Below are 72,089 nucleotides of genomic sequence, written 5' to 3' on the forward strand. Positions count from 1 at the left end.
GCAGGAAGTATTTTTGAGCCAAGCAGACATATGTTACAGAAGAATAAGATACAACCTTCTAAAGGTCAAAAAAAGGTGAGGAAAATAAGAACTGAGTCAACCACTTTGCCCATCAAGGTTTCAGACTAACAACACAATCAAAATGTTCTGGGAAAGGAAAGCCCAAGGGCATGAAATGACCGGCTGATCATTATTTTGTGTTTATATACTTTATGAAACTCTATTTTTTACTATTAGTTTTTCCTGGAAGAAATCTGGAGGTCACTACATCTTCAAACCTCACTGCTGCATTGTGCCGAGGCTCAGGGCTCACCTTGGCAGTGAGCACAGCCCAGGCAGGGAGCAGCCCGGGCTGAGAAACTGCAGAGCTGCTCTTGGTGCAGCACAGCTCCCACCAGGGCTGGGCTCTGCCTCAGCACTGACAGCAGACATGTAGAACATTTTCGTTGATGCTGTTTGGTTTGTAGCATTACTGCTAGCTTTGTCTTTCAATTTCTTATGTTAAAGCACAGATTTGGGTAGTAACTAGGAAACTTCTTAATTATACTTTCTATTTCTTCTGCTTTAATTCCACAATCACCCCTCTCACTTAAGTCAATGACAGCTTGACTTTGCAACAATGATTTTCTTCCAAAAGTTTTCAAACTTCCACAACCTTGTCAAACATACAGATTAAGTCTGCCTTTCTTGTCCCAAAATAAATAGTTCAAAAGTGGCTTAATCAGAAAGAAGCAGATATTTACTACCATTTTGCTCTTTGTCACATAGATCTCCCAACAGCACCTCTCCGTGCTCTTAGTAAGATGACCTATGTCTCCTAAAGGCTAATGGAGCAACAAAATGACTGAGAAGTTTGCACAGCAAACAACAAACTGATTTGATATCTCACTATCTAGTTCCTGTCCTGGTTTCTTCTCCCACTGCCCATTGGTGAAATTCCACTTCACAAAGTCCCCTAGGACGAAATTTTAAAAAAACTACCCACAACAGAAAACATTTGTTTGCATTTTGTGTGTGCTGCACAGGGAAAAGGAATGTTCCATTACTTTGGATATTAAGCAGCTGGATTCATCCTATTTACTAATGACAGGATGATGTATCATAAGCCTATAAGATGAGCAAGATGGAAAAGAAAAGATACTGTTAAAAAGGTTTTTATTTATGTTTAATTCTAAAAGCTTACTAATGCGTATGAAGAAAACAACTACTTAATTGTTTACTTCAAAGTAAATTATGGAAAAATGTGATGAAACAGAAACAAAGACACACTCAAATTCAAACCTAATCAATATAAAATTTGGTTTGTGCTGTGGGGGAAAAAAGCCTATAGAAGTGACACAAGTGCATAGAAGGACCACAGATGAGATAGCATTAAGCTCTATTCATTGGAATAAACTGAGAGAAACACAAACAGTGCTCTTACAGTCACAGACAAAAAACATTTCCCAGAAATCCCTATTAGATCTTGACCTTCCACTAGAAGTGACCAGCACATGCTGCTCTGCTGAAGGGACCATATCATGATCATATGAAGCAAAGCATAGTGTTCAAGCTTTAAAAAAGAAAAAAAAGTTAGTACCAGGTAATCATGGAATGGCTGGGTTGGAAGGGACCTTAAAGATCATCTTGTTCCAACCCTCCTGCCACGGGCAGGGACATCCTCCATTAGACCAGCTTGCACAAGGCCTTGTCCAATCTGGTCTTGGACATTTCCAGGGAAGGGGCATCCACATCTTCTCTGGGCAACCTGTTCCTGTACTTCACCACCCTCAAAGTAAAGGATTTCTTCCTAATATCTAATCTAAACCTGCTCTGTCCCCTTGTCCTGTCACTACCTGCTTTTGTAAAAAGACCCTCTCCATCTTTCTTGAATTCTCCCTTCAGGTAGTGGAAGGCTGCAATTAGGTCACTATGAAGCCTTTTCTCCTCCAGGCTGACCAAACTCAGTTCCCTCAGCCTTTCCTCATATTCCACCCACATTCAGTAGCCTGTCTAGGCTGCATGCAGAAAACACACGGTGGTGCTCACTGGCCAGCTCTTGCAGGGCTTCAAGCAGAGCACTACGTGGAAGGAACCCCAAAATCTTAGTTACATACCCGCACTAGTCTGCAAGAAGGGGGTGATTTTGTGGACTATCTTGATTTCTAATCTGTTGCAAAATTTACCTTGATTTCTCTTTCAATTAAAAAGAAAACCTCTAAAAGGAAATGCTTTGTAAATATCCTTTGAGTTCTCATTGCAATGAAAAAGACAAGTCCTTTTTTGTGTAAAACCAAAAGAAAAAGATTTCTGTACTGATTTTTTAATTTGGCAGGCCAAGCTGGGTCTTTGCATATAGAGCTTACTCTGAGAGAATGCAGCAGTAGAATGAACCAAACACGGTAAAGAGCCATAAATTCAAACCACTGAAGCCCATGATAAACTGACAGGCTGCTCTATGAATTTACAAATAATGCATATTTAGTTAAAGCATGCAATTAACTGGTTAGGGTTCAATCTCCTCATGAAATATATACATCTCATCTTTACATGTTAAGAACTTGGATTTTTTAATAACCTATCAAAATTATTGGTAGTTTGAATAATTTATCTGTCAAATTCTATTATTCTTTTACACAAGAGTAATTGCAGAATATATAGTAGGCCAGGCTGTTTTGTTATCTCTGGCTACAGTCCATACATTCTGATCAAGTTTAATGATCCTGCCTCCATAATTCCCAACAGCAGACTTCATGAATCTAAATATGTATTTTTATGGAAAAACAAGTGTTTTAATGTGTAAATGACAAATTGATATGATTTTAACTGACAGGCAGAAAAAATAATTCCAGGAATTTTTTTTGTTTTAATTCACCTATCTTTTTCTGCACACAGTCTTGTGAAACCTAATGATATGATAAAATTAGGCCATATTGTTTGAAATGGTGTTACAGCAAGGTATTAGCATGAAATTATGCTTTTCATTAGACAGATAGGTTGATTAATATCTCAAATGTACTCTCATGGAGACACCAGTTTCTTGTTTATATTTAAGAAGCTATGTAATGTCTCTGTAGCCATCATTTTTATTCTTTCAGTAATCCATCATGTTCCTGGCAGGGAGTCTTTCCATCCTATTTAAGAGAATAAATACAATAGATGTCTGAAAAGACATTAATAATAGGGCAAGAGCAACCTTAATGTATCTGCAAAAGCTTGACTGTGGTTTTAGCTACTGTGCAAAGATGAAGACAAAAGAAAAGTTGGAGTTTACCTGCTCGCTGAGGATAAGCCATGCACATCAACAAATGTGCCACTTCCAGACCCTTACCAAGATGATTAGCTGCTGGAAAGGCAGACAGGCAATCTGTGCTTCCTTTTAACCAATTGTTTGTGGTTAAAAAGCTTGGATATACACACAGATGGATGCTATGAGGGAAGACTCACAACTCTTGAGAATCAATTTAGCACATTCAAGGACAGCCAGAGGTCACAGTCACTGGAATGTGCTGCTGCATTGTTGGTTCCCACTTTGCATTTTATGAACATCTGTGGCTGAAATCACACTTCACACTTCTTAAGATCTGAAAAAAGAAAACTAAATGGTACATCTCTGCAGTCAGACAGGGCTGAGACAAGCAGGGCCCTGGGCTTGCAGAGTCCAGAGAAGTGATTTGCAGTCAGCAGGCACACAGCTGCCCTTGGAGTCAGGATCAGAGCAGCAGTGCACTGGGACAGGACATTGTGACAAGTAAGGGAGAGATTGGCTGGAAAGGGAGATTTTAAAGCAGCAGCTCTGCAGTTTCATCTACAAGAAAAAATTACTCAAAAGGACATGATGTACTCAGAGTTATAATGCAGGAGAAGTGGAAACTCTAGAGGGAGGAAGGATTTTTGTCTTCCTTTTTATTGCATCCAGGACCAGCCAAACAAAAGGCCTCATTCAGAGAAAGGCAACAGAAAAAAATTTAATAATAATCTCTGTTTTTCCATTACAAACTAAGTCAGGGTACCATTCACTTTGAAATACATCAGCTTTCGTTTACACCAAGCAATCCAGGCCAGCTGCCATTCTGTGCCACATCTACTTTTGCTTGTGGTTCTTCCACAGTGGATCATAGCAGATTATTTCTTCAACATCTTGTACTTTAATAATTTCTGCTCTCAACTCAGAAGCATTAGCAGGTTAGGGAGAGGCAGTGGCTGGATGGATTAATGTTATAGTAAATATTTATTCCAGGTTTAATCCATTGTGTGGGATTTTCAGTTTTGTGTTGGATGTGATGTGTCATCTCCTCACCTTGATTATTTCTGGGTTTAGTTTTCATAGTTTCCGTCTTAGACATGTTTCTGATGCTAGACTGGGCTGAAAAAGGGAGGGACAAAATTGACCATTTTGGCCAAGAATGTCTGCATAGAAAAAATACATTAGATATCCATTAGTGAAATGCTGCAAGAAAAATCTTTGGTTCCTAATATTCTTGCTTAGTTGGCTCTAATATGCAGAAATTCTACCTAGCAGTAGATCTCAATGGACCAAACAAACCATGATCATCCTGACCACATCTCCTCACTGATCCTGTGCAGTGCTAGTAGGAATGTTGGAAATCTGGCTATAAAGCCATTTTATCAGGCCCCCAAGGACACTATTGCCTTTTGGAAATGCTCAAGAAAGCAGTCTGAGTTGATTATTATCTACCCTTTTACCAGCAGGAATAAAAAAGAGCACAAGACAGAATAACAGCCTTGATAAATACCTATTGATAAATTAGAGACAAAAATTATTCCCAAACAGATTCTTAATCTACAGCCAAAAAACTGTTTACTGTAAGACAAGGGTTATTAACCATTAATCATAAAGGTTGGACTCAATGATCTTGAAGGTCTTTTCCAATCTTAATGATTCTATGATAAAGACTTAACATTTCAGACTCAATCTCATGCTTGCTTCTCGTCTGGATGAGAGAGGCTCTCTGGACCTTTGCCAAGGTGTTTCATTTTCCCATGCCAATTTTGCATCTCAAGTCACGGGTGAGAGATGGCACATTCAGTTACAGAATATACAAAATACTACTGGGAGCCACCATGCCATACCACTTTTTGGCTTTTTTAAATTTTATTTTTTTATTCTTGAACTCTTACATATTCTTACCCACAATCATGCAACTGGACAGGTGTTATAGAAAAAAATTCTCAAAGAAACAGTAAATGCTATATTAGAATAAAGGCCATGTACACAGCAGTAGCTGCTCCAGTAAGGAAGACCATCTACTCACAGATAGAGAAGAGCACCAAACTTGTTGCTCTGATACAAGGAAGGAGCATGCCAGTAGACAAACAAAAGCCAAGAGAACTACTCACAGAAAAAGAACCTAGCAAGTGGGACAGGAATGGCTCTAGAAGTCCTGTGACAAGAAAAACTGTCTCACCCCACCTATCCCACTTCCCAGAAAGTATCTGTCTGAGAGAGATGATACAGAAGAGGCAGTGATTGTTTTAGCAGATGCATGAGTAGAGCTGTCAAAGGTTTTAACATAATAGTCACTTGTCCCACAAATTGGAGAGAGACATGCACAGTGGTGTCAGAAGTACCATCAATGAGCCTAAAATGAGAAATTGTGGCACTACAGAAAAGCAGGAAGTGCAAGTATACACAAAGCAGCAATATGGAAACTGAAGTCAAAGCTCCAATTAACCCCTCTTCTGTCCCCAGTCTCAAAGAAATATGCTATTTTGGAAGTCCAGAGGCTATATGAATAGTTCAATGCAATGATTTCAAGTAAAAGAGAGCTAAAAAACCACCAGAAATCCAGACAGAAAGAGGTATTTGTAAAGGGTACTCATGATTCCCATCTGTCTCCACAAAGTACGCTCAACCTTTGTCCTCAGAGCCTCTCCATAGTCATTTGCCAGTCCTCTTGCTACTCTCTTATGGTCTATATTATTAGCATTTCAGACATACTAATGTTAATAAAAACCCCTGCCTTTACATAGTTTCTGTGTGTTTTTCTTGCCATCAAATCAGTGGGAAATGAAGCTTGAAGCTTTTTGTGAGTGTAGAGGCAAACAGGAAAATTAAATTATCTTCACTTTTCCATATAAGTGTGTAAATTCTTTGTTTAAATATTAGGCTTAATCTTTCACTGAAAGATATTCTGGTGTCCAGATAAAACTGAAAATGGTGTATCCTATAGTGAATATATCCTTACTTAAGGCTGTTGCAACCAAGACTTGCTGCCTCCAAAGTCCTGGTAACTCACAGCTGGAACACAGAGTTCTGAGGAAGTTCATACGTGTCACAGGGGGTCTCAGAGCAAATATATCTGTGTCCAGAGAGGTACCAGTGCAAAACTTTCCCATGGGACCAACCAGCTACTGTATTGTTTTCCAAACGGAGCTTTGCCAAGGTATGCTGTTTCAACCCCATATAAAATAGCCTTAACCCCACCTCTGTACTCGTGTGTTGTGGCTGGCATTTTCAAACAACACTGTTTCATTCACGGAATGCAGAGGTGGTCTACTATTTGACTGTTATGCTTTGCTGCTCCTCTTCTAATGTTTTTTCCCTCTGGTCTAAAGCATTAGTGTGAACTATAGAATATCTGTCTAGAAAATGGTGCTATTACTTTTATAACAGTAAATAACTAATCCCACCTCCCTTTTTAGTGCCCAGACAAATTCTGTATGAAGCCAGGTCAATGGTGAGAAACAGTACAAATACTCTGGTTTGCTATTTAGCACACATTTTTGGGGTGGACATTAGCACATTCTGCAGAACAGTTTTTGGTGACACAGGCACATGCTTGCCAAGTGGCAGTGATGTTCAGAAGGACAACATAGAATTACAGATTCATTTGGGTTGGAAAAGACCTCTATGATCATCAGAGCCATCTGTTAGCCTAACACTGCCAAATCTACCACTAAACCATGTCCCTAAGGGCCACATCTGCCCATCTTTGAAATATCTCCACCAGAGCTGGTGACTCCACCATTTCCCTGGGCAGCCTGTTTCAGTAATTGACAACCCTTTCCATAAAGGGATTATTCTTAATATTCAATCTGAACCTCTCCTGGCACAACAAGGGGACATTTCCTCTCCTGCTATATCTTGCTACTTGGGAGAAAAGGCTGATCTCCACCTTGCTGTCCCCTCCTTTTAAGTAGTAGGTCTTCCCTCAGTCTCCTTTTCTCCAGACTGGTCAACCCCAGCTCCCTCAGCTGCTCCTCATCAGACTTGTTCTCCAGACCCTTCACCAGCTCTGTTGCCCTTCTCTGGACTCACTCCAGCACCTCCTTCTTGCTGTGAGCAGCCCAAAATTGAACAAAGGAATTAAGGTGCAGCCTCATCAGTGCCAAGTACAGGACGATGGTCACTGCCCTGGTGGCCACACAATCAGAAAATACTTACTTTCTTGTTCAGATGAAAAGACAACCAAAAACCCAGAGTCATTTCACTCCCATTTGTCACTTGTGGGAAGATTTACTGTGTACAGAGTTCGTATCCTGAATTTTCCTCTCTTTCACTCAATATGGAATAGTCTCAATTAAATTTTGCTCATTTGAAAGCTGAGGAAGCTCAGGCTGTGCTCAGCAGATACTTACATTTCTTGGCTTTCAGACTTCAGCAGACTTAGGGTATGAACACAGTAGAGGACTACATCCTGCTTTCTTTAAGGTATCTAGCCTCTAATGCAAAATACCAATTGCAAGGGTCAGATTCTTTGACTCCATCCACAGCTCCCTGGGAAACACAGGACATGTAAAAAAGCATCCCAAATCTCTTTCAAGTTTAGCAGAGAAGAATGTAGACTTCCATACAGACAAACTATTAAGTTACCTGAATTCTTACTCCTTCACCAAACCCTCTGACAGAACCTATAATTTCTGTTTTGTCATACAGCCAGAGGCCGGGGTTCTGGCTGAATGTATTTTTAGAATACGGCTGCATTTCAGAAGATCAATTTTGAATTCAGACCAACAGTGGGCATTGCAGAACATGTCAGTGACACCTGTCAGGAACTTCAGGGGAATTTACTATAGAGGGAGCCTGAGACAAGGTAATGAAGTCACTGGCATTTCTAGATAGCATCTGCAATGATTTGTCTGAAAATAAGACAAATTACCATCTAGAAGCCTTTTTTCCTATCCATTCAAAGAGGGAATAGCAGATGAGTAATACAATCTACAGACTTAACTTTTAAAAAGGTTGGGTTAAGACAATTGAATCTCCATAGATAGTCTTCAACTTTGCACACTGTGCAGCTGCCCTGTGGTTTATTTTTTCATGTTAAAAGATTGTGAGAAATAGAGCAGACACCCGAAAAATCAGTAGACCAATCTTCTTCTTTCAATGCAAAATATTGTTAAAAACTTTTAAGAGAGATAATTATTAAAATAACAAAAGTTTATTAAAAGATTTGTCTTGATCTCAGTTTTTTTACCTAGAAATTTGAGGCAGCTGTACCCCTGCAGCCTGTGGAGGTCCATGGTGGATCAGATACCCACTGCATCCACTGGACAATCCCACCTTGGAGCAGGGGGATGGTGTGAGGAGTCCTCCCCCTAAGGAGGAAGGAGCAGTGGAGACAATGTGTTAGGAAATGACCACAAACCTCATTCCCTCATCCCGTGCACCACTGTGGGGGAGAATGTAGAGAAATTGTGAGTAAAGTTAAGCCTGAGAAGGAAGCAGAGGTGTGGAAAAGATGTTTTTAAGATTTGATATTTGATTGGCAACAAATTAAACTCATTTCCCTGAGTGGAGTCTGTTTAGCACATGATGGTAACTGGTGGGTGATCTCTCCCTGTACTTGGATTGGGAGACTTCCTTTATGTTTTCTCTCCCCTGTCCAGCTGAGGAGGGGAGTAATAACGTGGCTCTGGTGGGCACCTGGTGTCCATTCAGGGTCAAACCACCACAATATTAATGAATTTCCCATTGTTTGCTGATCTTTAAATTGCTTCTCCAATATATTCAGGAGATGATCCAGAGTTTTCTCTTCAAATATCTCTTCTTCTCCTAGCCCCTCCAACCAGACCTCTGCTTAATACCCCAGGCTTCAATTGGCAGTCACTTTGCTACATGCTGTTCTTTTTTCAAAAAACAAATGAAATAATAAGTCTCCTTAGACTGGAAAGAACTTTTTCATATGCAGGGAAGCTTCAGAAAGCATGCATGAAACTTAGAGCAGCTGTCCAGACAGTCTGCAGATTTGAGAACTAGCAGTGAGACTCACTCAAAAGATAACTTACAAAGGCTTTTGGATGTCACAGACAGGGAGACTTTGATCAGAGAGGAGGATCAAGATAATAAGTGAGATGAACTCTGATGAGATTGCCAGGCAAAACGCAAAAAGAGAGGAAAAAACTGCTAAAAGGGTTTCAATGAAATTCTGAATTTGGATTAGGAAGACTAAATCTTCTTCAACTTAAAAAGCCTCCAAAAGCATTTCAAATGTCATTACTCCACCTTGATTTTTCCCTTGTGCGAGTAATATGAACAGCCTCCAGTTCTTCTATTTGTAAATTTTGTTTCAAATATAAAGCAAATACCAAATATCTGAAGTATGTTAGTGTACCTGTAGCGAGATTAAAAAAAATTAATTAGCACCCAAACACACAGGTCTCAAAAATCACAATTGCATATAGACAGACTCTAGTCCTGAGCTCTACTAACACACTTGAGCTTTCCTGCCTGAGTGACACAAAAAACTTATTGTTGTCATTAGAATGAAATAACATTTGGGACTGTATTTCACTTACCTAGAGCTATATCTACTTTTAGGGTACAATTTAAAGATTTTGAATCCTCATTATCACTTTGGTTTAAAAATCTCAAATTATTCATTTTGCAGTAAGCAAAAATTTACTTCTAAGAGACAATTTCCTAGGATATAAGTTACTTATTAAGTTCCCTAGTATTGCTGCCAAAGAGTCATTCTGGTTCACACTTACCTGCAGTTTAGTGGTGCTGCAGACCTTTCTTTTGAAAACTGGAGATCTGGGAGTCCATTTTGCTACACTCAAGGCAGGCTATGTCCTCTCTGCACAGGCAGATGTTTCCACCTCTGCCATGGCCGAGCCTAAGAAGCTACACTCAGAATCATCATTCATTAGGCAGCAAAGCCAGGAGAGTTCATTCAATGGCAGCATAAGAAAAAGCACAGAAGGCTTTCTCTTGAAGTACAGTTTACTGATCCCTTACATGTTATTAATTCTTGTATATACTCCAAAATTACCTATTTCTAATTACTTCATTATGCATTAAAAGCACAATGAAAAGTGCCTTAAACGACTGCTACATTTTAACTGTGAGACTTTTGCCCAGTCTAAAAAACTACTAATATTTCCTGTATTTATATGATATCATAGTAATAAATAAAGCTATTATAGGATATGTGAGGAATTGCATTTATTTTTCTTAAGTATTGATTTTCTGTTATCTAACATATATTACAAGTGAAAAAAAAACCCACCTTTTTTTTTCAGTACAGAGATACTGATATAAATTAAACCTAGTAAAGTCAGCATATTCAAATAGAGAAGGAATTTAACCCATTCATAAGAAATCTAGGCTTTTTTAGAAGCAGTTCTAAATTATATAGCAAACTTCATGCAATACAGGATTCCCTTAATAGAAAATGCATTCAAAATGTGGCAATTCACGTGTTTGAAATAGGAATATTATTGAAATTATGTGAAAAGACATTCCAGCTGACCAAAGAAAAGCTATATTTGTGATAAATCTTATTTGTTGGTACTGCCAAAAGATTCAACTTTGAATTTTGAATCAATGTTTAATATTTTGTTTTCTAATCTCACAAGAAGCTGCATTGAAAAATATGTGTATGAAAAATATTTTTTCGTTTTTTCTGCAAACACTGAAAATCCTTTCATTAGAAACTTCAGATAAACCTCAGATGAGGCAGCGAAAGCAGAACAACATTAATGTGCTTACAGACTTTGATAGAAAAAAAAAAACATTTCTTTTTCAACTAAAACCCAAGAATCCATTTAAAAAGTTAGTCATAAGAGTGAAAATTTTTCCCCACACTCGGCTTTATGTAGCTGAAACCAGACTGTGGTGGGCAGCATTGTGTGAAGAGCTAGCCAGAGCTTTGAAGTGATGCTATCTGCCCCTTTCTTTATGTGAAACTCCTGGAAAAAGCTTTCAGTCTCTAAAGATCGTGTTCTTCGTCACACTTCCAAAGTGTGCTTTGTCACAACAACGACCTTTCGGCACAGCTCTGCTGCACAAGATGCATTAAAGAAAGTGAAAAATTGGCAGCAAAGTACCTCCTACTTTTTCCCATCCCCGCTCTCACCGCCACTTTTCCGTACCTTCCTGAGCTGTGACACGGTGTGCACTATTCCCTCTGCACCTCTAAGAAAGGTGTGAGACCCCTGTCCCCATCCCTCCGGGGCTGTGGGTCCTGGTCCCTAGCTGCACTGGTGCTCTTTGCCGTCCAGCCTCGCCTCCCAGCCAAGCGCCTTCAGCTCCTCCCAGGGAAGGAGATCTCTGGTGGGATGAACAGAAACATGGGGAAAATCTAGAGGAGGAATTGCTGAGGAGAGAATAGTACACAGTCAACATGCAGTCCAACTTATTGGGGAAGAATCAATCGTGAAGAAAAAGAGATAAAGGAAGGTTAAGGCAGAGGTTTCTGAGGAGTGTTTAGAACCTGATTTTTGTGATCATGTAGAAAATTGTGCAAATAGCACCTGGACCTTTGGGGTCTTTCAAGTGGTCACTCTGACATTAACAGGGATATAAAAAAATTATGAGATGTCATCAGAGAATATTGCAACTGGGATGAAAGCCTTGATGCAAAGGTTATTTTCATTTTATAATGCACTTTCTGTATTCCCACTAACTATGAACAACAGTGACATTTAAATGTCAGAGGTGAAATCCTTACTTCACCAAAGTCAACTCAGGTTTCCTAACCACAACAAAGAGACCAGAACTGGACCAAAGACTTTCACAAGGAGGTTTATAATCTCTAAATACATATTGTTATTCCTCCTTCCACTGCTCCTCCACTGGTTTTGCATTCTCATCAGTTTTCATTATGCATTGGGATGAAAAAATGAAGGATTCTCATTTTTATCATTGAAAAAAATAAACCTTCTGGGGGTTTCCCTGCCAATGCTTTAATCACTCCCACCCCAAAAGCTGCAGAGCTTTCTGAAAGACAGAGGGAGTGGTGAGAGGGAGATATCTTTTAGAGAAATGTTTTCCTGGGAAATTATTGCAGTAGCACATGACATATCAAAGAAATCCAGCTTCCACTGTTTGAGTACTAATAACAACTATTATATATATATATATATGTACACCCTTTCACCAAATTATCTAGATATTACTTACTCTATAAATAGTCTTTGAGACAGCATTTGTCAATCATACTTTTGTAAAGCACTGTAAAGTACAGAGGGATCCAATATGGTTGCAGGATTTAGGAGCTCATGTAAAAAATATTTCCTTTAAAAAGGAAATTAAATAAAACTCTCAATAGACATGTAGAGCATGTTTTTATATTTTGTTTTACAAACAAGAAAATAGCACACAAGGAGTGCTAAATCACTTGAAAGAGATCATCATAATTTTGTGGGAGCATTTAACCAATCTGATGCAGCACTAGGAAAGTTTTGCAGAACACTCACTCCCTTAGGGTTGAGCAGGGATGGAAAGTTTGTATTAAACAAAAAAAAAAAAAACCCAAAACTTCAATATGCTTGAAAATTATTGAAGACTTCAATATCCCAAATCAGATGAGTACAGATTTAAATTGATAGTGCTTTTGGGACAATCTGAGATTCATGCAATATACTTACAATAATCTACTGCAGACCTGTTCTAGTCAACAACACAATCCTATCGGCTCTTGCAGCAAGAGTTCTAAATTGCACTGATCTTATGGCCAAAAATCTAAGAAATAAAGGAACTGCTTGAGAGTTGAAATGTATTTCTTACTTTTGCCCTTCTGGGTCTTCTATGATTCTTATAGTTGGCACCTCTGTGTTGGGAGTGTAACTAAAATCTAAATGTAAGGTCTCTACCCTGAAATGCTGTAGATATGGTAGCACAGAAAACATGGATGCTAATGACAGCCAAGCGAATTAACTATTAAAAGCAGTGCAAAGGAAACCCTAAAAAAACCAGGTAATATTTCCTGAATCAAGTTGCACTGTAATCTTTCTTTTAAAATTAATTTTGAGAGTAGATTTTAGAAAAGTACATTTGTTAGTGTAATTAGAAGCCAGGCTTTCATTAAACTGTCAATCATTAAACTGTCTGTATATAGAAAAGTCGATGTTTTTCTGCTTATTTCTAATGTTCTATGGTCTGTGCCTAAAGTTAGCACCTCTTAAATATCAGTACTTTTGTAGCAGTAAATTTCTCTAAATTGAATCTCTGTTTCTAGCACAAGAGATTACAGTCATGTTCCTCATACTGTCTTAATTGTTCAACTTATTTAATTATCAGTCCTTTCTAAAGTTGAAATCCTTATTAATTTCAGGCCATTTAATCTTAAAATTCACCTTGGAACTAAATTTTCTCTATGTTTCCTTTATAGAGGAACAATAAATGGAAGCTCAGAAGCTCATCTTATGCTCTTTGGAATGGTAATTTTGAAGCATTATGTGACCTCTGGAGCACAGTAATAGCCTGGAAGCATGACTGAAAAGTCCTTCAGGAGCTGATAAACCTCCCCAGTTTCACAGACAAATGCTCTGTATATTATACTTCATAGGACACGAAGCTGTGAAAATCATTCATCAGCTGGATCCTGAAACTGCAATTCTTTTCAGTCATTTACAGATCCCAGCTAAGACTGCCAAAAGGAGCACATTTTTGAGAGGGGCTGCATGGTGTCTTGCAGGTTTGCTATAAAGCCAGACTATTCCTCAAGCTATGCAAAGGCTGTGAAAAAAGGAAACAACTTCACACATTTTCTTTCTCAAACTGATTTAAAAAATCAGTTTCTTTGTTAAAGAATGTTGCTGGTTCTCATTATTTCTTCTGAATTGCAGAAATGTAATTGAAAAAGGAATTTACTGTTGCCCTGAACTGTAAAATCATTATTAAACTAATACTGAGTCTGTGACATACAAAACAGTCTCCAGCTATCTCAATCACCAAGAGTTATGCTTTAGAAATTTTCCCTTTTCAGTCAGGATATGCAGCAAGAGAACACAGTATTTACAGTGTTACCTACTGAAGACGTGGCCGCCTTTCCATTTCTGGCAGGTGTAGAACTTGGAGAGGGCAACACAAGTGGAAGGATGAAGGAATCTGGAGGTGTCACACAAGAAACTAAGTATGTCAGCCAAAAGATAATCCTGCTTTTTAAATGAATTTGTTTAGAAATGCAGCTGTTTAATACAACTTGAGTGAAATTCTTCACCTAGCACAGACTATAAGAATGCTTTCTTTCCTCTGGCATGCTGCCTCTTGGGAATTAAAACATTTAAACTGCACGTCAAAAATTTATCATCTCAATGCACACGTGACAGATAAGATTGATTTTGTTTGGTTTTTTGTTTAGTTCTGGTTTGGTTTTTCTCTTAGTAGGTGTTATGGTTGCAGAGTTAAATTGAGAGGTTTGTTAGTTAAGAAGTTTTATAGGTCTGAGGCCAAAGAGCAGCTTCTGCTCCTGTTTGTCAGGCACAGAACTTTCTTCCCTGGATATTCTACAGTAACCAGAGCTTTTTACATTCAGCTGTCCTGAGGGCGCATCTTATGCTGCAGTTAACATCTAGCATTAAAACATTTGGCATTTCTAAACCCCTGAACTGATGTTACTCACAGTGCTGTTACTCACTCATTAGTGCTCCAGAACATCCATTTTGAAAAAATGAGAGTGAAACGTAGACAAATTAATTAAATTAATTATAGGGTAAGATTAATCAGGTACAAAGGGTTTCTACTCAATATTTCAAGAATCTCAAGGTAGACTTACCTGGTCTTCAAAATTGTTTCCCTCTCAGATCTATTTTTGCCCTTCTAATTAGAAATCTTCAGGATATTTTAAGCCTTTTAAGAATCTGAGCTAATAAAAGGGAAAAGATTATTAAAAAAAAAAACAAAACAACAAACAAAAAGCAAAACTACAGAATCTTCATTCTGCAGTCCCAGCATCTAATAAGATAAAAAGAGTGCCTGTATTTTGAAAGGTATGCCAGGTTTTACCTCCTTGTTTATCACCTTCATATGTTCCTTAATGAAATTAAATCAAAAAATGTCCTCTACAGCAAATAGTAATGTATGCTGAAGTGGGAGACACCAGGTCACAGCTTATTGTACAACTAACAGTTCACTGTGAGCCTAAGTAGCTGTCAGGTTAATAGAAGCAATATTATTCTGATGAGTTTGATTTGGTTCATTTTTTCCTAAATCACATCCAATCTTTTTGAGGCTGGTCCTTTGTTAAAACAGAAGCTATATCAACTGTATCACAAGAAGATGTTTGATGCCTTTAAACCAGAAAATGAATGAAAGAACATATAAAAATGTCTCGTCTTGTCATCATTAGGAAGTTAATGTTTACAGCTGAGATTTCCTGGTCGTCAGTGAAGGCACTGCAATAGAAAAGAGGGATGCCAAACTGTCATAGTAACTTCCTTCATTAGGCAGCAGATACAGTGAATGAGGAAGTTTCACTGATATTATTTAGGGGAATGAAGATAAGAAAATATAATGACTACAATATTCAGTTTAACAAACTAAATCTCAGAAGGCAAGAAATATAGTGCAAGAAGAACTCAGAGCTCCTCTGACTTAAATAAGGACTTAATGATTTTGCAGTAAATTACATTTTTCCACAAGAAAAATTTTTTGTTATTTCTTAAAGCAACACAGGAAGGTAAGAAAGGTTGTGAACATATTTTACCTCTTCTTGCCATTTCCTGCAGGAAAACTAAGGCCTTATGAAGACACATTTTCACAGTGTGTCATAAGGCACTGGCTGGCTAACCTGCTGTATCCACAATATAATGGGCGGGGGGAGCAGGGGGGAAGGTTGTACCTCAGGGCACAAATTCAAAATTCTGCTTTTCTTTGTTTACCTAAATACACAAGGAATTGCTCATCTCCCTGAGCATCTCTCTTTGGAATTTCCTGAGCTTGGAACATCATTCTAAATGACAGTTAAAAACTATATTTTTCAGAATAAATTAAAGTTTTCCATTAAGCACCTACGCCTTTATCTCTTGAGTGTCTCAATATTTGAATAGCAATCACAAGATTGAAGCAAAAGATGGATGAGGATGACAGGTGAACCTTCTATGTTTGAGATCAAGCTCCATGATTGATGAAACATCAAAAACAATTGTAATTATTTCTGTGACAGGTGTATATGCTGGCAGTGTTAAAATATAGAAATTTGAAGTGATAGCTCTTCCCAAAGTATCTCTGTGGTTGCAAACTAAAATACCCAGTGATAATGCAGATAAAATAAGCAATCATTTACTGCTTTAATATTTCTACCATGTAAAAACTACTACTACTAATGCCTTGAGAGGCTACCTAGAACAGAGGCTAGACAGTGTTGAAGGAATAAAGTAGGTATTTATTAAAAGGCCTTCAAAGGATACAGCTTGGGCAGTACGAGAGCCTGGCTGAGGCTACACCCAAGATGGATGATGGTTGGTCTTGAGTTTTCATACTTTTATAAGTTTTGGTCTATTTAGATGTTAGGGTTAATTTTCCAATTACAGATTCAGTTTGTGGAGTCCCATCCTCCAAAATTGCTCTCCTCAATCCACTGTTGTTTACACTTTTTGGACTGAAGCTGCAATGGTGTCCTTGATTCTCAGGCTGGAAAAGGATTGTTTTGTCTCACTAAACTGTGAAGAGAACTTTCTAACACTTTATATGAAGTTCAGAGTTATATACTAATGTGGTACAGAATCTGGAAAATATGAAAGCTAAAACTTAAGGCATCACTTCCACAGTTTTTAAGTATTTATTTGAAGTGAAAGCTCAATTGGAGTAGAAGTCAGCTTGAGAGAGGACATGTAAGTTAGAAAGGAGATAAATCAGAGAGTCATAAAATTGTGGTTTGGGTTAGAAGGGACTTTTAAAAATATCTATCCAATCCCTTTGCCATGGAGTGATAGGTTTCCACTAGATAAGGTTGCTCAGAGCTCCATCCAGTTTGTCCTTGAACACTTCCAGGAATGGGGCATCCACAACTTTTTGGAGCAACCTCTTCTGGTGTCTCACAACTCTCTTAATAAAGCATTTCCTTATAATATCTAGCCTATACCCACTCTCTTTCAGTTTAAAGCTGTCACCCCAGTCCTGTCACTACATGCCCTTGTAAAAAGTCCCTCTCCACCTTTTTTGTAGGCTCCCTTCAGACACCAGAAGGCCAGAATTAGGTAACCCCAACACCTTCTCTTTCCAGAAGGAACAAACCCAACTCTCCGTCCTTTCCTCACAAGAGAGGAACCCCATCCTTCTAATTATCTTGGTGGCCTCCTCTGGACTTGCTCCAACAGGTCAGTGTCCTTCCTGTGCTGGGGATCTCAGAGGAGGATGCAGCACTGCAGATGGGGTCTCACCAGAGCAGAATAAAGGGGTAGAATCACCTGCTGGCCATGCTGCTTTTCATGCAGATCAGGATTTTTGTCAGAAAACCTCATTTGGCTCATTAAAACAGCATCCTACACTCTGCCTCAAAAAACTTCTTCCTATCTAAATTTCACTTAACAAGACAGCACCTTACTCACATCATTGATTTTACTACCACAGACAAATAAAAAAATTACAATTATTTGAAGGGAGAAATGAACTTTTCACCCTAGTAGTGTCCACACTAATATTTTTCAATATCTACACACAACCAAATTAAGTGGTGTAAAGCACCATGAACATTTCGGTTCTATGCAGACCATCATAACATTTCTTTCAGAGCTAAAACAGTTGAGATCAAAAGAATCTTCAAAGCTGGGAATGGGTAAGATAGTTTAAAATTCTGTGTTTGATAACCAAGGCACTGTATGTGGCAGAAGTGACCGAGGTTTCATAAAGTGACTACAGTATTTGAATACTCAAAGGATATTTGAGCATTCAGGATATTTGGATGCACAAAGGATCTGAATTTTGTGGCATCCAAAATCAGAGATATTTAGTTCTCTATGGCTGCTATTCAAAAGTAGGTAAAGCCTTCTTAAAACTTAGGTAATATCTGGCTAAAATATATGTATTTTATGACATGTGCAGGGTGTATAAAGTTCCATATTCCTTTCATTTTAGTGTGGCTCTTATTACTGACAATGCTCCTACTGGGACAGTAGTTCTGAAGCTGGTACGAAGACATATGTGAAACATGGCCCCTTCAAAGGCCTGTAAGAGCATGAAGCCATCTTTAGGGGATAATCTGAACTTAAATCCAGCTAGTTTGCTCAGATTTTACCTCTTACCTCTGAGTTTTTACTAATTCCCCATTCTCCTTAGCCAGCCAAGTGCTATCCATTGCTGTCAAGGAAGAGAACAGCTGGGGTCACCTGGTTCCTCTAAGGGAACATGGGATTTCCTGAAGGAATACTTCACAGATAGAGAATCTTCATGCTGGGGCCAGAACAGAGTTTACAGTCCAAATTCATAGTTTAATCTCCCTTGAAATGCCCAAATGTTGGGTATTGCATTCCTGATATGGCAGCAGCTTTTCAAGTTTGAATGAAGTTTGGAAAGAAATGAAAATGGGTCATCTCTTGCTTCAGCTGACCCTCAGAAGATTCACTACTTCAGTCCTTTGCCTTGGGCAGCTATTTGGTGATGAATAATTCCGAACTGAGTGGTACACTGTACACAAATAAGGGGAATTTCTACCCTTAAGCAGTAAGCAATACCTTTAATATTGCAGAAAATAACATCCTATTCGACCTGGAGACAATTCTTACGGAGAACCATGGTCCTTGTCTTAGAGGGGTAATTAGGTTTGTCTGTATTATTTTGAGCACTGTATTTCCTTGGGTGAAGCTGAAGATTATAATAATAATAATAATAATAATAGGAAAGCAATTACATTCACCTCATGTCCCCAGCAAAAACTTTAGCATAATATGTAAAGATTTGGGTTTTTTCCAACCTGCATTTATTTGTATTTGTTTTCAAGCAAGGCCAAGATTTTTTTCCAGTCTTACTGTGATTGCTTGTGTATTCAGATAATTTGAAGCATCAGTGACAATGTATGGTGTACAATGTAGGATGACTTTCAATGCCTTAATGTAAAAACCCTCGAGTCAGTCAGGACTTGGCAAGTTAGTGCACAGGCAGTTAAATCTCTGGAGAGATATCTGCATAGTTCCTGTTTTCCAGAAAGCTTTCAGACTCACTTGGAAAAGTCTAAATTGGGAGAGTGGTAAAAGTGATTGCCTCAATGGTAGTAATTTAATGTTTTAAATTTCTTTTTTTTTAATTTTTTTATTCAGACATCTTTTTATTACCCCCTTCCAGCAGAAAACAAAATTTGACTTATTTTTTTTCGTAGATCAACTTTCAGGCTGTACCAAATACAGCTTTAGAAACCTTGCTGAGTGTTTTTTATGCTGTACTTGAGGGGTGTATGTTGAACTCTGCATGACCTGAGCTTGCGTAAGAAGAACTTCATAGAGATGTTATGGCAAGAGAAGATATTTTTATAGCAAATACTATGTTCATAATATGTCTTAATTCCTCTGCAATTAAAAATGGTTGCTGCTGATTATTGCAGGAATGGAGTGTTTTATTTATGCTCTGCTGGTAATGGCTCCAAATGTATTTGGACTTCTGTTTCTTTACTCCCCCACTGCCTTTTACAAAGAATAAAGCTCTAATAAGCTGTTGCATGTTTGTTTCGAAAATATTGAAGTACAGCAAATTGCACACCTACATGATTTTGGTTTTCTTTTGGCCACCTGGAAGACTATATGAATGACTTTCATCAATGTGGGGCACATCATAAGCAAGATTTACAATGGAGCCTCTGCTTACAGTGGGTCTGCAGCCTCATCTGCCAGTCCTGCAGGGCTGTGTCCAGAGGGCTGTGCCAGGGACACAACTCGCTGGTACAAGTCTGGTTGCCATTTCCACATAAAGGGCTATCCGAGCATCAGTTAGGAAAAGTGCATAGAAATTAGATATTATATTAGATATTATAGAAATAAGATAGGGTTCAACAGTACAATGTTCAAGGACATTAATTGAGAAGCTAATTAGAGATTTTGAAACTCTACAGTGAGAGCTCTTCAAGAGGCAAGACCCCAAGAAGGGAGCATTTGGTGCTGATTAATTCATCTCAGGGGAAAAAAATATCAAAGCACAAAAGACACACTATGGACATGAAAGAGGCATATGATTTAAGTGAGCAGCTTTCTCTGAAACTTAAGTAAGATGTACAGAGCCATGGGACTCCCCCTGACATGCTGCTGATGGTGCTGTCCCCTGCCGTGTTGTGCCCTGCACAGGTGCCCCAGTGGTGGTGGCAGCACTGGGGGCTGCCCTGAGCCTGGCACAGCCAATGCCAGCAGCTCCAGCTGCCCCAGAACAGGGCATGGATAAGCCCCTCAGCCACACTGGGACAGGTGGCCCATGGGAAGGCCCCAGGATGGAGCAATCAAGTGTGAAGAGGAAGAAGTGGCAGAGAGGAGCTGGTGTGGGCTGGCCACAGTCCCCCATTCTCCATCTCCCTGCACTGCTTAGAGGCAGGAGGTGGAGGAGTTGGGAGGGAAGGAGTGAGGTTGCAGCTGAAAAAAAGCACTGAGGAAGAATAATGTTATTTTAGTGTTTGTATTTTTTCCCCACTAGCTGAATCACTAAGCAAATATTTTAATTTTTCACAAATTAAATTCATTATTCCTAAATCAAGTCTGTTTCGTCTGTGATAGTGATAGATAAGTGATAAACCTATTTTCATCCAGACCCATGAGATTTGTCGTTCCTGTTCTTCCTGTTTTCTCCCCTCATCCCACTCATGGGGCATGAGCAAGCAACTGGGTGAGGTTTTGCTCTTGAGCAAAGTCAGCCCCATCACACAGGCAGGGCATGACTTGGAGAGCTCAGATTGATGTCAGTGTAGAAATACACAAATCCAGAAACAGACCAAGCATGAAGGCTAATCACTGAAACAAATTAACAATATTTGCAAGGGAGCAAAACCAGTAAAAGCATAATGGGCAAATACTTTTACATTAAAAACTTGAAGGGGGTGATCTGAAAATGTCTTTTTAAATGCACAAGGTGTGCAAAAATATGGAAAACATCTAGGAAAACAGAACCATTGGGAAAAAAAGGAAAAAAGGCCAAGAAAGTTCAATTCAATTGGCTTATATGACAATGAGCATCTGTAGTAGTAGTCAAGGGTTTCTATGATATATGAAGTCCTTTTTCAGTAAATTAGTTGTATTTTATCCAAAGGGAAAACTTCACGATACTTGAGATATGATGAAAGGGATCAGAATATTAATTTAAAATCTAAGGTAATTTTTGGATGAACAAGGAAGATTTCATTCCCAAGGATGCATTTTCTGAGAGCTCCTTCCAGTGGGATTGAGACTGCAATTCTTATGTAAGCCTGTAAGCAATGCAGTGTATTATAAATAACATCAAAGTTCTTCATCAGAATTCGGTTTGAGGATGGAGGAGGCCCCAAAAAACACACAGTATAACAGGATCAATTTAACAGCAACTGAGTAATTTTAGGATTACATTAATAACATGTGCAGCACAAATCTCTTAAAGGCATAACAGAAAGCATTGCTGCACATTCAGTGATGTGAATATATCAGAGCATTTATCCTTGCTTCCACATATCAGCATGTTTCAGGTGTAAAAGTGACTTTGGGTCATCATCCAAAATCTGCTGTACTGAGACCAACTACAGCCTCTAAATGCTTTTCAGAGTCTTTTGCATTGTTCTAAAACTACTTCAAAGTTAAATAAATGTCTGTGTTGAAGAAGACGGACACTTCCTTCAAACGTTTTGTGTTTAACATTGAAGTCATTTATTGGGAACATGTGGAGAACACTACCATCAATTTCTAGCTCCAGAAAAGACTTCATTCTTGGAGGACGAATAAATCCATTAGACTCTTTTTCAGCAGAACTGAAAACATAAATCCTTACACCTGTAAAGTGGAAACAAAACCATTTCCTTGCTGCAGAGGAACATGCCATTGCTACTGTATTGGGTTTGCATCAACTGCTGATGTAGAAGCTGCCAGAAGCTTCCTGCAGGTCTGGTGGAGCCAATGCCAGCTGGCTCCAGGACAGACCTGCTGCTGGCCAAGGCTGAGCTAGTTAGAAACAATGGCAACGCCGCTGTGATAACATAGTTAAGAGGAAGAAAAGGAGTTACTGGGCAGATATAACTGTGACCAGAGAAGACAGGAGTAAGAACATGTGAGAAGAACAACTCTGCAGACACCAAGGTCAGAGCAGAATGAGGGGCGGGAGGTGTTCCAGGCACTGGATCTGAGATTCCCCTGCAGCCTGGGGAGGTCCATGGGACTGCAGAGATCCACCTGCAGCCATGGAGGAGACCCACACCAGAGCAGGTGGATGCCCAAGAGAGGGCTCTGAACCTGTGGGAAACACAGGCTGGAGCAGGCTCCTGCTGGGAACTGTGGACATATGGAGAGAGGAGCCCACACTGGAGCAGGATTGATGGTAGGACTTGTGATCCCATGGGGTCAGGCTGTGCCTGAAGGACTGCTCCCTGTGGAACAGTGACCCATGCTGGAGCAGTTTGTGAAGAACTGTTGCCCGTGGGATGGACTCACATTGGAGAAGTTCATGGAGAACTGTCTCCCCTGAGAGGGATCCCACGGTGCAGCCGGGGAAGGACTCTTCTCCTTGAGCCGTGGAAGGAAGAAGTGTGATGAACTGACCATAAGCCTCATTCCTTGTCTCCCTGTGCCACAGGGGAGAGGAGGTAGAGCTGAGGGAGTGAGGGTGGGGGGTGTAGGGAAGGGGCTTTAAATCTCTTATTTTACTTCTCATTATCCTTGTCTGATTTTGTTAGTAATAAATTCAATTAATGTCTCCAATTTGAGTCTGTTTTGCTCATGAACAAATCACTCAAGAGAATCTCTCGTGGTCTTTATCTCAACTCCTGAACTATTCATTATATTTTCTCTCCCCTGTCCAGCTGCAGAGGAGAATGAGAGAGCAGTTTAGATGGGTGCCTTGCATCCAACCAGGGTCAGCCCACTACAGTTACCTAACATGACCAAAATGCTAAGTGCTAAAGCAATTACAGTCCCAGTCATTTAATGAAAGAAATTACATTTTCTTGGAATATTTTTAAATAGAAGAATAAAGCTCCAGAAAATTGACTGTGGAAAATAATCCTCCACTCCTCCCACTCCCCAACAAGCTAGATAAATTTATTTTTCTTTCACAACAATAATTTCTATGGTTCTGGCAAACTGATTCAGCTACTCAGAAGAAACAGACAATTTTGGAATAGGAAAATTATCTATGTAGCAGTTGTTCCAGCAATTTCAATGAATTGCTCTCTCCATAGTGATACTATGAAATGAAAAAGTCCTTTTTAATTAGAAATTCCATTAAAAAAATATGTATATACATTTATCATTATGAAATAAAGACAAGTGCTGCTAAGCAACTCAGAGCTGCTAAAGATCTAGAATAAGCTAGTTTTAAAAATTATATTTATAAATGAAATCTAAAGCCTAAGGGGGTCACAACTGTCTTGACCAGTATTAGTCCAAATAAGCATTAAAGAGATACACACTGGGTTTTTTTGAAACACAGCCTCTTCAGAATTCAGACGTATCTACTCCTTGTACATCTGAAGGGGAGAAATAGAAGCTTTAAGGTAATGTTCAGAGCACCTAAAGTAGTAGTTCACTCTGTGGTCACTTTTATCGGGGCCCTCTCTGCACCCATGAAATGTAAAAGAAAAAGCTGGAGCCCCCAAGTGTCATAATTTACAGTCCTAAAACTGCTATAGAAAGTGAGGCAATGCAGAAATAAGTAGGATTTATGCCTTGTTTAAACTGGCATCAGTATTTTCTTTCATTACTACCTGAGCATTTTTGTATTATGTCTTGTGGAAGAAAGAAAGGGCTTTAGTAAAGCCCACTGGATTTTTTGATAGAATATTAATATAAATATGTTAATTTCTTTCTCTGTTTGGGTTTTAATTCTCCTCCTTTGACATTTTTTGTTCTCTACCCAGTGGAATCAGGAATTACTGAAACCTTTATTGTTTCTTCCAGAAAAAATAGTAGATTTAATATAGTAAACATATTTCAATATCCTTCACACTACGACTGTTATGATGTGGAAATATAATTTTTTAAAGCTGAGAAAAGGCAATAGTGATGTGTTGCAAGCAGCATGGTCCATGGATTGGCCCAAGCACCAGAGTAGGTTGTAGGAAACCTGATTTTGGTGCTGTTATTCTACCAAGGGACTACAATGCCCGAAGTCAAATAATTTTCTTGCTCTTCCTATAAATAGCTGAAGTTAAAAACACTAAGACTCAGCCTAAGTCCTTCACGCTCTTTAACAGAGGACCAAATGTCATAGTTTTATGATATCCTGAAAAGTCACCCACAACTGAAATATCAGCTTTTGTCTGGAGAATCTGAGAGAGCAAACATTGGTCTCTTTGAATAGCTTTTCATTTTATGTTTTTCTCTGATGAAGAAACAAGCAACTGGAGAGAACGATCTGTTTCCAAGAAAATAAATAGGATTGATCATCCTGTTTTTCAGTAATTCACTGCTCATCATGGTAAAAGCAAGCATACAGGATTAAAACCTGAGTTGTGTTTTAACTTTTAGTTTTTAAATCAGAACTTTACAGACCTTCTACAAATTTCACTATGCTTTATACTTTCTAGGAATAAATAAATGACATTTTTTTCTCCTTACAGAAGCTTCAAGATACTAAGGGACATCTTCATGGAATCTTGTGTAGTAAAATTTGTACTCTAAATGCCTCCAAAAGTACTAATACCAGGAACCTGAGGCCTTTAAAACAACCTGTGGAGAGAGTGGAATTTTAGGGTGAAACAGAGATCACATCAATTAGATGCCTGTAAAGGTGAATTGAATTCAGGCAGGTGCAGGATGCTGAGCATGGGTACCCAGCCTCACCAGCAGGCACTCATTCCCTGTGCCAGCACTGCCCCTCCAAAGCCCATTGCTCCACACTATGGGCTGAGGTGCTCCCACCAAATTAACACCTGCCTTCACTCCTGTGCAAAGATCCTGGCAGTGGATCCCTTCTGCCAACACCACACTTCAGAATAGAAGGCAGCTTGTTTTCAACAAGGATGTATTTTCATCTGGAGCACAGAGTCCTTATTCCCCACAGCACCTCAGAACAAGGACTGAATGTTCCAATTGAACTTCCCTCTTTATTTTCCCCAGGTAAATCTCTCAGTGAATTTTTAAACTGCTGCTGGAACTGTCAAAGTTAATATTGTACCTGTTTCATGGCTGAATGGAGGGAGCTAGTCTACCTGGATGCCAGTCTAGCAGATATATCCAGGACTACCTGATGCTCCAGGGAGCAATTGAAATTTTGCAAAAAGGTACTCTCAGACATACAGCAATCTTCATCTTGAAAACAAACCCAGCCCAAAGCCCAAGCATTCAACTGGCTGTGGAGCAAGTGTTTGAAAAATCTTCTTGTGGGCAATAACTGTAACAAAAACCAGAATTCCTGCTGTGAAGCAAAACAAAAATAGTTCAAAATGAATAAATACAATTTGTTAGTTTCACTAGCCTTCCTGAAAAATCTGCTTTCTAATTCCAGAGAACCTTTAATCCACTAATGTAGAGGCATATGCTCTATTCTTAGCTGAATATAATGTAGTGGATAGCTGTAATTACTTCAACAAAATAAAGAACAATATCAGCCAATATGTACTGTAAGTCAGGCAAGATATTTATTTTGTCAGCAGTTGGAATATATAGCTGCTCATGTTTGTTACTGTTTCACATTCATCATTACATTTATGTGCTTGCTTACAAACTATTATGAAGTGCTACTGCCCTTTCCAGCCAAATAAATTACAAACTATAGACATCATAAACATTATACAGAAATATGAATTCCATGTGAATGGGACACAAGAACGGAGGGGGGGGTGGAGACAGAAAGACGTGCTCTCTCTTAAAGATTAAACGAAACTCTGCTGAGAAAGAGGATCGAAGGCTTGAAAATCTGTGCTACCTGTTGTGTACACAGTAACATATCCATCCATTCGGTTTAATATTTGCCAGGGAAATCACAAAGCCCTCTCAGGCTACAGCAGCATATAATCTCCTTGAATGTTTTCCTGAGCTCCTGACTCCGGAATGCATAGATAAGTGGATCAATGATGGAATTGCACATGATAAGGATGAGATAGAAGTTAAAGTGTGACATGAAGCACACACAGTAAGGGTTGTAGGGGCAGGAGATGTAGAAAATCAGGTGTAGGAAAAATGGAGCCCAGCACACAACAAAAACTCCAATCAGGATGGTGAGAGTGATGGCCCCTTTCATGTTGGCCCCTTGGCGAACAGGGCCAGTCCCTGGAAGAACAGCAATCTTTTTTATGTGCATACGAGCCATCATAAACATGTGGACATAGAGGGATGCCATGAGAATGAGCATAGTGAAGAACATGCTGATTAGGCAGATGATGACAACACTGCTGTCAGAGTAAATGATGAACAAAATGCCCGAGACTGTGCAAGCAGCCCAGATGCATGTGATGATAACCCCTACACGCTTCACTGTCATGATATTATGATACTGGAGGGCATAAAAGATAGTAAAGTACCTGTCCACTGCTATTGAGAGAAGGCTGCAAATTGATGCAAGCAAGGAACTGCAAATGACTGAGTCGATGACATTGTCAATGTTTATGGTAAAGCTCTGTGCATCTGTGTCTGTATTGTTTAGCAGCGTGATGACAATGGTTTCTGATCCATTAGACACACTCACTAGCATGTCAGCCACTGCCAAGCTACAGATGAAGAAGTACATGGGTGAATGGAGGTTCTTGTTCTTGGCTATAGCCACAATGACCAAGACGTTCTCCAGCAGGCTGATGATGCCCAGAGTCACAAACACTTCAGGGGATACAAAGAGTTGCTCGTAGCAGCCTCCTGAGGAGTGGACCTTTGCATTGGGCTCACTGGCTCCTCCGTGCAGTCTGTAGCTGTGGTTCCAGAAATGGAGAGGCTGGAATGTCCCACGATGCTGAGTGAAATTCATCTTACGGTGATTCCTTTCAGCTTCCTGCTTTTAAAACTCCTGTTCCTTTTGCATTCCTCTGAAAACCTTCTTTGACTTTTCAGCTTGTAAAAAAAAAAGAAAAATAAGCTAGGACCGAGGTAGGCAGCAGTTCAGAACACTTTCACTACTGTGAAAAAATAAGATTTCAGATTCAGAAAAACTGGCTTACACCCTTACAGACACAGTCTCTGATCATCACATTTACCTTGGTGATCTGTGTCACAGAGTCCCAATAATCTCTATGTTTGCATCAAATTCTCCCATATGGTCAGTTCCTGTTTAGTTCACTGAGATGCTGCAAGGCTTTTTTGGTGCTTTCCATTAAAGAGATGCGATCATAAAATGCCCAAGTGACTGCTGCAGAGCAGGAACTATTTTCAAACTGCGAGCACTAGTCTTGCTGTCAGGCAGTGCATGCTGGCTGCCTGTTTTACCCTGTGTGGAAGAGAAAAATATTCAGGGCACTCTCCGCCTCTGCTTATCTTTCCAGCCAATGGGACTCAGGAGCTGCAGAAAGTGGAGGGGCTGCTGATTCTGAGCCTCTGTGAAACATCGCACCGGTTCAGATGCAGCACAACTTACCAGTGGCTACAGGAAAGCAGACAAGCTACCAGAGATTTGCTTCTCTTCTTTAGCTTCTCAGAACAATGCTTCAGTACTGATTTTCAATTAGCAAAACTTTCAGAACTGTATTGGCAATCTTACAGAATTCTTGCAGCTGAAGTGATAGATTTTATTTTTCAGATTCTGATTTACTCTTGCTCCTTTTGTGGCACAAGCCTGTTCTGCCTTGTATGTGTGGCAAAATAAGAACAGGAAAGGGAAGCAAAAGAATACACATTTTCTCTTGGTTCTCTCTCCCAGGTCCCCTTTGCCTTGCTACTTTTCCATGCCTTAGCTGTCCATTTCCAAGATGTATTGCAAGGTTGTATTATACTCTCTAATAGGATTCTTATAATTTTTAAGACATGGAGGCAGGATAAGGACCAGAACCAACATGCTCCAAAGTCACAAATGGCTTAATAAATGTCCTAAATAAAGAATTTTTTTCCAGGTAAAACACTTCTTAGTAATCTTATTATTGAGAAGGAAAAGATGATGGAGTTGATTGCAGAAGCCCTGTCACCGTCAAGAATTAAGATATTGGGCAGAAAAATAACATTCAGTGTGAAGGAAACCAGCAGGAGACAAAGTTGGAATCAGTAAGAAATAGAGCTCATACAATGATAATGACACAGAAGCATCAATAAATCTCCTAGAAGTCCATATGGCCCACAAGACCTTTAAGAACAGGGATATCCCCAGGCTTTCTGGGCATGAGCTGAAAGTCAGCTTGTGTGCAGTTTGTCAGGAAAAGCCCTTGATAATGAGGAAGAAAAGAATGTCAAAGTAACATGAAGAGACAAAAGGGCAAAAGTTGTTTTGCTGTTACATCTTCAAACATTGCAACTGAGGATTGAAATACAAGTAGGTTGAACAAAGCCTAAAACACAAATGGATTTTAAAGCCCATAGCAAAGTCAGTCACTACACCCGAGAGCAATGTTTGCAAAGAAATTGTTTGAAAGAACATTTCCAGATAACTATCAGGAAGACTCTGGTGGGGTCTGTATCTGATGCAAAAGTCTGTTTCCTATGATGTCGCAAAATGTTTTCATCTTCTGTGCATTAGCTGGTTTTTAAGTGAAACACTAATAAAGAGGTACAGGATGGCAGAATGCATGTAGAAACACATCTGTATTTAACATCTAAGCATCAGGATGAAGTGTGATTTTACTGCCACATTTGGATTTGCTGTAGACTTATGGTTGTGAACACCTATATTGGAAGAAAAGCCTCAGTCAATTTTTTCGGGTCCTTCTTCAGGTGGATTGCTTCATAAGGCTGAAACATAAACCACCAAGGCAAACAAAATTGCTTGAGGCACAGGAAATCCCACATTTATCCGTTTGGAATACATAATTTACCAGCAGCATGCTTGAAATTAAATAGATTGCTGCTTAAAGTGTGAGATTTTCTTGCCTGTCAAGACATAATGCAAGCCAGAATTCAAAATGATTTTTATCTAGTTACTGATCCTCAGGTCACTATACAGTATTCACTAACTCCTGCCACAGACAGGATGTGCAAACCCAACCCTTAAAGAACAAAGCTACAGAAAAATTATATAAAGCCTGATGTGGGATATCCTCTCCCTAGATAACCTATCTTTTCTACACCTGCATCCAGAAATGTGTAATCTCCAAGTTATCTCGGGGGGTAGCCGCTCAACATCTCTTCTTTCACAAATGTCTCCATGCTGGAAGTGCCCACAACACTGAGATCTCTCCCCTCACCTGCTCAGGTATACCTAGATCAGGTGAGCCTGGCAAGAATAGAGAGAAGCTTCCTCCAGGGAGTACTGTCCCATTTGTTCCAATTATCTCTCTGTCTATTCCCCTCCTGGCTCCTCCCTTTCTCTGCACATTATCTCCATTCTCTTCCCCATTTATCTTTTAACTTTCTCTCTTCTCCCAGAAGCTATCCAGATGATGCTCCATCTTTGATTTTTCGCCAAATATGTCATAAAAATGCAACATTGGTTATAACAATGGAAAGAAAAGCCCCTTTTTCCCCCACCCACAGCCACCACTCCCCTCCAAATTTTTGCTCATGTTCTGCATTCTTGGGGCACATTTGTTTTAGTGCTCACCACTCATATTTGTGGGATGAGGTTTCATGACTGGAAGCAGCAGACTTAAGGTAGTTTAGTAACTTATTTGAAGCATTGAAGAGCCTGCTTTAAGTAAAAGGTAAAACAAGCTACACGAGCATTTTTTTTTAAATAAGAGAAGTATGTACATCTAATTGCTTCCATGGTAAAAGATGGATGCATGTCTCAGCCTCACATTTAATAAGAAATAAACTACATAATGCTAAAATTGTTCAAAGTATCCTAGCTCTTTCATACCTGAAGACATGTTAATATTTCAATTATCTATTTCAAAGACGATAGGAGAATTGCATAACAGATATTGCCTAAATATTTCTTAAATTTTAAAAACTAAAGCTGAGACAGTATTTCTTTTAAAAGTGGTGGCTTGCAAGCTTTTCAGCCCCATAGAAAACCAGCCATGGTTGCAGAAAACTAGAAACTGATTAACAGTGATATACTAATATGAGCTCCAGCTCTTGAGAGAAATAAACCATCAACAAAGATTTGAGCAAAGCCTCCCCTTTAATATAACTCCTCCATGTTCTATGCTCTGTTTGCAGATACTCTTCGACACCCACCTTCCTGACAGGGTTACAGTCATCTCCACCTCCCAATATTTTTGAGAGATGTGATATCCTCTGGCAGTTGAATTTGAATGTCAGAAAAAAGCATTCACTGAAATTAATGAGCAATCCCAAAAGTGATACAAGAAGACTAGCAGAGACATGAGCAGGCTGTACAGGTCCACTATGGGAGAAAAAGAAAGGTAGAGGGAGTTTGCCTAGGCCCTTTCCTGCTCAAATGTACACTGTATGGGATCTCTTTAAATCCTATGACCACATTACCCAAGCACAGAGATAATATTTAGCACTTCAGCATCTGTAAGTCCAAATAGAGAAGTGAATGGCTGTGGGAAGCTGGGTAGAAGGAGGAACCAAAGAAGCAGATTATTAGCATTTAATCAGTCCCTTGGCATTGTGTGAGTATGCTGGTACTGTACAAAGGATGATGCTGCATTTACATGCACAAGCATAATTCACAGAGGAGTTTGGTTACATGTGCTCAGATCCAGTTTTTCTATGCATTCGAAAACTCAAGTCTACAGTAAAAACTGTAGTGTATTTTAGATTGCTAATTGTAAAATTAAAAAAAAAAAAAAAAAAAAGAGCCAGGCAATTAAACTTTGGAAGCTTCTCTGAAGTTTTAGTCTGCATTATCTCTCTATGTTACAGCAGCAGCGAATTCTACCTAACACTCAAAATATTCACCAAAAATGATTAAAATAATGCAATGTCCTTCTACCTCCTATCCACAGATGTATTTGGAAGAAGCATTTCTTTGATTCTTTCTAGTTCACTAAATTAGCCTCTGAGCTATGGGGACACTTGTTTGTTCGCATTTTTTGACCACTAGTTTTCTTTTCCTCTTGCAACATCCCTCTGGATCAAATCTCTGTTCCTTAGTCTGTCCACCATTCACCCCCTCAACTTACTACACTCTGAAAATCCCTGGGTGATGCATTTTGTATTAACATCCCTGTTAGTGTTGGAGATATAAAAAAAAAAAATCATTCCCAGACTCCATTGTTTCCCAGTATTCAGGATTTTGATCACTATCTTTTGGGACCATATGCAAATAAAAACACTGAAAAGTGGGAAACAGGTCTAATACATTTTCACCTAGCATTTTATTTTGGGGCACTGATTGCCTCGTAATCTTACTCTTTTAAAGTGCAAGGAATTTTTAAATCAAGGGACTTCTGTGTTGAGGGCAGGAGTCTCAGTAGCTTGCCTCTTTTCCTCATATCTGCTAGTTACAAGAATAGGAGAACTGGAATAATACAAGAATAGTCAATCTGGAGATGAAAGCACATAAATGTTGATCTTTCTGGCAAATGATACATTTGCACTTACTTAAAAATGCTGTAAATGTGCAGAAGTGGAATGTTTTTCATTAAAATGACATGAGAAGCAGAGAGACTTTAAACACTAAGCTGTTTAAATCTGATCTCATTGCTATTTTAGGTGATCAGCATTGTGATCATGGATATTATTAATTTGTAGTCAATGCAGGAATCACCATCCTTGTTTTTTTCTCCCTCATCCCATTTCTCACAAATAATCAATTTTCTTTTTCTTGCTTGTAGATTTAGGTGCTTGTCTGTTCAGACTCATCTGAAGCCCTTTGTCCAAGTGTCTCCACAATCTCCTTGGTGTTAATATCCGTCTCCAAATTTCTCTCAAAAGAACATGCAGCAACATCTGGATTTAAGTACAAAATAAATAATGCCATTAATCCAGATGAGCAAACAAAAAAACAATAACACTGATTTTTTTAATAAATAAGTCATTATTTTAATGATTTATGATTTTTTAAAAAGAGCTGTTAACTTGGCCTTTTCTTTTGCTCATGACTTTTGAACATAAATATAGCAGAAGTAGCATCTTCTAGCATCTACACACACTTCTTCACTGCCTAGATGCACCTGATAGGGCTGTTTTCAGCACTACAATTCTTTCTCTTACGTTAGATCATGAGATAATTTTATGTTATGGAGTTTAAAAAGATTTTCACTTTTCTGGTTTATCATCTTCACTTTTCTGTCATAATGATATTCAGTTTTCACCTGTGTGAGAAATGCAGTAACATTTTATTCTACCAGAAAACGATCTAGTCAGTCCAGCTGTCTAACCGTGAAAAATGGTATGTCTCATTATAGTTGAATGAGAAGTAGAGAGCCACAGCAGAAAAACTGACAGATCATTGTCTAAAGAGAGCCCAATGTTGCATTGTGGGGAAAAAGCAGCTGTTTTGTATGATGTCAAATCACTTCAGTTTCTCAGAAGAGTCCTCTGAGTGGGGGTATAACCAAAAATTAGTGTGCAATGGAAAGCTACTAACCGGCTTGAGTTTTTTCTTCCAGTCCACTCACCTCTGAGAGTGATTGTTTTTATTCCAGTGGAAAAGTCAGACATTACCATGCCATCATTTCTTTAGTAGCTTTACAGGAAGGAAGAGATGTGTACTTAGTGGGCACTATCAAGATGCATAATTTATGTCTGAAGGGACTTACATACATACATACATACTGTTGCCAAAAACCAGATTATTTTAACCCTTACTGAATGTTCTGCACAAAATCTTGCATATATATACATATATAGGTAGATAGATTTATATTCGATATCTGCACGGTGGATTTTCATGGTTTCCATTCATTTTGGTAGGTCTTCTAAGCACTCTGTTTCTTACCAGAGATAGTGAAGCAGTCCTGGACAGAGTCTGCAGGGAGTCCTTAAGCTGCTTGTGAATTGTTTTCCACTATAGGAGTTCTTTGAAGAAACTAGAAATCCCAGAGTCATAATCTGGTGTAAGACATAAAGCAGGTGCACCAAGTGGTGTGACAAGTGAGTGAGTCAGCCAGCAGTGGTGTCAGGATAAGACTAGATGAAAGGACAACCCTGAGAGTAATTCCCTGAGGTCAGTGCATCGTCACTGACACAATCCAAAATTGTCATAGTTTTCTCTGAGAACTGGGCACAGAAGGGGAGAGTACAAAATGTCTAGACTTCTGAAGTGTTGCAGTGTGTCCGCAGTCATTTGATTTCCTGATAACCTCTTTACAACAATCATCAGCATATGGTGAGAAGAATACCCCCTTTCATCTAGTGACAACTGCTGTTCCTCCTTTGAAGTTGTCTGGTACTTTAAAAAGTCTGAGTTACAAAATTATATTGATAATGAAGCTGACCCACTGGAAAGCAGAAATATTTTCTTTTCAAAGCTCTTTTAGAAAAATCTTCCTCTAAAATTCAGGGGCATGAACCAATTCCTGGTGTTGAATAGCAGAGTTGATCTGGGCCATTACTGAGAACTTCTAGCTCTCAGTGAAAGGTTATTTTTCATAAACTCAGGAAGAGTCTCCTTTCTTCACTTTTCAGGAGAAAGTACGCCCTATAAATAATTTTCTTCTCTACTCATGGCATACATATTTTGTGGCTTCCTGTGACAGAAGCTGATGACTTTATGCCATTACAGACTCTCATGACAATGAAAAGTTGAATGTATATATGTCAGCAGTGCAATAAATTAAATAGAGTAGCTCGTGTCTTCACAGTGTTCAAAACTCCACACTCGATGGTTGTTAAGAAAAACAACAGAAGGGAGAGAAGGTAGACGTGGTAGAAGAGTAACATTTGAATCACCTTGATGGCTGAGAAATCAACCTGGACTAGGAGATGCTTTTACTTTAACAGACAAGATGGGACTGGTGGCAATCTAAATCCCAAGAGTGAGTTAAAGATTGATAAGGGCTCAGCAGCAGTCTACAGGACTGTGGGTGAAATATATTACCTTTGAGAAGTGACCAAGAAAAGCCCCAGAGCTCTCAAGCTGGACTGAAATTCTTTGATGTATTAGTAATATTTTATCTTTCTTTGTATAGTAGAACGATTTTGTTGAAGCTAACTCTTTAATTGAGAGATTAGAGGATTGTTTGAAACCTTTGAGAGTTAAACAGGGAGAAACTAAGTACCAAAGGATCCTCACATGCCATATGTCAGATTTTTCAATGAGGAAAAGGGAGTCTCTTCAGCTGTATAAACCAGGATGTCAAATGGCTTTTGGGCAGACTCATTCAGTTAGTCCCTTACTCCAGAGTGAATATTACTGTGGCACTGTGAACAGCAGAGATGAGATTTCTTCCTCACATTTGCAAGAATGAGGTAGAGAATTGTAAACATGGGATGCAAGGGGAACAAAGCCAATTTAAATGCATCTTGCATTTCCTTTCCAGTAAATGAAAACAGAAAACAAAGCTAAAATCCCTCCAAGGACTCTTAGGCTGGACAAGCATATATCAATATGCCAGCACGCGACACCTTAGGATAATGTGAATTGCTGCAGATAACAACAACAAAAAAGAACAACAACAATAACAACAACAACAACAACAAAAACAAAACAAAACAAAACAAAAAAAAAAAAAAAAAAAAACCAAAAGAAAACCAAACCAAACAAACAAAAAACCCCAAACAAACTAAAAAAACCCCCAAATCCTAAAAATGTTAAAAAATTAAGCAGGTAAAGAAAATCACAGAAAATTAAGAAACTTTTAAAAAATGCCCAAGCAACCAAAATTATTTTTCATCACCCTGGGAGCTTTTATTAGCTCACTCAAAATTTACATGGTAGATAACTACATCCTGGGAAGAACTGACTGATTCAGATTTTTTTCACAGAAAGGCAACAGTTTCCAGCAATCATTGCTGATAGCATTAAATAGAACTTCTTTAGCAAGTTATTTTAAGAACAAATCCTACAGTGTGTTTTTTTCTGATTGTCTTCAGATAGACAAATATAGACTTGTCTTCGGACTGACTCAGATAGACAAGGAATAATTAAATAATATTGTGTGTTTTCCTAAATAATTCTGTTTCATTCTCCTTTCTTTAATAAATGAAATTCAGAGCTTCTTTGAACGACATCAAACAAGCATCTTTTTGCTTTGCCTTGGAGGAGGTTTTCTTTATAATTTTAGAAAACACTTGTTGAGACAGAAGGAGTATAGAGTAAAACAGAGGAGTGAATCAGCTTATTTGTGCTACTAAACGTATATGATTTAGCACATGCTTAGTGACAGACTAATTCAGTTATGCCACATCATGGCCAGAAGTATAAAGAATGAGAAAGTCGCAACTCTGCCTTAAACAAAACCATAGTTTCCTTATGACAACTCTCCAGCAAAATGGAGCACCTTTGTTTACTTCAGATTATAATGAGACATTCTTACAGCTGATAGAGCAGCTGAGTTGCCCTGTGAAACCCACAAAGAAGCAATGGAAAGGAGACAGAGAAGGAAAGCAGACCTAACCTCAGCTGAGAAGCTACTGAAGGAAAGAGCATAACCGTCCCCATCAAGTTTTCTGAGTGTGAATATATGTGTGACTTTCATCTATTGGGAAGCACAGGCACTGCTAAATCCTGAAAGATTTTTGTTTAAACATAGCTCGTACAAGCCCCTCTCTGTATGGTTAGCTATTGGTATGAAAAGGATTTTCAGCAACCAATTATAACAAGCTCTTTGTGAGGTTTATCACGTTTTTTCCTACCTCTCCTAGTATAAAATCGACACAAATGATAGTTAGCAAGGTCACTAAAATTCAAGCAAGTGATTTTCTGCATTAAACTGATTAAAATCACTTTGAGACAGAAGAGAGTAGTTTTCTGTCTCAGGGTCATGGAATACTTGTCTTTGCATTTCATCTAATTTATAGGATAGAAAAGAGAAACAAGAATGAAGTATTACAGGTCTGTTTTAACAATCAGATATGGCAATGTGCTCCCATTACTTGCCATATGACAGTGCCTAAGTACTTTGTATTAAACAAGCAAGCAATTTAAAGGCCAATGATGTTTCTTTTCAGCTGAATAATATAATAAATATTATAATATAATATAATATAATATAATATAATATAATATAATATAACATAACATAACATAACATAACATAACATAACATAACATAACATAACATAACATAACATAACATAATATAATATAATATAATATAATATAATATAATATAATATGATATAATATAATATAATATGATATAATATATATATATTATTTTCTTTATGTCTTGCACTTCCTCCCCAGAGACAATTTTCCATACATAGTGCCGTAGAATTAATGAAAATAACAAGCTGAAGCCTTTTTAATGCTTTTAGAAAGTCAGTGGCATGAAGGAAAGTTTGTTTAAAAGTATGTGATTTCTAAAGAATCTGTTGCTGTCTGCAGATCAAGTATCTGCAGAATCAGCAGTCCATCCCTCTTAATCACAGGATTTCATCCCATGTGTTTGATATATTTGTCTGAAGGACTCAAATGAGCATGGAACACCACTGTTATGGACACCAGGAAAAATACAATCTATTCCTCAAAGAACAATTGTCATCTCAGAGTGGATTGAGTATTGTATGGAAAAGTAATCTTTGCCTGGCCTCAATCTTGACCTAAATGGTAAATTTATATTGTACCTAGTCTCACAAAATAATCACTGTGGTGCAGTTTTCACTATTCCTATGAATTCAGAGCATTTTCTGGGTCTAGTGACCAAATTCAATTTTAAAAGACAAGCTATTTAAGGAAAAGGTCTTCATGAGAGGCTTAGCTCTGTACAGATTTTTATTGGCTGCATCATATGGCATTTTCTATCTTACACAGTTTCCAAGCCAAAACTGCTGAGGTCAATGGCAGATACAATCAACAAGCTATACTTTGAAACAAATTTCTTGAAAAAAACTACTGCTTTTATAATGCTAGCAAATTCTCATTAATATTCCAGTTTAACTTTTTTTTTTTTAATTAATTTCTTTTATGCTTTCTAGCCCAAGGGGTCTACGTTCTCCAGTGTTTGTATGGTAGGTTTCTTATCTTCAGCCTGGATTATTGTTCAGATTGCTTCTTTTAATTCAGACAATAAATACCCTTTACCTTTTCATGTCTGCATTCCATTCATTTGCTGTTTTGAAATCAAATTAAATCAATTAAAAGTGGTGGCCAGACTTAGCACCTTATGGCTGGATGGAGACATCAGCCTTTCTTACTCTACCATTGCTACATTCCTACAAGAATTCTGCATTCTCCTCTTATTTCATACACAGCAGGGATCATCACTTTGTCTAATCCTACCTGAGTTTCCCTATCAGGCTGAGACATTTTCTGGAACTTGTTAGAGCTTCTACTTTTAAACCTTCGTTTGAATCATATCCTTTCCTGAAATACCAATTCAGTTCCCAAGTTCTTCTCAGGGTCTTGGAAGCTTATTCTAAAAAATGTAAAGGAGAAAAAAAAAAACATGGACATTTTTTATTTTATTTTATTCCCAAAAGTAATGAAACCGAAACTTTTTAATGGCATAATTTTTAGAAACGCAGTGTCTTCTGTTGAATAGATTAAAAAAAAAAAAAAAAGATAAATATGTTATAAATGTATGAACTTTTTGTCATTTCTCAGTTGTGGGAGCTCTTTTGAAATCAATGGCCAAATTTTTACTAATTCGTTAAATACCTCTCTATCTTAGTTATAATTATCCCAAGTCTGTTTATGTCAGACATCTTTCCTTTAGGCTAAGACATACAAAACAAAAAAGACAGAGTAAACTCTGAACTGTGTGTTTCTATTCAATTTGCCAAATACTGAGAAGCCAGTAATCCATCCTTAGTGACAAAGACTATAATTATTCCCTTTTTTATAAAATCATCAATTTGCAGTGAACAAGACAAACTTTTGCCAAACATAGCATTGTACTTTTCAAAGCAATAGAGAATAAATGAGCTGAAATTATGTGCCCTAAGAAACTATTCTACTTTATGTAAATACTGTGTGGATGATGGTTTGGAAAGAACACACAAATTCAACTAATGTGGAAATTACTCCCTTCAAACCTTCTCTTGGCATAAAGCAGGAATTCTGCATATGAAATAGAAGCTTTTGTTTATATGAAGTTCAGCTTCTGTTTGTCAAGGTAAGAGTTTTCTTAACTTGTTCAGGAAGTGATTTAATACAATTCTTCATAAGCTCTTTGTCACAGATAAAGTGGGAGCTTCAAAGTTTATGAGAGGAGCCCTCCCATGGAGTCATGAGGTGCAGAAAGGATCTCCTTACTTTCCAAGCTCCTTCTCAGAGAGGAGCATGGGGGGAAGCTGGACCCAATCTTAGACACAATCTCTGTCAACAGCTTAAGTAACTTTGGCCCATAGGATTAAAGATCGAAAATCAGATATATTTATATAAAATTAATTATTTATTATGAAAAATGATTAGACAAAAGATCTTATTTTTTTGCTACCCAATATAAAAGCTGAAACTACTAGAGTATAATATAGTATATAATATACTAGTACATAATAGAGTATAGTGCACTATATAAAAGCAAATATATTAAAGCAATTATATTAAAGCTAGCAAAAAGGAACAATTATTAAGCAGAGATGGATGTAACTCACCACACCAAAGCTTGTGGGCAGATTACTTTCACTCGACATTGAGGAGTGTCCCTGGGAGGCATCTCCACTTCAAAGGAGGGAACATCATGCACATAGTCCAAGAAGGAATATGATAGAGGAACCTACAGAATGAAAGTGGACTGGACTTTGATAGTGTAGATGGAGTGACTGACTGCCAGCCATGTGTCTCCAGGCCAGCTTGGCAACTTATGTGCCAAACCTCTGCCTCACTATCAGGATGTTAGTTATTTTAGCAAATTCAACACTAAAAACAGCACATGGCAGACCCCTCTCAGCCCACCACGGTAGCTCCCAGGGATTTTTGGAGTTGTTTGCCCAACAAAGAGTCTTGCTACACTCTCCTACTGTAAATGCAATTAATACGGACAAGTATATTAAATTATTCAGGATAGATTTATATCCTTTGATAAAATATTTTATTCACTGAAAAATCCTACCTGAAATTGGTGAAAAATATCCACAAAACTAAAGAAGTACCAGTAAAAATATTTTGTAGCAAAAAAATGCTTTAAAATATGTTTTCATTTCCCACTTCAAAACTTTCAGAGTAAAATTTAGTAAATTTTATTCTAAAAGATTAAATTAAAAAAACACCAAACCTGTTTCTTCTTCTTCTTTGTCTTCTTCTTCTTCTTCCTTTTCTTCTTCTTCTTCTTCATCTTCTTCTTTGAAGTGCTTTGGCAAATCACAGTTCTTTTTTTAACACTCTGAAATTCTGATTCAGCCAAAACAGCCACCAAATCCCCATAATTAGTCACTGTATTACTTTGAGCTGATCAGAAAAAGTAGTATAGTATACCTGTTTGCTAGTGTTTCTTTAAATTGCGTCTCAGAGGGTGTAAGCTTAGTGTATAAAATATATATATGGGGGCATTAGCAGATATTTCTGAAGTCAGACATATCAGCTAACCCCGGCATCACCTCTTAAAGAAGGGAAACTGATCCACTGTGGTTGTGCTGCACTGGACAGTGGCAGGAGACCCATCGACCAGGACATGCCATCTGCAACAGCAACTAAAGCAAAAAGCTGCATGTTAAGCAATAGAAAGACACTATTGTTCTTTGCTGGCTGTACACTCACATGCTGAATGCACTGAGTGCTCTCTTTTTCTCTTCTAAAGTAGATGGATTCTAAAGACAGGCAGAATAAATGGTTATGACTCAGAAAAGATGGTTTAAATAATGAGTCAGTCTGTCTCAAAATTAATTCCCGAACAAAATATGCAGTGGGGTTTTGTTCAGTTAGTTCTGAGTGCCACCTCAGATGAATACATATACTTATTCCAGGAATAGATGTAGAGTACAGGGGCTGGGGGGAAAGGAAAATGTAAAATGTATTACAAAATCACAGAATCCTCTGAGCTGGAAGGGCCCAAAGAATCATTGAGTCCAACTCTTAAGTGAATGGCCCATACAGGGATCACATCCACAGCCTTGATGTTATCAGCATCATGCTTTAACCAACTGAGCAACAAACCCCTGGCTAACAACAAGAATAACTTCAAACAGTTGAGCATTGCAACTATTGTCAGACCGTGTGATGTGGGAAATAGAAAAGGTAGAAGACTGTCAGAAGCTGTGTGAAAGCAAAACTCAGAATAGAAGAATGCAAGGATACAAGTATGCAAGGACAAGAAGCAGTAAGGCTGTGTTTTCAAGCTGTGTAGAGATAGGCCTTAGAAAATATGTTAAGCAAAATAATAGGAAAATGTAACTTTAATAATGAAGCTTTATCCATTGTTTTTAAGCTAACAACGGGCAAGCATTTTTAAATGCAAGATATACGTGTAACTAGTAATTGGCTTAAGCAAATGCATGTAAGCTTTTAACAGTATCCTATTGGTTAAAAATCTTCTAGAAAGACTTTTTAACAAAGAGAATTTTGGCTGTCGTTTTGGTGGGAGCTTTCCCCATCTTCTGTGTCTCACCCTGTAATGAAGCTGATGCACTGAAATAATAGCTCTAAGACAGCCATACCCACAGCCTCGTCCCGTTATTACTATAAAGATCCAACAGTGTGTTGCACTGGAGAGTACAAAGGTGTATCTGTACCTCAACACAGCAAATATATAACTTTTCATTACATTAGCCAGTTGGCATGTTTATAGGTGATTACTACATAGAAAAAAAAATGTAGCGTTGTCTTGCATGGTCAATGAAAGTGGTACTCATTGCAGCTCTTGCCACTTCTATGTAAAAAAAAAAATCAACATCTCCTTCTACTTAGCTGCAAGAAGAGGAATAAAAAGCAAGTAGCAACATGTGACTATTCTTGGCCCATTTTCACTAAAAAGATGTAACGTCAAATTACATTTGGCCACTTCCAAATCAAGTTTCTCCTGTCATCAGGTTTTCTTATCTTCTGCTCCACTCACCTGAAAAAGAATGTGTCTTAATACTGGGTATTCAAATTTTTGACATTTTCTTTAAAGTCAAAACAAGTACTGAAGAATTTAATGAGAAAATTTTCAAGTTAGAATTCAGTGAGGCTTCTAAAATTAAAGCTTTGCAAGGTTTGCTGATCATTAAAGTATTTGTTTTAGTAAGCTGAAGATAGATTGTTGATATTCTAAACGCTCTTCGTAACCTGCTCATGTTGATAAATTCTGGATGTGGCAGAGAGAAATAAACTGGAGCTGAGATAAACACTGAACTGATAAAATGATACCTAGATTCATACTTTATATAAATAAAAATGAAACATTGTTTTGAATTTTTTACAAAGACATGATCAGATGTAATTAATACAGATTTCAATGACCAAACGTGAGCAGTCCTATAGAATTGGGTACAAAACATGCTTTGTGATATTTTTCAACTAAATAACTCCTTTTTCATATAAATATAAATAATTGTAGTGTGAATAACTCATACTCTGGCAGTGTGCAGTGCACAAAAAAAAGCAAGATGAGTCCAAACTTCACCTCAAAACAGCAAATATATAACTTTTCATTACTTCAGCCAGTTGGTATGTTTATAGGTGATTACTACATAGAAAAAAAAAAAAAAAGTAGAGTTCTCTTTGATGATCAATGAAAGTGGTGCTCATTGCAGCTCTTGCCACTTCTGTATTGCCCATGGATGATTGCTGTTCATTATTCCATCTGGGAAAACCTGTAAGAATGTGAGCACAGTGCAGCAAATGTGAAAATGAAGACAAATTTTCTTGTAGTTGACAATGAGAGCAGTGTAGCCTAAGAGCAGACTCTATCTCTCTTTCCCAGACCCATGATAGTGTTCCCAGCAGAGCTCTTGAGAGAGGGGAAAAGAGAAGCACTGACAAGTTATCAGTCACTCCTCCAAGGTTCTGTGTATGTTTTGATGCCTCTATATAGGAGATGTCAATACCCTTCTCACTGGTTTATTTGAGGTTGGACACTTAAACCCTGAGGAGCCATGTAGTAAGAAGGAGCCCTAAGCTCCTTTACTTCTCTCTATGCACACAAATCATCCCCAATACATAACCCTCCAGCCATTATTCAGACAGCTGGCTGCAGTTGACTCTCTATTCTTAGGCATGGATTTTATTCTCAAAGTGGTTTTCCTAAATCTTTGTTGCCATATTACACTTGCCTATTGGTTTTATATGCCTCATTACCATTTTTCTTTAGTTAATCCAATTTTTCCTTGCAGGTCATGTTTTCTGTACCTCTGCTCATTCTCACTGCTGTTCTCTGGACTTTCTCCAGTTGGTCTTTTGAACCATGAGTCAGTAACTTTAATGGAATTTAGATTTACACTATTGCTTGACTGATGCTTAGTTCTCTGAGCCTGTTTTGCTAATGCTGCTACACTATACTTTACTACATTATTAAAAACTATGAAAGCTTTGCCTAAGAAGCTTATGTTTAATTTCTGTTTGTTTGTATGGTAAATCCTCTCCATAATGTTTAGAAATTATCTACAATGATCACAAGCAATAGCCATTCATTAAAAATTAATCAGGAAGGACTTGGATGATTATTTTTGCAGCTGCAAATTCAGGAGTTAGCAGAAATGGTTCATTAATCCCTTTTCATGCACTTTCATTTCAAAATCCAGGAAAACAGAAACATGGTCCTGACTTCTGTGCTTTTTATCCATGTATACCAACAGAAACAGAATAATTCTCCACATATTTCCTCAAGTATCTCCTTCCAAGTCCCACAGAGCCAGCAATCGTAAATCTTTTTCTGCCACATTGTAGCAGTAATTTGCATTCTACTGAGTTCCACATCCATAACAGGTCAGGAGCTCTCATATCATAAAAAAATAAAAAAGACCCATTTTCCAAATTCCATTTTACCTTACACAATAGGATTTACATATGCCTCAGGTCTGGATGTTTCTCACTGAAAATGTAGAGCTCTTTGTTTTCTTTGCAAACACCTCTATGTTTCAGAGACTTTCTGTAGCAGAATTTTCCTTTAACTAAAGAAAAATCTAGATTTTTTTTCTGATTTAAAGTAGGAGTTGAAAGCTCTTGCATAACTATCAATTTGTTAAAGCAGGGCAACTCTTTTTTTATGTGTGATAACAGCAGGAGATAATTCCTTTTGTGAATTACTCCCTCTATTTAAAGAAATCGGATGAATGTTTTGCACAATTGAAATAATGTAAAAAGATATTATTTTGTCCAGACTTCCTCAAAGGTCCTCTGTCACAGTTTAAAAATCGTGGTTTTTTGTTTTTTCTTGTATTCTTTTTAGTTTGCAGTTGCCTAAAGTCTATCTACTTGACATGGGAATCTCAACTAAAAAAGGATTAAGGCCAACCAAGAATAATTTGAGAGAGTTTTTTTTCTTTTAAGCATTACTGTTATAGAAGAGGGATGGTCATGCACAAAAACAAAATCTATGTCAGCTGGCATGGATAAAAGTAAGATAATCTTTACTTTGGAGAGCTTCTTTCCAAGCACACGTGGTAACTGCCCATGGGTGATGCTGATGAGTGCTGGAGCTCAGGGAATACTGCTGGACAGAACAGCACAAATGATGTTGCAGAGCAGCAGGAGGGTACAGTTGGGTCTCCACTGGATGATACAGACCCTCTGCTACAGATTTTCTTTCTTCTCTGCTATGGATAAGCACCACTTCTTACTCAAACACCAGCTGGCTGCTCCACAGCATCATTCTGACTTTAAGGCTGTTTTTCCCCAGAGATGATGTAAAGGGAAAGAAATAATAAAATGTGCTGATGACAGCATAGTGCTACTTTAGAAAGATGAAAAAAAGTTATGCTTCCTGGTAGTCTGCTCCTCCAAACCATAGCAACATCTCGCCCTCCTCTGCTGTATCTTCAGAAGAGTGGATGTTTTCTATCACCTTGATATAGCACTCGACATTCCTGACACACCCAGCCCTATTCTAGATACTATCATGTTGCACATGCCTACATTTCCCAAATATAGACTCAGATAAAGAAAGATTTTAAGCAGGAGGAATATTAAGTTATTGCTGCCTTATTTGTTTTATTAAATAGGTCTATTTCCCATGTTGACAAGTTTTTTCTTTCCTCTCCATCTTTCCTCACAAGGCTGAGCACAGAATTTCCAGTTGGCCTAACTTCTCAGTTTAATGGCTTTGAATGTTTAAGCAAATCAGAAAAATATGCTATTTTAAAATTCCTATTGGTTGACATACTGCAAGGAGAGCTAGATTTCCCCATCCTCTTTGTACAGTCAGTTTTATAGGGCAGCACAGCTCAAATGCCATCAGGAAATTAATACAGGTAGTGATTCTCTTCTTCACTATTATGCTCAGTAATGAGAACATTTACTATCTTAAACATCTGTTAAGAATTTGAGACTGAGAGGTATCTTCACTCCCTTCAAGAGAGAAAATATTTTATGTTCCCATTTCCTTTTTAACATATTAATAAAGAGATGTCAGGCTTTTTTCCTTTAGTTCACACTGAGAATTTTCAGAGTGCTTGGAAAATGTGAGCTAGGTACTTCTGGACATAATTTCAGAAATACTAAGGCTCCCTCCCATAACAGAGGGAGTTTACCTTGTCTCAGTTCTGCCAAGTATAATGTTACAGATTCAACTCCTTCTTACTTTTGCTGTGGTTAATTAAAGATTTGTCCAAGTTTTATCTATAACACCTGAAATTCAAAATATTTGTCTAAGACCACAAGGTGAGCTGCCCCATCCTGACTTCACACTAATGTGCAAACATGCACTAACACTGGCACACACATGTTGGCAAATGGATTTAGTGTTTCTTATGGCTTAATACACTGTTGCAACGCCTTTAATATTTTAATACCCATTCAGATATAGCTTCTGGTACTTGTAAACTGGAGAGGTCATACAAACTTGAAATAAATTTAAGGCAATAGACAGGCACTGAAGGAGAACCCACCAACCCCTTAGGAAACTCAATTTACTTTATTTCATACTGCCCTTGGCAAAGGGAAAGAAGAATTAGAACACAGAGTCAATAAGATTGCTCATTCAAATATTTGTTATGGGTGAATAAAAGAGAAAACCAGCAGGAAGGAAACATGAATATTTTACATTCACCAGATTCAGTGCCTAGTAACTACAGAAATGAACAGCTTGTGTTCCAGTTTCCACCTGAAGCATATTGGTTTGGCATCACAAGAGCCACCAAATTACAAACTGCTATTAGTTATGTCCCTACAACTCAGTAATTAAAGCCATACTTGCAAATATGCATAAGTATCCTCTGGAGACAACTGGAGCACTAATTAAGGGTTATTTTCATTCTAGCTGCATTTTAGTAGCTAGAGGCTGTAGCCCACAGCACAAACTGCAGCACAGAAATATCTGCCTCCCAGACAGATTTTCTTTCCGCATGCTCACACGTGCAAGCAAAGAAACACCCAATGCAGTTTTTTAGGGATCTAAAAGAAGGAAAAATCACATTCTAGTGGTGTTAAGAAGTTATGTTATGGGTTTTTTATCATTAATATGTCTAATAACTCAATTAATCCACACCCAGATTTATTATTATTGTTCCCTTAAAGGTCTTCTACCTACGCTTATGCAAACCTATATCATGAAAATTTGCAATGCAGCTGTGAGCATCTTTATGATAAGAGCTTTGTGATTTGCAAGAAGCATGAACTTATTCCCAGTATCTTCCACACGAATACATAATATCACCAAAACAAAAGCAAGCCGAACTGAAGAAAGGTGTTTTTTATTTGTGAGTGAAGTGTCAGGGAAATTAACTTAGTGCTAAAGAGCTGTACAGTGCAAGGAAAAAAAATTGTAACAGGAGGAATATTCAGGGAGATCTAGGAACTGGTTTCTAGGTACTGCATACTTGCAAAGTTTGCAGCCTCTGTAATGTGCCAAACCAAATTGTGTGGTCTTGCCCAGGTTTTCCTTTACTTGAAAGGGATAGGTGTAAGTGTAAAACAGAGCATCCACTCACTTTTTTTGACATGACTTAATCCATTGCTGATCTCCATTCGAATTCAATATGTATTTGTTAAAACTTGTAGAATAGCATGCTCCAAAACTGTACATACAGAGAAGTTCTCAAGAAGAGAGCCTAAATTCTCCTTGTGTTCATGTGCCTAATATTACCCATTAGCTAGGTGAAAACCAAACCAGACAAACAAAAAACCAAAGATAAATGCAAGCCAATGCAGAATACTCAACCTGGGGGTGAATGTGGAGCTTGGGCCACTTGAATGTAGCCACAACTGCACAGTTCCACGAAAGAGGGCATATATGTCAGGCAAGAGATGAGGAAATTAAATAGGAGTTCTGCTGCATATTCCTTTTCAGAACCTGAGGCTTGTAATACAAGGCAGTGGATCACCAGAGGTGATGTACAGAAAAAGCCTTGAAGAAATGTAGTTCCTACTGTGCTCAACAACTTTCTCCATTTTCTCAAACTGTCAAATCTTTTAGACCATTTCTCCATTTAATTGAAGTACAGGGAAACAATCAAATGGGAGGATTTTCCTTCCATGTAAGTGGAAAGACTAATTTTATGTATCACCATGGTGCAGACAGAAAAGTTTATACAGAAAATTAAGGGCAGGTATTAACACTTGCATATCCAATAACAAGCACATTTGCTACAAAATGTGTGTATCTCCTCCCAATGGGCCCAATTTTTTCTTCTGCAGTCAAAATTCAGGGAGTTAAACAAAACCGAATCTTAAAACCTTGTGATATTCAAACTCCTAAAAAACAGATTTATTTTTATTTTGGTAAGCAGCAGCCTGTTAGAGCTGTTAGGATGTAAGTTCAAGGCATGAAAGAAATGTACTTCTTTGTATTAACTCAGTTCCCTTGTTTACTGAAACAAACAAACACACACACAAATAAGTCCCCCAAAAAGCCCACCCCAACCAAAATGAAGCCTGATTACTTGAACAAATGTTTTCATCTCACCTTCATAGCTTATAAAGATTATTAGGTAGATACAAGAAGTTTTCTCTCCATGCTGTAGTCTGAAGCCCTGTACTTACATATTTTCTAGTCTCACTGTATAACAACCCCCCGATGCTTCCCCAAGGAACTCTCTGGTTGCAGTTTTGGGCACTCCAACATATTTGCCTATTTGACCTATTGCAACAGATCCTTGGCTTCTGTAAATCAGCCGAGTTCCATCAACATCTCTGGAATTACTCTGGCTCCAATGTGACGTGGTTACATGGCTTGGCTTTAAGGTCCTGTAAAAAGAAAAAATATAATTGAGAAATAATGTGGAGCCTTGCAATATCAACCTTTCAAGCCTTCACAATGAAATGTGTAATTCTCAGGGGTGGCATTCACAGTCCTGAGTTGCTTGTGTTGTATTTAGGCTAAGAACCGAGGCAACTCCAGGAATGTGTGACAGCTATGCCAGGATTATGAGAAGAGCAGTTTTACAGGTCACACTCATACTTTCCTGTGAGTGGGGATAGATTTTATTTCTCATCTGTTTGCCTAAGAGCATTAAGATGATGTATTATTCATAAAATGCCTTTGTGCTTCTTTTTAATTAGCTTTGGTGCTGCTTTTAAGAAATCTTTTTGTTGTTTTCTAATCTTTGCCTAATTTAAGTGTATGAGAAGAAATCCTATATGTGTATCCTCATAGCATCTGTCAGCACTTCAACTCTAGGGAGAAGAACCTGTAGCTATGTATCTCCAGTAGATATTAACGTGCCATAATTTTCATCAACCTGTATTTGAGCTTGGTCTTCAGGGGCATCACAATTGCCTTCCAGAAAAACTGATTAAAGGGCTTAGAAAGCTGCTCTGTACTTGCCAGACTTCCCGACAGCACTGCTGTGGGTGCTCCTCTCTCCTTTCTCACTCACAGCCTCCCCCCAGCCCCTTGGGCCAGGGTGCTGTCCCTGTGCTCCTTGGGAGTGAGTCACTTCCCTCTACATTGCATCCAGCCACACTGCCTGGGCTCTGGAAGCCCTGAAAAAATAGAGAAAATTCAGTAAACTGCAGCAAGGATTATTTTCTGCTCTGGGAAAAAACAACAGCTTTTTTTTCACCGAGTCACTGAAGTAGCTTACAACATTGTGTTTATAAGGAAGGTTAAGAGGTTACAGAATCACACAGTATATCTGCTGTCATGTAAGAGAACATTTATATAACAACGCAGACAGGTTGTAATTCACAGAGGGAGGTGAGCTGACAAGGCTTGCCAAGGGTCTGGGATCTGCCACCCACATGCTGAAGCTGAGAAAGCTCCAACTTCTACCTGTAAGAGGTTACGTTTTTGGCGGACTATCTGTCACAAGAATAGCAACTGAGAGTTTAATAATTAACCCTAAACTCCATATTAAATTTTATGGAGAATTGTCAGCAGCACACATTCTGAAGATTGAAACCTGTTTATGCATGCAAATTTTGGACAGTATGTTGGAATTCCTACTGCAGATAACAATATTCACCAACTCAGAAAGATAGTGAAAAATATGTGTCAACATATAATCTGTATCAACTAAAGAAATTTTCTTCTTTTTCTTTTCCTAAAGCTGTGCCTTTTTCTATGTCAGTGCTCATTTATAGCACTAAAACAATTGCAGAACACCATGTTATCCGTAGTTAGTAACAGAAGAATCCACAAAACCATAAAAACATTTTTGAAATTTTTGAAGCTTTGAATTGGAAAGACTCATCTAATTTATGAGATATCCCAGCATCTTTGGTGTCTTCAGACACGGACACATGGATTCTGTCATGAGTCCAGTCTTCATGAGCACTTCAGCTGATAATTCGAGCAAACTCTATCTATTTTGCAGAATTGAGCTAGCTTACTATTTCTGATGCATTGAAGTAACTTTGACAAACACAAAAATTTAGGAATTTGCCTTCCTTATGTTTCATCATATTTACAGAATCCTGTTCAGTACACATTTTTTTTCACAGAAATTTCAGTTCATAAATATTTTTTTAAATTCAAGGATATTGTGAGGCATGTATCCTAAATTACTTCAGTGGGTCACCGTGGCTTCAAATAAGTTGAATTTAAATTATAAGATCCAAGTACTATAAGCAAAGTCACCATACATCAGATATCTAAAATTTAAAAACAATACACAGTAATGGCGTCTACATACTACACAACTCAGATTTAAAGTAAAAATATTATCCAGGAGCACTGCTTGGAATTGGTCAAAATAGTGGATTACTGCATTTTATGTTATTTTCCTGAATAATGCAGAGTGTTTTAAATATAAAATTAAAACTATAAGACTGGAAACAGAGTAGGCAATTTATCTTCACTACTAAATTTATCTTTAGATGTCAACTAGAAGAACAAGCTTTTGGTTTATCACTCATGAAAAATACCATGCTCAGCTTAAGCACAAAAGGGCACAGATTAGAAGTTTTGAAATTGAGACAAATATTCTTTCTTATGCAGTCATAATTCATGAAAGCCTATAAATTCACAAATGTTTTATCAAAGAACTCTTCTCTGGTTATTGGCTGTTTCTTAATTTAGGTTTTCTAAATCTGTGGGGTTGGTGTCAAGTTATTATGGCTGTGGTACAGATTTCACTGTGCAGGGAGGAAAATTAATCCAAATAGGAAACATAGCACATTGAGAGCATCCCATTGCAAATGTAGTGTTTCAGTTTGTTTCAGTGTCTACAGCCTTTGCTTTCTGATCAACAACATTTCAGCTTTTTTCCTGATTAGTAAAACTTATATTGGGTATCTTACACTTTAGTGGAAGAGCCCCTACTAAAATCTCATTTGAAATTCAAGTGACATGTGGATTATTTCTCATTTTGGTTCCTAGGAATTTCTAAAACAGAAGAGCATTAGAGTGAGCATTCATCTTATTTAATATTTCTTTTCAAGAGATAGCTCTTGATTCCTATCAAATAGAGGTTCCAAGAATACTCAGTTTTAAAATAATAATATAATGTCCCTTTCCAAAATAGCCATTGAACTGAAACACACTGTTTCTCCTAAAAGAATTCTGGCACTCTTTTGCATTGGACTCAATATGTTTTTGCTAAGCATTAAGCTTGCTATGTTTCCTTCAATACTACTGTGTGTTTTGAAAGTGGGCTCATTTTCTTGGTTATCAGTCATAAAACTTTTTTCTTCTTGTCTCCCTTTTTTTTTTATTCCCATTTCAAGCTCAAAAGAGACTAGATGTCTTTGAGCAAAATATACCACACTCTCCGGCATTAAAAAATAACAAACAAACCAAAAAGCCAACCAAACAAACAAACAAAAACCCCCCCCCCCATGACTCTCTAAAAGTAATTGACAAAACCAATCACCAATCCATGTCACAGAAGGCTGTGACACTTATGGCATTGTATTTTCACCTGGCTTGTCTTCATGCTGCTGCTGCTATTTAGAGATGCTTATGATCATCTCAAAGGTTTTGTCCTGGTTTTTACTTCTGACCCACCTCAGATAAGTCCAGCCGTTAGTGCCTAAGAAATTAGCCAAATGGGGTGTGTGAGAGAGACGTTTAGTTTTCTGTTCCCTAATTAAGGATAGAGTTGCTTGTTGCTCTCTTTCTGACTCAATTTACCCAGATGCTCCACTGCATGTCTGCCCTTCATGAAGCTTGCATTTATAAACAGGTTAGATGATGTAAGCAAAGTAGACAGTATTAATTTCTCAACTGCAACAGTAACCTGACTTTCAACAAGATGCAAGTAGCAATAATTCACAATTTTTCTATGCATTAGACTAGACTGTCATCACTGTCTTGCCTAGAACTATTTCTGGACCTATTTTTTGAATCGTGTCATAAATGTAGTCATCACATAATCTGAAAGACAGAATGAATGCTGTTCACTAGAAGATATTATGAAAAGCTTTGCTTTTCATTAAATTGACAGGATATTTATTTTTCCCTTCAAGTAGCACAGTTCATCCTCACTCATGTCCCTGATTTGGTCCTTTTGTACAAATCTTCTAACTTTTGCCATTTTCCAAGTAATCTCTTATTTGAAAAATTCTCATCCTTTCTCAGAACTCTAAGCTCATTTTATTTCAGGTAGGAAAATACATACCAGTTAAAATAAAGCTGCTTCACTCCTTATTTTGCCAACAAAGAAACTTGCAGTTTTGTGGTGAAAATCAACCTTTCTTTTGCTGTAGGTCAGTGAGATTGGCTAGAGAACATTTAAGAACTCAGTATTCTCTGTAATGGAGTCTTGAAACTCTTTAACAGGCAAAACAAACCAAAACCATACCATGGAAATTCAAGAATACTCATGTCAGGTACAAGGTAACTTTTCCATCTTTATTAAGGCATCTCACAGACACTCCACTCACTCCTTTCATGGAAAAAAGATTGCAGAGTAGTTTTCTTGCACCTGAATTGACTGGAATATGGTAAAGGTTCTAGGGAAATCAGTAAAAAAACCACTTAATGAATGATATTGAACCATAATTCCTTTAGGTCTTGTTCATTTCCAGTTCTCGTTATGGCTTTAAATAGCTGGTTAGAAAGATGCAGATTGACATCTTTAATAAACTTCTTTATAGCAGTTAATGTTAAAAATTGACTAAAAAAAATTAGAAAGGAAAAGGAAGAGAAAACCTCATGAATTCTAATTGTTCTGTTAGAAACTAAAACAAGGAAAATTTCATTACACAAAATGCTTTAGCTTACTGATAGAAGTTACATAGGAAGATTGTAATGGCTTGTTTATTTGCAGGGTAATTTTTGCTGAAGGGTCCAAAAAGAAATGGATATAGCCCATTCAGTTGGGGCTGGCAAATCATTGGAGAAAAGGAGATCTATGTCCAAGATAACATTTTTTAATCAACAGAAAATGTAAAGAATATGGAAACAGCCTTCAAAAAATAGATCCTTTCTTCAACTTAGATAATAAACTGGGTGATATAAGTTTCTTTTGTATCCTTCTCTTTGTCCCTCTCTCTTTGTCCCTTCCTTATTGTGTGAAGACTAATTTATTATGCTTTATACGAAGAATTCCCAAGACATGCAAGAAAAAGGTAGGCGATGATAACTCTTTATCAGTTATCCTAGAAAAATCTAAAAATTTATCCAAATTATCCAATTCTATGAAACCCTGAAAGATATATTTTCTAACATTGTTTCTAGTTTTGTCTTCCTGACTGAAACCACAAAAGTAATGAAGACTGTAGATTTTCCAGTTCATATCAAAACACAGCTGAAACATTACAAGTAAAAGTATTACAAAGATATCAGTGTTCAGTTTGTGCATGTTCACACTGCTCTATTATTTTCTGCATGACTCTGCATTAAATGTCATTTGTTTCAGAGAATCAGACTAAATCAGACATCAGCAAAGTTAGCAAAAGAAATTAGCCTTCCCTTGTCTAAAGGTCACAGATTAATTAATTTTAAATAAATATGAATTTAAAGGCTGCCTGTTTTTTTTTTATAAAGTTCACATTATGACAGATTAAAAAAATAAAAATAAATAAATTTTTTATATAAGAATGCAAAGTTTCCTGATATACTTTAGTATTTACTTTTTTTTTTTGTATTTGCTAATTGAAGATGATGTACAAAACAATATCAAAAGAATCCTGCATGGTTTTGCTTCATTCCTTTTCCTCTTGAAGTGCAAAACACCTCCTTTCTTGAATTATAAGTAATACATACTCTCATTGATCTTGAGGATACACGAGAGAGAATAATCTAATGCACATCCCAAGTTTCAGAATAAATAAGCACAAGTATAAAGTAGCAAATCTTTAGAAAATTAAAATCTAAATCTTAATTTTAAGTGACTGCTGGATTTGCCTATGATTCAAATGTAAATTGAGTCCAGGGCCACATATTGCATTAAACAACAAAACCAGAACCTCAGTTTTCTTATACTATAAGAGTGGAACTAGGGCTTCTGAGACTCAAACTCTACTTAAAGCGCCTGACAAGACAAATTTCTTAAGCATATAATTCAATCTTCACTTGCCTCTGCTGTTTTGTTAGTTCTCCCTATTTTGATTGTATAGCCTTTATGAAGTAAATACCATCATTTACTGATTTTTTTTCATAGACCCTAGAACAATTGTTTACTGAGTGAGCAAAGTACTTTAAATAATATGGGGTGGGGTTTTTTTATTCTGTGCACTGAGCTAATAAAGCTTCTGTCTCTTCACCTCTCTTCTACATGCTCATAAGTGTTTTGACTGACAAAATCAAGGTTACAGAAAGATAAGTTGAAGGAAGGCTTTGCCTGTAATATTTCTTTGTGCCTACTACAGAAATAAGAGTGCGACTTTGCAGTCTGCCACCCTCCCTGAACTTAATAAAACCACACCTTTTAAAATTTGACAGTTTTATTAACAGTTTTATTGACAGTTTATTGACTGTAGTTCGCAGTCTCTGCCATTGTATGCAGTTTGGGGGTTGTAAGAAAAGATCATAAATGTTTTCCGGTTTTGTAGGATGCTCAAACACTATTATAAAACACAAAACATACTACTGCTTGTGCAAAGAACCACCATATTCTACAAAGCCATAAAGTCCAGATCCATAAAATATCATGTAGGAAACAGAGGATATGGTAGTTCCTGAAAAAAATAACAATGGCCTCTGGCATTATCCAACATAGAAAGAAGGTGGTTTGTTTATACATAGGTGTCATTAAGGTACGTGTGGGTTCTGGAATCCCTTCTCTCCCAGACAAAGGTAATAGGTTCAACTTGCCTCTTTTAACTTATCTATTCTATCTAAAATCTGAACCTTATATAATAACTACTTTGTATGGGTTTCAGCATCAGGAAGTGGGAATGGTGCTTTCTGAGTCATTCTCTCAACTGGATCACAACTGGATCATACTGTTAATAGCAATTTTAAAAAGAGCCCTGCCTGCTCCTAATCCACCAGCAGCAGCACAAGACAAAATACAAACAGATATCAAGCTGTTTTGGCTTTTTACATTATTCTGCCTTCACTTTCAAAACAGACAGGAAGATCAACTGCTCAGTGGTTCATTATTTGTCTTTTTTTCTCTTATATACAAAGCAAGACAATAATTTGGAGACAAGCACGTTAAAGGAAAAAAGATAATATTTTATCTCTGCATTAAAATAAAAAAAATGAACAAACTCTCTACCCAAAACTGAAAAATAAATATTACCAACTATAACATCGTCTTCTTGGGATAGCTTCATAGCATACTGTAGCACTGAGGCTTGACAGAAATTCAGGGTGTCACTGCTGGTTCATAAATCCTCCTTAGCCCGTGGGCAAGAAGCTCAAAGATAACATCACTTTTGCCAGAAGGGAGCTGGGCTATGTTTTTAAGTCTACAACAGAAAAAGACTGATTTAATCTTCACAGATGCATCACATAACTCTGATAACCAGCACAGAGGTCTCATTTGAAAAGGTTTGTTTACTGCTTTCAATCCTCAAACAAGAGTAAGTATTTATGAGAGATGCAACAGGTGAATGCACCTGACCTGAAGGCTCTAGCACTCACAATGCCAGTTCAGGAGCAGCAGGTCTCGCTCTGCTACCAGCAACTAAATTCACCCAGGCTTTCCTTCCCATCCTCCCCTACAAAGGCAAGTGAAGGGACTGAGCAGAGATTTCCATTGGGCCTCCAAACAGCCTGTTTAAACCTTGTGCTTGACTCTGCAGTATCCTTTCTTTACTTTGGCTCTGGGTCTCTATGGCTAAGCTCAGAGGAGCTGGCCCATGGCACAAAGAGAAGGCACCTCTGCTGCCAAACTGCAACTTTCAGTCCTTCATACCAGAAGTCCTTGATAGTTAATTTCCTGCTATAGGGATGTAAAAGAAATGGCTCAGCTCCTTGAACTCTTTCCTGAGCATCCCTCTTGAAACCAAGAGGTCTGCTGATTGCGTTGGATGCAGATGTAAGAGACCAATAAACAGAATTAATCTATTGAATTAAAGATCTTCATGAAAAATGTTGTAGCAAAATAGAATTGTCCATTTAATTCACACTGGATATTTACAAAAAAAAAAAAGTTACAGAATAATGTATCTATACTTTATATTACATCATTAATCTTATTAACCAGATGCATAATTACTCTAACTTAGAAAATTAATTGATACAGAATGGGGAGAAGGGAAAAATATACAATAAAGGCTCTTGTTTTTTAATCATATGAAAGTCATGTCAGACATGTCTAATTTAATAGCTATTGTTCATGACATATCTTATATTTTATATTTACCCCATGTGTTAAATAAAGGATAGGGTGAATAATTCTGTTTTGATTCCCTCTGTGTCCTTGAACAAGTCTGTTTGTAGTCTCATTTATCCTCTTTATCCTTGAGATTAAAATTAGCAAAGAAACAATCTAATATCATATGCAAAAGAGCCAGTTGTGAGTATTCTGTTACAAGTAAAGTCTTACTGTTGTGATGCCTAAAGAGGCTGACCTGGAACAGAGCTAAGCAGTATTAAAGGAATAAAGGAATAAAGTAGGTATTTATTAAAAGGCCTTCAAAGGATACAGCTTGGGCAGTACAAGAGCCTGGCTGAGGCTACACCCAAGATGACGAAGGGTTGCGAGTTTTCACACTTTTATAAGTTTTGGTCCATTTACATATTGGGGTTAATTATCCAATTACAGCTTCAGGTTATGAAGTCCCATCCTCCCAGATTGTTCTCCTCAATTCACTGTTTAGACTTTTTGGGCCTGAAGCTGCAATGGTGTCCTTGGTTCTCAGGCTGGAAAAGGATTGTTTTGTCCTACTAAACTGTGAAGAGAACTTGCTAACACTTTATATGAAGTTCAGAGTTATATACTAATGCAGTAGTCAATCTGGAAAATATGAAAGCTGAAACTTAAGGCATCATTTGCTTGATCACTTACTTAGCTCTTTCTTCCTTAGAGACATTCACCACCTTAATTTGTGCTGCTTGCTTCCTGGGTATTTCAGGTGACAGGGACTCTGAAACATGTGATGAGATATGCTAGGCTGTGTGATGACAGATAACAAGACTGAATCAGAAAGGAGTCCTGCTGAAAACTGAAATGCCAGAATATACTGTTTCCCACAGTGAAAACACTTTACACAAGTAATGAAAATGCAATAAAATGTTCTTAAGACTTATTTACACCCATGCACACTCTTGTGCACAAATAAATATTTCAGATATGTACAGCAAAATTGAAATTCACAGCTGATTGCTGTAATTGATTTGAATGTAGTCTTTAAAATACTATCTATTTACTTGCTACCTGGTGTTAGAAGAGGGCTTGTGATCAAAGCTCCACAATGCAGTTTCTTAGCATAGTCAAACCTGTGGGCATTTGCAGCCTTGATGCATAAATGTATACATTATCAATGTGCAGTTGCATTCTTCTACATGCAAAATTCTTTGTGTTTTTTTGTTTCTTTTCAGCAGTATATTTTCATCATATTCAGTACAGGAAATATTGTTCCCAGGAAATTTTCACAATGAAAAAGGAAAGGCAGAGTGCTATCCTGCTTGAAGAACATGTGGGTTGATCCTGAAGAAAAGAATCTGGTTTGTTTTTTTTCTTTTGTGTGTGGATGTGTGTGTGTTAAGTTTACTGCTGGAACATCTTTAGGCTGACAAAAAGTTCTGACTGCATTCTGTGGGTTACAAAGCCCACAAGAGAGGCAACACACTTCAATACAGCATTAATGTTGCATGCTATGCTGCCTATGTGTTGCACATGTATTGCTCTACTGCTTTAAGACCCCCAAAGGAATATGTACAAGTAAACAAGGGAATAAAAAGGCATTTCATCCATTCAGGTGAAAATGTATGTATATACTGCTGCTTGACTGAAAAATGAAGAAGGTAACTTCTGGTGATCCAGAAGGTAGCTTTGGCATTAGGAACCTGATATCTTCCAATGATTATACTGTTTCTCCCAGAATAAAATTTAAATTTGACTCTTTTGGTTTCAAGAAGGATAAGATGAGAGCCTACATGCTAAGACAGAGATCAGTCAGCAGAATACAGGTCTGGTCAGCACATCCAGTTGCACCCTTATCCACTGATCACCCATTGCTGATCATCGCCTGCTAGGTGAGATGGCAGAACCATCACTGCTTAGGTGGAGATTCAGAAGGTCTGGCTTTGGCAACTCCTCTTTCCTGCTCTTAAGGTGAAACCAGATATCCTGACTCACCCTTCCTTTTTTTTGTAAGCTTAATGTGTAATATGGATGCACGTGCTGAATCCCTATAGCTTGTTATTGACTTCAATTTTAAGTTTGTTAAGTACATATAATTGGGTACCAGCTGCAACAATCAAAATACAAAACTCAAAACACTCTTTAAAAGGTCTGTGGAGTTCAGCAGTTTAGTTTTCTGCATGATCCACATGTAAAAAAATTGTTTAGTGTTTTTCCAGAGTTACACAAGTATTTTCTGTTTCCATTTTAAACCAACCAAGGGTTGTCAAATGCTTTTTCTTATATGGCCACGGAAAACATTTTTTCTGAACTAACTGCACTGCACTGGTGAGAAACTGTTTCTAACATTTTCCTCAGCTAAACATGCACATTGGCATGTTAAATTTTAAAAAAGGAACTGTTATTCCATTGAGATGGCAGCGTTCTTACCTGCTGAGTTCAGCAGTGAAGAGAAACCTCATGACAATCACATCAGTGTAGATGAATGTAAAGACATACACCTTGGGAGAAGCCATCCACACTCAGAAGAAAAGATTCACAACTGAGGGCTGCAACCAAGAAAAAAGATTTTTATGTTGACTACTGGACTAGACTGCTACCCTGATCCAGCAGGGCATTTCTCTTCATAGGTCTCCTTGAAATGAGAGAAAGTGCGCCCACACAAAATTTTAAATGCCATCCTATTTCAGTGGTCTTCTAAAATACTTAAGAGGTGCATTCCAGAAATAAATTAATGCCATTTTGCCCTATAGAATATTCCAACAATCATTTATAGCAGCAAGGGGTCTAGGAAGGTAGATTTGAGAATAAGTGCAGACCTGGCATTTCATAAAAGAGAGTAATGGATGCTGTAGACAGAACTGCCTATTGCCATTATCAGATTTCCTTAGGTAAGGTTGTACAAAACAGCACTAGCTTGAATGTTGCCATGTTTTCACTAGACTAGGATTACATTGGATTTAACATAACATACCTGCTAAGTGTCACACCAGCTCTCACAACTAATCTGGAAGTAAAGCCCAAAATAGCAGACATTTTAAATGTGACCTTCCTGTACCCGGTGTTAAATTTCCTTTTACATGTGAGGAACATGTGAACTATTTTTTCTATGCAAATAAGTTCTAAAACTTTGAAGTCAAAATTGGAGTAAACCAAGTTAATAAAGGAAAAAAATCCATTGTTTCTGTTCTAAAGATGTTGGAATTGCTCCAAGTAGTCCCTCTTTTAAAATAAATCATAGAATCAATAAGGTTGAAAGAAACCTCCAAGATCATATGGAAGTACCTAGCTACAAATACTGAAACAAATTGTCATAATTATAAAATGCTCTGAAGCACCATTTTGCTCTGTAATGTGCTAAAGTTTTGCATCTTCTAGAAAAAATTGTAGCTGTTTCTCTCCGAATCACATTTAATTTGGCAAAGATCTATGGGTTTATCAGTGAATTAAGTATTCCTTTCTAAGAGTGCTGTATAAAAATGAAAGCGGTGTATTCAACTTTTTCAGCAATCGGATACAAGATAATAATTGTTAGTGTGCTCCACAGAGTGCATCATCAATCATTTTTGCTGAAAATAGATTTGGAACACACCCTTTAGGATTTCTGTTATGAACCCTACATATTTGATTACATCTGCCATAATTAATTACACAAGCAAATACAACCATTTGACAAACTGAGAATGTGGATCTACGTGGCACAAATAGTTCCTTTGAATCCTTGATAACATGAACATTGAGGTTCAGGATTGGAGCTAGAAGTTCAGTGTCTGGAACAGATACAGAAACTTGAACCCCTCTAAGCCAAAGAGCAGCCCGAGTCTTTGAGCTTTGCAGCTAGATTCCGCTGAATTCAGTACAGACTCTGCTGATTTCAGTAGCCTGGCTTATCATATTTTTCTGAGACTGCTGGATGCACATTGCTCATTTTCCGGTCAGTTGTGCTACTGGCACACTCTTCATCTGGTTGTAAAGGCAAGCCCTTTTTTTCTTTTCATTCCTCTTTAAAAAAAAAAGCAAGCAAGTAATTCTCAAACATACTTCCTCCTGTGAGCCCCAATGACACTACTGGTGATTTGTTTCATTTGCTTTAACTGGTTAGCTTCACTGCTGCTTATTTCAACTTGTCTTTTTTTTTTTTACACAAGCCAGCTTTGGAGAAACACATTGCTTCTCTCATAGAGGATAAGTTTTAAATTAACTTCTCGTGGGTTTCCATGAAAATTCATTAAGAAGTGATCCGAAGGGGAGAGAAACACATTATGTGAAGTCCTAGCAGAACTTCAAGTCCTGGGCTGCACAATACGTTAGTGAAAAACACCTACTACACAATATTTGTAGTCAAGTATTTCTGAACAAAAGGTACATAAATAACCTCATAAGAAGAAAAGTTTTGTAGGAATATTCTTCTGAAAACACAGGGTCTTGACTAAGTTATTGTTCAATAATTTGCCCCAGCATGCTCTTTCTGGGTGACTGAAATAAGACACATCACATGCCCACAGCTCACTCCATCCCTGTTCCCAACACTGAGGGTTACTTGTGTGCTGGAAACTGTATGAACAACCGTATTGGCATCCCGTTGTGCTCAGGCTAAACCTCCTGTCTTAAAAGCTGAGCTCAGGCAGAGAAATGTATCAGCAGAGTTTTGTAATTTCCAGTTTCTGTGGGACCACTTTGTAGCATAGGCAGAGGAAGTCAGAGGTGACCTGCCCTGTGTGTGCAGAAGCAGTTCTCTTCTCGGGAGTAGAGAGTGAGTTCCCCTTGAGGGTTTGTCAGTGCAGAGGGAGAGGTGGGGGAGCCCTACCCTTGTGTGCAGTGTTTTTGAGGGGGTGTTTTTAGCACAGCTCAGTGTCTCGACCTGCAAAGCTCATGTCTCAGACATCTCATATGCTGCTGTTTATACTGCTGAGATTAGTAGGCAGAACACCACATGCTTTTTGTGGAAATTGAAGCGGTGTTTCCTATCGGGCATTTAGCATATTCCTATGTATTATTGAATTCCATGGGGGGAATTGGGTGGTGGAGGTGGTTTTTTCAGTTTACTCATTATCTCCCATCCTAACCATATTGATTTTCTTTTCCCTTTCATTTTGCTAGAAGGCATCTTGGACTGAAGTCTTATAAAAGAGACATTTTAATTACCTCACATTTTTTTCCCAGTGTGAATCCTCCAAGCATTATAGAACCCAAGTTGTTTTTTACTTATTCTTCACTCTTTTAAAGTCTGTTTTCTCAGAAATCAATATTTGATCCTGTAGCCACATTTAAACTGTGTTCTGTTCACGGATTTACAAAGCTGTATCCTGTTAAGACAGGATTAACATGAAATGAGCACTGTACAAGCCTTAAAATGAACTTTTGGATTTTGAAAGGATTACATAATGATGCACACATCTGCATTGCAGTGTCAAAGCTTTACACAGAAGTGAATTTTGTTTGTTGAAAAAATAGTTATACTATAATTTTCCAGATTTCCTAATTTATGAGCTTTCAGACAAGATTAGGACTCAAGTTGCAACGCTGTAAATTCAGACTAATTGTTTACTATGTTGGGAGCTTTTTCCTCAACAATAAGAACAAACCCATCCATTTTTCATTGTACCTGTGGGACCAGTGCCATTGCCTGACTCAGAGTACTGGAGTCAAACACATTTCATGGCAGAGAAAGAATAGAAAAAATAAATATTCTCCACCATTCAGAATTTCTCTGTGTAACCTATAGGGGCCCAAAAAACATGCAAGGGGGGCTTTTAGAATAAGCTTTCTTGTCAGCTTCTACTTATATAGTCTAAGAGAGACAAACCAGACCAAACTGTTCTATATGAAGCTAATACTTAGCATATTGATCTAGTACACCAATGTAGTAGTATTCCAGTATGCTAATACATATTAAGGATTTCATCTCAGCTTAAGTAAACCAACCCATCCACCTTTTGCTTATGAGCATTTGAGTTGCACTTTCAGAAAATTAACAGAAATTTGGATTACCTGAGATTTTGAATGACCACTGTCATACAAGGAATACAGAGGGTTTTCAGAAAATGTCACCAAAACCACATCCTAAAGCCAGAGGCCTTTGAGATATTCTACAAAATTAAAGTTAAATTTGAGAATTTAAGAATTTAATTAACTAATGTTTTAGTTACGTATAAAGGTTTTGTTTAGACAGACAGAACCACTTCTCTGCAAGGATAGTTTACTGAGTCTCAGTCAAATATACTGAATATCAAAATCAAATGTTACCATTTTAACTTTGACTCTTAACAAAAAAGAATTGGCACCTACTTTCATAGAGACTAATAATAACTTATTTAAGCACCATTGTAAATGTCTTATAAGTCTGTAAATGTGAAAATAAGGTTTCTTGTTTGGCCACTCCTAAAGTGTTTTGCTCCAGTTTGTTTATTCCATCTCTTCACAGTTGTGTACATCATCCTTCTTAGTTCCTCTTTCTGCTAAAACTTTGAGTCCCAAAGCTATAAAAATCAAATTTTTATATGTTAGCACCAAACAGTTTCTTTTTTGAAAACAATGAGCTATGTTTTTCACTTCTGAAGATGAAATTCTAAATCTTTTTTTAAATTTCAGGGGTTTGAATTTGAAACAAAATAAACATGATTCCCTGTCAGAGCTCCAGAAGGCCAAATTACTAGACAGAGGAATCCCATCGGCATGACTGTTAGTCTGTTTTTGAAAACTTCTTGCAATTCCCTTCATTTAGAAGTGTTTAAAATAAAGAGAAGCAAATTTGGCTGGATGCCTTCTAGTAACAGAGAAATATAATGTTGATTTTATGTGGAAGAGAGAAGCCCATTACAAAAATAAAAAAACCTTCCGCTGTCTTCTGTTTTATTAGACAACTTCATATTGTAAAATTATGAATACCTTTTCATTCTGTTAAAATAATTGATAAACATACTCTTCATATTTCTCCATTTGTATAAGATCATTTTCTCTTTCTTGTTTCCTTCATATATCATATAAGATAGAGGAAAAAATTTCGCTGAAAGGATACATCAGATATCAAGAGCACATTTTTGAAGAGGTAATCTTATGTGTCTGTTTCCACTGCTTTGAAGACTGTGTTCCTGAAAGAGAAATTCACTTGCACTACAAAACATATTCTTTTTCAAGCTATATTTTTTCTTATCAGTAAGTCATCTCTCCTTTGAGGGAAAATACCCCCTGGAATTGCAAAGAATTTTAATTCCTTTTTCTTAACAAAACTGTGCACCAAATGTACCACTTTGTTCTTGCTTTTAGGTGTAGAAAAAGAGTTTATTTCCTAAAAAAAACAATTTAGAGAAACCTTCACTATTAAAGTGCTTGTACTCAGATAAATGAACAATGAATGGAACATGCAAAAAGAACCCGTTGAATAATGTATTGCAAGTAAATAAATAAATGCAAACATCACTACTAGGTTTTTTTTTTTTTTTAATTTCTATGAAATAGGAACACTTCAAATTAGGTTGAACCTCTTTTACAGAAGTTCTTCCCTGAGAGCCAAAGCATACCAAAGGGTATTCAAAAACATGAAATTACATGAGGACAGTTGGTCTAATTGTATATCTCTTTGACCATGGCAATTCTCCTAGAAAACAACTTGTATGTGATTTAAAAGGGGAAAAAAAAAAAAAGGAAGTTGTTTTGAACTTAAATGTCATTTTATTATCCTAGAAAAGTCATAGTGGCTGCTGGAAAAACTAGGATAAAGTTAAATCACTAATTGCAATCATATCAAGTAATATCAAGGGTTTGATATGAGGACTTTACTTGTCTTCTGGCAGTTGTAGGGATGTTCAAGGAAATTTCTTTCAGATAAAGTTGTGAAGATGAATCACTTAATGTATCCCACGTGCATGCAATGTATTGTAATTCCAAACTTGCAGTATTCAACAAGATGAGAAGTAATCTAAAATATTTTTGACAGCCTTTAGAAACTTGGCATCACAAGGTAGTTTCAAAAAGCCCTACTAAACTGTATGCTACTGGGCACTGTCCTCATCTACTAAAAGGGGATACTTAGATAGTTATCCTTGAATTTATTGGTAGCTTTGCCCTCTACCACTGTTTGTTTTGTGAAAACAAACCCACATTATTTATGCAACTTAACAAATCAAGGTGTAGATATTGACACGTTTATCACTTTCAGTTGGTTGCATGAATATTTATACCAAAACAGTATCTCTGAACAGTGTTCAAGGTACATTAGCTTGACCAGAGCAGCATATAATATGCTTGCTAACTCATGTTTTATGGACTACCATTATGTATTCCCACATAAATGTGTTTTCTGTTGTGTACTATTCAGTGTTCTGAAGTGGTGCTTCTCTGACTTTTCTAGAAAAAAAGTACTTATTTAATTTAATGCCACTACATTTTTTTCAGTTTAATTGGTTTAAAACCTTACAAATTCTCTATTTTCTCAGTTTTCTGTTGACTTTAATTATCGCATATTTTGAACACACTTGAAATGATAAAAGACATCTCAGTTTATGGAAAATGTGTGCTGTTTGGCAGAAGTGTTGTGTTTACTGTTTTGATGAAAAATCCTTCCATGTTAACTTCATTTTCTTAAACACTTTGCTTTTAAAAGTCACTTTATTAATAAGTGCCTTGGAAATTCATGCATATGTTTATAGCATTGTTAATTCTAGTTTTTCACCTCTTCCAGTGCATTGTAGAAGATTCACCTAACACAAGCAAATTTGCATTAAATTCATATGAGAAACCATTCAACACACATCAGAAACAATACAGTAAGAATAATGCTTAGCAGTTTTCCAATAGGCCCTGAATAAAGTACATTTTTTAAAAAATTGGAAATTTGGATGTGTTTAGGGTTTTCAATGATATTAACATTTTCAGGTTTTAGCTCTTCTACTAAGCTCATAAAGCACAGTATTGCAGCACTGGGCAGTAAACGAAACTATTCAAAGTCACAGACTACTAAAGTGAAAAATAAATTCACTGTTCCTTAGAAAATAGATTTGCTACCAAATTCAGAGAAATGAATTTATAGTTTCAGAAAAAAGTATGAATTTCCACAAGCATACTAGGATCTGACAAATATCCATGCAATCAATCTGAGGTAGCTACTGACCCTCTTTTCTATGCCTTTTAAGTCTTTCATAGATTCTTCACTGGAAATGATTATGCTCTTTTCTGTCATCTCATGTTGTAGCCTATGTCCAAGCATACATTATGTGATACCAAACTTCGTTACATCTCTCCTGCCTTACTAAAAAAAGTATTGTTGTTGAGCTATGGCTATTTCTACTAGTTTATAAGTAGGGAGCCCAGACTATGTTACATCAGGCAAGATGAGAGAGAAGAAAAGGGCACACAGCACAGGAGTGGGTGTGATGAATTAATAAGAAGCTGGTAACTCCAGAATTCAGAAGTGAAACCCACATGAAAAAACACAAAAAATAACAAGAAAGTAGAAGGTCAGAAAATAGCAGCTGAGGAAGATCAAGGATCATCTTGCTCACAGGAACAAAGGCTGACACATCTTCATCTACTTGGGCATAGCTTGGACAGTAGATATGAGAGAAGGTAAGCATACAGATGTCTGGCCTTGAGGCATGCTGCTCTCAACACACTAGAGAGTTAGCCAAGAAAATGGTTGGATACTAATAGGTCAGGGGTATATAATTCTAATTTGAAGTCTACACACACAGTAAACAGACACCCAAGCAAAAGTGACTCAGAAATCTGAGAATTTATAACACAATTTGTAAATAATAATAATTGCCTCTTAACTACATACAAAATCCCAAACCAGGACTGATGTATGGAAATCCAAATAGAAAGTCATGCCAGGAAACAACAGAGAAAACCCAAGGCCAAAATAGGCCCCTGCACTAATGCCTTAAGCACAATTGTAGAACAATCAAAAACAGCACAATATTTCTAATGAATATTAGAAACATTAGGCCCTAATGTTTTTCAGGGCTTTACTAAAGTCCAGGAATCCAGGGAGAAAATTTACTTTCCTTTATCCATTAAGCCATTTATACTTACCTGCCATTCCATTCCAAATTAAATGAGAGCTTTGAAGAGAATCTTTGCTGACATATTAAGTCAATATCCCTCTTCCTAGCTCTTAACACTTACCTCAGCTGTGGAGTGCCATGAGGATTTAGTGTGATGACATTTCAGAAGCAAATTAAGAGCGAGGAAAGTTCTTATAGCAACTTCAGAGCTACAAGGGAAATACTAGAAATGGAAGAAAAATATGGAAGTTACTGAGGCTTGATGCAGACAATTTATGAGGAGTGAGAGAATAGTTAGGTGAGAGCACTCCTCTATCACTGAAATTCGAACAGGAGACTTTTTGCAAGGTAGTAAGAAGGGATTTAATAATAATACTCAGGATAAGAAGTAATAAGGGTGTGAATAAGAGATAGGCATAATTCACTTGAAAACTGATTCTTGTGTGCACTGCTACAAAAACACTAACAGAGGATGGTGCAGAAAATCTGTAGTGGAAGAAGCTTGTAGCTGAATCCTAATGTTTATCTTAATGATAACCATGGACATGGTCATCTTTTTCTTTTAAGACTGCATGAAGAAACTTTTCATCTTCATTTCTGTTCGGAATGAAAAGAGGCGGTTCTTTGCCATTGAAATGCACCTATAAACTTAAAAGGCAGATGCAGTCAAATCAGGTGTGCTTCCCAATATTACCTGGACTACCTAGGAGACTCAAGTCACTGATTCTGTGGTTCCTTTCTTTGGGGGGTAAAAATAGATGCAGTGATCTTTTAAGAAACAACTTCAAATATGATAAATAATAGGTTTTTTTGTCCGAGTTAAGAAAAGTACAAAATAACAACAGCGCCAGAAAAAAGCATAGCATTTAAAAAAATTCAGATATATGAACTGAAACTTGCTCCTGTTTCAAGCTGCTGCTGAGATATCATTGAAAATAGCTGGCCTTCTACTATTTTTTAAAGTACCTCATGTTTGTTACAAACCTAGCCATTAATCTATCCTTCTCTTGAGGACCTAATCTGCATGATTGTTCTTTAATTTGAGTGCAGATGTGACTAGATTAGGAATGATTACTCTTTTCTTTACCTCTGCTGTTTAGTGCACTGCTTCTAGTTTACAAATACAAGTAAGAAAGAAATTGATTCATTATAAAGTAGGAAGTGATGGTGGGGGTAGGAAAATCAGAATAAGTACTGTTTTTATTACTCCTGACACAGCAAGACTGCATCTAGCTGGTTTACTGAAGACTCGGGTAATGTCCTTGCATTCATTTCACTAAATACAGTAGCTAATCAGAAGCACATTATGCCACTGACATGATGTTCCACTAGAGAGGCATTTTTTACATTGTAGCTTGCAGTAAATTCATGAGGGAACAACAGAGCAAAATCTTTAATTTAAAGTCTGATTTGATTTAAATACAAATTTCTTTGTATTTGTTTTCTCTCCTTAACTAGAGCTAGAAAACTGCTTTCTCTTGAAGTGAAGCATTAAGCAGTATTCCAGCTCTGGTGAATGCACTACTGAGTATGGACATGTGATTCTGGCATAGGAAATTTTGCCATGTCAGAAACTGGGGGAAGAAGACCCTGTGCCCAGGCCACAACTGCAGCTCCTGACAAGCTTTAGTCACTAAATTAGAAGGACTGTGGTGAGCTGAGAAGAAGGATCTTGCTGATCTGTAGATTTCTCTGTTGCTTGGTTGGCAGTTTGTTGGAGTCTGGGAAGCATGCTGGCTTCCATCATAGACCATGACCTGTTACTCTTCTCCTTATTCTCCTTATTTCTTCTTTAGACTTTAGATTTGTAGTTCCTGAAAATATTTTGAGGATTGGTGTTTGTTTTTTGGAGTTTTGGGATGGGATTTTTGTTTTGTTTTTTGGTTTTTTTGTTGGTTGGTTGGTTGGTTGGTTGGTTTGGTTTGTTTTCTGTTTTGGTTTTCTTTGTTTTGTTTTGGGTTTTTTGTTTGTTTGTTTTGGATTTTGTTTTGGTTTTACTTTTTTTTTTTTTTGGTGAGGAAAAATACGGGTGGATTTTTTTTTTCTGTTTTTTTTTTTCAATTAATATTTCTGTTGCAAAAATTAGTTTTCTTGGCCCTTTCTGTGCTGGCTGCTGGTGGTCTGTGCATGGCTGATTAAGTGCAGTATCTGCTTTGTGTTTCCAGTTCCAGAAAAAGTACCTTTCAGAAATGTTTCAGTTTGTCTTAAAGTGGACTGAGTGAACCAGCATGTTTGCCACTGTGGTTTATGAGTATCTGAAGAACTCCAGGGCCCTTTGTGCTGGGTTCTGCCAGACGCTGTAATTTCAAAGAGAAAGGAGGGAATCTGTCTAGAGAACAAAATGTGAAGTATCTGTAGGGCCATCTGTGGGTTGACCTAGCAACCCACACAGAAGCTAAGGCACTTTAACAAGTCCGTATATACATATAAGCATTTTCACTTAGATTCTTCTCTTCACCTGACTTAAATATGGGCTTTAGGCAATTGTTTTTGACCAAGGTATGATCACTGGGGACATACATGTTGTAACAATAACTGACATCATCTTTTTAAAGGCGACTAATAGCTCTTTGAATGAGAAGAGAGCAATTCCTTATTGTAAGGAGCTGACTTTTAATGAGTCACTGCCCAAACGTGCCCACAGGACAATGGAGTTGATGGGAAGCTCTTCACAACTTCCAATCTTGTGCCACTCACTAAGTCTAACAGCACTTTCAGTCACTATTGTAACTGAGAAGTTGTGCTTAAAAATAATTTTCCACTTTTCCATCTCCTTCCTTCAACTACTGCAGTACGTTTTTTACTAGCTTTTCTTTGGCTAGAAGGTAGCCTTTTGGACAGGTAACTGAAATTGAGCACTTGGTACAATTTAGTTCTATTAATGTCAAACTACAAAATTTTGCAGCCTCAAAAGCCACAAAACTGCTTCCTTTCATCTCAGAGGAGACACCCCAATAGTGTAGCTGCTAACAGATTGGATATATTTCTGCCAAATCACAATTTATGTAGCCATATTATAATCAGATGTTTATTTAATGTTATATACCCAGTACTACAGACTTAATGCCACATATTTGGGATTCTTATTATTTCCAGTATCTGTATCTTAGAAGACTGAAATGGTTCCCCTCAAATTAGACTGAGCTGCAAGAATTTCAGTCAGTGATTCACACGAAAATATTTTTAATTTGAATTAATGAAAAAACCCAACCACTATAAGCCACAAATCAAACCAACTCAAAATACCCTTTTCCACAAGATTATGCAAGACAAGATATGGAGTTTTCCAGCTCAATGATTTCCCTGGCTCACAATTCAGCCTTTCTGGTTTGCTGGAACTGCTGCAAAAAGTCTAAAGGAAACTTTTGAGTACATGCTCTGCCAAAATATACAAACAGGCTTTAAATGATTATGGATAATGACAGTGGCTTAACCCCAGCCAGCTGGAAAGTACCACACAGCCACTCATTCACTCCCCCACTGGCGGGATGGGGGACAAATATTGGAAAAGTGAGAAAATTCATGGGTTGAGATTAAGACAGTTTAATTGGGAAAGCAAAAGCAAACACAAACAAAGCAAAAAAATTAATTCATTCATCATTCCCCATGGGCAGGTGTTCATCTCCAGGAAAATAGGGATCCATCATGCATAATGTGACTTGGGAAGACAAATGCCATTACTCAGAACTACCCCCCCCTTCCTCCTTCCCCCATCTTTATATGCTGTGCATGACACCATATGGAATGAAATATCCCTTTTGTCAGCTGTGGTCAGCTGTCCCAGTCATCTCCCCTCTCAAATACCTGTGCATCCTCAGTCTCCTCACTGTAGGAGCAATGTGAGAAGCAGAAAAGGCCTTAACTCTGCCCAGCAGTAACAAAAACATCCCTGTGTTATCAACACTGTGTTCAGCAGAGATCCAAACCACAGCCCTGTACCAATGAACTCTACCCCAGTCAAAACCATCACATGAGACCAGTGAATAGGACATAAATCTGGGAGCAGATTGTCATACTTGGATTATCTTCAATTTGTTTCCCTTATGTAGTAGACATCTTTCAACACAAACTTACAGAATCAGGATGACAATTTTCATTTACATTTTAGGCAAATAGTTACAATTTTATTTTTTTGAGAAAGAGGAAGAATTCTGTCCCATATCTCAAGAACAATGAATGCATCTAGCCCTATAATTCTTCTTATACTTTTGTACAATATTCCCAAGTGTTATTGCTGAGGAATCATAAAGAAATACAATTTGGGGGGAAATTTCTTTCCATTTGATGCAAAGGTATTATCATACAATAGGAAACAAATATCAAAAGCATAAGTTTTCCTTCCTTCTCCTGTCCCGTTTAATTTTGACCTAAAAATATAATTAAATAGCTATTAACTGGTCTAAATCACAGATTATAGAATGCAAACAATTATCTCACAGTTCATTGATTTCTGTAACTCCAGTTTATCTTGCTCTCAGATTTTCCTCAATCATTCTCTCTAAGTAGGTGGAGAAAGAGACATGTTTAAGCAAAGCACTTACAACATATAAATCCCCTCCAGACTCTATACCATTAATCAGTCTCGTCAAAGAGGCTCTGGTGGAAGAAAATCTGTGAAGGGGAAGAAACCAAGGAGTGGGAGGTACAGAAGGCATATTCAGCATTCATGTTTCTGTGGCTTATCGTTAGTGAGTTAGTGGTTAATCAAATGGGCAGTTCTAATTGGGCAAGTAACTACACCCAACAAAACTGATGATTATAAAGTTATTTTTTTTCCCCTCTTACCTTTTGGAGATTTTGAGCCAAGTCCTTTTTGGTAAGGGTCTGTGTCACAGGAATTAAAGGGGAGCAGAGGAAAATAAAACACTTAGTCTTCAACACAGAATTCAACCTAGTAAACATTGAGAGAAACACCTGGGTTCCTGACAGAAATACGGCATGTACCAGATTTGTTATTTTCTCTCCATAAAATCAATTTTGCACATTTTAATAGATATTTTCAGCCTTTTGTTTAAATTGATTGTATTTGAAGTTTCATAACATGTGGAGCTTTTCCTGAGGTTTTGGCACAGACCTTTAATTCGTATCACCTCAGATCCCTCAGATGTGTCAAAGAGTAATTACTTTCTTATCAATACAGAGCTAGCCCAGATCACAATTACTGAGATAAAGTTCAAAAGGCCTAGTAAGTGATCTACAACTTCTTGAATTCCTTCTTTTGCCACCCTTCAGTTTTTAATCCTCTTTCTCCACTAACATACACTTATTTTCTATAATAGTGAATCTGTTTCTTAAAAATAGACTTGTCTCTCAAGCTCAGATACTGAGTAAAATTTGATGCCTTTTCCTCCTCATCATTTTCTCTGAATAAATGACTTGAAATATGCTTTGAGCCTAAAACTAGTATTTCAGAATATTAAATATTAATATTGCATCTCTCTCTCTCTCCCCCCCTCTCTCTCTTCCTTAATTTGACCATATACAATGAGTTGGAGTCCTCTTGTGCCTGTCCAAGGTTGCAGTATTTAGTTGCAGTATTTGCTTAGTATTTGCTTGCTTATTATTTCTCTGGAAAATTTGGTATTTAGGAGTTGACCATGTGCAGTAGTTTTACCAAAACTTGGTCATTATGTGAATAAACACATACTGGTAACCAGGGTGACCAGTAAACCACAGCTGAAAAACAAACAGTAGATTTTTTTCATTGTCTTGCTAACAATGTTGAGCAGCACAGAGATTTTCCATCTCATAGAGTGTCATGCCCAATTTTTAAATGGGGTAAAGTTGTACACGAGTGGCTGATCAGAACATAGGGAAGGCTGGGCATCAGTCAGTGTGTGGTGAGCAATTGCATTGACCATCCCTTGTTTTTCTTGGGTTTTAATACTTTCTGTCTCTTTATCTCCCTTTAAATAGTAGTAGTAGTAGTAGTAGTAGTAGTAGTAGTAGTAGCAGCACTAATAACAACAAAAATATTTTACTTTATTTCAATTTTTAAACTGCTCTTATCTTGACCTGTGTATTTTACACTTTTCTGATTCTCCTACCCATCCTGTGGGATGGGATAGTAGCAGTCAGCTGCTATGGTAGTTACTCACTGGCTAGGGATAAACCACAACAACAACATATCAAGTTTCTTCCTTACACCTTTCTGCAGATCAAACAAACAGTCACACTGACGATATATAGATTATCTCAACCTGTGTGATAATCTAATAAAACTCACTCTTTGGAAGTTGTAAATTGAAAACAGAATTTCTCCCTCCTCTGTACAAAAACTGCTTGTCTAGGCTAAGAGAAAAGTGTATAGCATTTATGCTGCAAAGAGTAACCGATACAAATAAAATACTGAAATCCAGGGGTTTTTTCCCCTCAACAAAAATTTCATAACAGTTCTTCTGAATCTAGAATAAATCTGCAATGTTTCAGTGAAAAAGAGGAGAGTTAAATAAATGCTAAGTGGATAACATGAGTTAAGGAGATCAGAAAAAATAGTAAACGTGTCCTTCTGTCAATCATTCCATGCAGACCTGTTCATTTTCAGACATGGATTAAAGACTGAGCAAGCAAGGCAACTCTTTT

General features: G+C 37.5%; 1 protein-coding gene across 3 annotated transcripts; it reads right to left on the reverse strand.

Annotated features, from left to right (window-relative positions):
• Positions 1 to 25,873: 25,873 nt before the first annotated feature.
• Positions 25,874 to 40,064, reverse strand: MC4R (melanocortin 4 receptor). 3 transcript variants are annotated; one of them, XM_088170504.1, is made up of 4 exons: positions 39,564 to 40,064; positions 38,944 to 39,065; positions 37,628 to 37,763; positions 25,874 to 27,297 (listed from the first exon to the last, which is right to left on the reverse strand). In XM_088170504.1, exon 4 carries the CDS (start codon positions 27,212 to 27,214, stop codon positions 26,219 to 26,221), a length of 996 nt encoding a protein of 331 aa, XP_088026630.1. In that variant the 5' UTR covers positions 27,215 to 27,297; positions 37,628 to 37,763; positions 38,944 to 39,065; positions 39,564 to 40,064; the 3' UTR covers positions 25,874 to 26,218. The 3 variants fall into 3 exon arrangements, with proteins under 3 accessions (XP_088026630.1, XP_088026632.1, XP_014727887.1); XM_088170506.1 differs by lacking the exon at positions 37,628 to 37,763; XM_014872401.2 differs by lacking the exons at positions 37,628 to 37,763; positions 38,944 to 39,065; positions 39,564 to 40,064 and adding an exon at positions 27,441 to 27,688.
• Between the last annotated feature and the right edge of the window lie 32,025 nt (positions 40,065 to 72,089).

The sequence above is a fragment of the Sturnus vulgaris genome, chromosome 1, assembly GCF_052056855.1.
Source record: "Sturnus vulgaris isolate bStuVul1 chromosome 1, bStuVul1.hap1, whole genome shotgun sequence".
Lineage (NCBI taxonomy): Eukaryota > Metazoa > Chordata > Aves > Passeriformes > Sturnidae > Sturnus > Sturnus vulgaris.

Coding starts and splice junctions, on each gene's coding strand:
- MC4R (XM_088170506.1), bottom strand. CDS start 27,214: ATGAATTTCACTCAGCATCGTGGGACATTCCAGCCTCTCCATTTCTGG.